We start from the raw sequence: 72,089 nt of genomic DNA, 5'->3' as shown, positions 1-72,089 counted from the left end.
CGTCGGGAATGGGCCAAAATACCGCAGAGCAACATTTGGGCAGCGTGTGGCGGTTTCATTGGTCGTTTGAAGGCCATAATTCGTGCCAAAGGTGACCAATTCGAACAAATCTAAAGTTATTCAAACATATGGTGATGTTTCCGCTAAATTTAAAAAAATGCTAAATTAAAAAAAAATATTAATTTTTTTATCTCACCCTGTATATATATCGTTCCGCCGTTGGTTAAGCGGCTCATCAGGCATATTGGGCAATGTGGCTTACAAATGTCTTTACTTGATAAGTTGTATTTATGTCGACTATTGTTGCGTAAATGCATCTACGAATTAAATTCAACCGTGTCAAGGTTCGGACATTTGGCATCATACCAGAACATTCCTTTTCAGAGCAAATTTTTCTTGTAGTGACCGACTTTTTTTTCCATATAGACTACAATATTTTTCTTCAAATGGTATGCAACTGCATATTATGCAACCTTAGGAGGATAAGGAGGTGGCTTTGAACGCTAAGGCGCCGGACATCAACAGATGCCATGGGAACCAGGGTTCAAATCCCAGCCGGGCTCAAGCTAAATTTTTGAGTTTTGTTTTTATGCCTTTTTAGGGCGAAGGATCATTCATGTAAATGTTTTTTTATTATTAATTTCTCTTTCGAGATGAACTACATGATCGGAGTTGCAATGAAAAGGAAAGCCAGAGAGATACTACATTCCCATCACTATGCGACGCGCTTCGCCGTTGGTTAAGCGGCTCATCAGGCATATTGGGCAATGTGGTTTACAAATGTCTTTACTTGATAAGTTGTATTTATGTCGACTATCGTTGCGAAATTGCATCTACGAATTAAATTCAACCGTGCCAAGGTTCGGACATTTGGCATCACACCAGAACATTCCTTTTCAGAGCAGATTTTTCTTTTTTATTGATGTCCCCGACGACATAGTCAGTCGTATTGAGCTGCAGCGACTACGGTGGCTAGGCCATGTTGTGCGGATGAATGAAGATGCCCCAGCTCAAAAGGCATATAAAAATGAGCCTAGTGATGGTTCCCGTAGAAGGGGAAGGCCACGAATTAGATGGAAAGAGCAAGTAGAAAACAACATCTTGGAACGTGGTCTTCCAAATTGGTGGACTTGCGCACAAGACCGACGCGCTTGGAAATCTTTTTTAAGCTCGGCTTATGGAACAACCGTTCTGTAACAAGCCAGCTAAGTAAGTAAGTATTGATGTCCCCAGTCGCATTTTCATACTGAAAATGCTATATTTTAGTATTTCGAAGTGACTGTAATTTAGTATTCTGGAACACTAGTGGTTAAACCACATCTTTCCAGAACATTTTCAATATAAATTATTGTTTTTACATAGGTCTCATACAAAGATAGGACATGCGCCATTTTTGGTATGTTCATAGCTTTAGCCAAATTGAGTTGGATTCATCGCTTTATTCTGACAGCAATTTATCATGGTATAGCCCTCATATAAAAGCCCCTATCGATTTTAGGTCTTATGAATGTCCCCTTCATGAGGCAGGGTATAAAAAGTTCGGACGAACTTTACGATGTTTTTACTTGTTGTACATATTTTTCGAATAATTTACGCAGACATGGCTTTAAGTACCTCTGAACGGCTAGGACTGTCAAATGCGGCTTTATAGTCGACGAATAGGTGGAATGTGTTGATGTGTTTTTCGTAGGACTTTTCCAGGATTTGCCGCAAAGTGAAAATCTGGTCAATGGTGGATTTGCCAGGTCTGAAGCCGCATTGGTATGATGCAATAATATCATTGACCATTGGCTTCAGTCGTTCACACAGCACAATGGATAACACTTTATATGCGATGGGAAGAAGTTCACCCATAAGAACTATGAAAAATGGGTTGAGGCGTCGGGTTAGTTGCCCACACTCGGAAAACATAGGCCTCATACAAAGATAGGACATGCGCCATTTTTGGCGTATGTTCAAAGCTTTAGCCCAATTTTCCAAACTGAGTTGGATTCATCGTTTTATTCTGACAGCAATTTACCATGGTATAGCCCGATCACTTTTAGGTACGTGAACACTTATTCACTTCATGAGGGAGGGTATAAAAAGTTCGGACGAACTTTACGATGTTTTTACTTGTTGTACATATTTTTCGAATAATTTACCTTGCCATTGTTTTAATGACCTACCCTGAGTTCTTCTATTTTCCATTAAAATTAAAAATTTTACTTTAATAAAAAAGTAAGTGATTTATAGACATCGATTTCTTAAATTTATTTAGTCAACATAAAGAAATTTACAATATTTCTTCCCACGCCTTGTCAAAATACCATTTGAAACCAAAATGAATCATTTTGACAGTATCAGAGATTTAATTACAATTAAATGATTAATTACACATATAATTATATACTGAACTAATTACAATGAGTCGGATAAATAAATAAAACACAATCCAATTTTTTATGGAAAAAATAAAGAATCCAATTCTTACGAAATCCCTTCAATTTATTTGGCAAATATTTGTTACTTCGAAGTTTTTTTTTTGTTTTTGAAGGGTAGATTCCGATAAACGAACAAATATTTTAATTTTGGTGTACTTCCAAGTCTCACAATATTTCTCAAGACTTGGCAGTATTAACTTTGAAAGCAATAATAAGACTCGGGGTATGTGCAAACACTATGTGTTAAGAAACACACATTGAAACGTGCATAGTTGTCACTTAGAGTCAGTCAGTCAGTCTAAACCGAAAAAAACAACACAAATAAGCTAAGTATTTGACCCAGTTATAATCCATGTTGACTTTACGCTTTTTTTCACCTTCTAATGCGGCTGGCTTATGGTTGGGAATTGTGTGTGTGTGTGTACAACATTTTCGCATAGACTTATCAGCTATGTATGTAAAAAATCAAACGCACACACAAACACTTACATACTCGTATTATAATAATAATGACAATGCCTTGGTTAGCCTTTTAGCATGGTGTGGTTGGTTGGTTAGCTGTTGCTGGTTTCGCTTGCCTCTGTGGCTGGGCCATAAAATAAACACCTGCCACAAAGTTAATCTGGTCAAACAAAAAACAAATAGCTGATTTTTTGCTGACCACCAATGTGTGCGCACATTTAGAAGTGTTTGGGGTCGGAGGGGAAATTGGTGCAAGGGGGTAGGTCAAAATAATATTGTTCAAACAAATTGTTTTTAATTTTTTACAATTAGCACATTTATACTATTAAGCGATCAATGCAGTGAGTAGTAGTTGTTGTTGTTGGTGTTGTTGTATATTAATGTTACAGTATTTTACAGTATTTACAAATATTAATAGCAATTATCTGGTTGGATTACAGCTATTAGTGATTAGTCATGATATTTGTTATATATCTATTAATTGTATATAATTAAAATATAAAAAAAAAATATTTTTTTTTTAAAAATTTAAAAATGTCGTTATGATCAGCCGGACTGGACTTTTTATACCCTATATATAATTTGATCAATTCAGCTGAAAAAAACGCGTTCAAAATCCTAAAAATACCAAATAATGGGGTATCGTTATATGAAGGCAACACCGAAACAATGAAACCATTCTCGGTTTCAACCAGTAAGGAAAGAGGTAAAGTTGGACGGGGCCAACTCTATGATACCCTTCACCACTATGGGTATATTCAACAGATGAATCCTAACAGACGTCGCAGTTTTGCGGGACTTGTAAAATGAACTTGGATCCATAAACATGTCATTCCGCAAACGATACTAAGTTTTTCATTTGGTCGCATATAGAAGCTATATATATATATATATGAGAGCCAGGGACGTACGCAGGGAAACGTACGCAGGGACACCCCCCCCCCCCCCCCCCGAAATTAAATTTTTCAACAGTAAATTCATGTCTGTAACAGCGAATTTTTTCATTTTGTACTACCGGGCCCCCCCGAAATGAAATCCTGTGTACGTTGCTGATGAGAGCTATATCTAAATCTGAACCGATTTTCAGGAAACTTGGCAAACTTCACTCTAGACCTAATTCATTACGCTGTGTCAAATTTCGTGCAAATCGAAAGATATATAGGGACCTTGGTACACCATTTACCTTAAATCGGATGAAAACATATATGGGAGCTATATCTAAATCTGAACCGATTTTCAGGAAACTTAACACACATCATTCTGGACCTAATCCATTACGCTGTGCCAAATTTCGTGCAAATCGAAAAATATTAGGGGACCTTGGTACACCATTTACCTTAAATCGGACGAAAATAAATATGGGAGCTATATCTAAATCCGAACCGATTTTCACGAAACTTAACACACATCATTCTAGAGCTAATCCATTACGCTGTGCCAAATTTCGTGCAAATCGAAAGATATATAGGGTCTTTGGTGCACCATTTACACTAAATCGGACGAAAATATATATGGGAGCTATATCTAAATCTGAACCGATTTTCAGGAAACTTAACACACATCATTCTAGATCTAATTAATTACGCTGTGCAAAAGTTCGTGCAAATTGAGAGATATATAGGGACTTTGGTGCACCATTTACAATAAATCGGACGAAAATATATATGGGAGCTATATCTAAATCTGAACCGATTTGCAGGAAACTTGACACACATCATTCTAGACCTAATTCATTACGCTGTGCTGAATTTCGTGGAAATCGAAAGATATATAGGGACTTTGGTTTACCATTTCGTGCAAATCGAAAGATATTAAGGGACCTTGGTACACCATTTACCTTAAATCGGACGAAAATATATATATGGGAGCTATATCTAAATCTGAACCGATTTTCAGGAAACTTAAACTAGACCTAATTCACTACGCTGTCCCAAATTTCGTGTAAATCGAAGGATATATAGGGACTTCGGTCCACTATTTACCAAAAATCGGACGAAAACATATATGGGAGCTATATATAAATCTGAACCGATTTTCACGAAATTTAACACACATCGTTCTAGAATTAATTCAATACGCTGTGCCAAATTTCGTGCAAATCGAAGGATATATAGGGACTTTGGTGCACAATTTACCTAAAATCGGACGAAAATATATATGGGAGATATATCTAAATCTGGACCGAATTTTCCCAATTTCAATAGGGTTCGTCCTTGGGCCAAATAAGTGACGTATGCCAAATTTCATCCAAATCGGATCATAAATACGACCTGTACTTTATTCACAAAAATACATGGACGGACGGACATGCGTAAATCGACTCAGAAAGTTTTTCTATGCATATTCTCAAAAGGAACCATGTGTCTATCTCGTTTCCTTTTGTCTGTTACAAACATTTGCACAAAGACATAATACCCTGTACCACAGTGTGGTGAAGGGTATAAAAATGTGAATGAAGTTTCCCACCTCATCCCAACTTTGTATATTGTAATATTTTTAATTCAAGAATAATTTAGTTCAAGTCATGATTCGTTAAAATAAAAAAATGGGTGTTTTAATTTCTGAACTATTTTTTGTGCAATTTACCCAACCTTTAAAAATAATGAGTATCACATGTACAACTGCTAGACTACACGAATAAAAAAAACAATTTCTTTAATTAAGATTTCAACAAGCGGAAGTTGTTCCGATTCGAAAATTACATATCATTTATTCAACATTTCAACTACTGTTGCTGCTGACGCTGTGTTCATTATAATAATTAGCATCCACCATTGTTTAGAGAAACTAAAAACCTTTTAAAACTTATATAAGAGAACAAAAAACAGTGTGGTGAAGGGTATGAAAAGGTTGAAGGTTTTCGAACCGAGAAAGACAGATGCATTTCGTTTGATGGGCCTTGAGATATCAATTTTTTGAACAGATTGATAAAATGTGTACTATATAATAAAAGGAAGATTTTCTACATGTATTCAATATGCAGACCATTCTGTTGGTCTTCTACGCATAGAAGACCATCCGTGGGTGCTCCACCTATAGAAGAGCTTTTAGTGATTCTCCACAAGTTGAAGAGAGATAGAAATTATTCTAGATAGAAGATTCTAGTGGATTTTCCTATGTATTATGTAGGTCTGCGACTTACAGAATACCTTTTTATGATTCTCAAGCAATAGAAACCTTTAAGAGGTCTTCTATAGATATAAATTGCGATATAAGCCAAAAATACGGAAAATGTCGCCTCATTTTTGTCCTGTGAAGAGCTAGCAGGACATTTCCATTATCGGTCCATGTCCGCATTATAATATGGTATTTCAGATTCTTGGGGGTTGAAAAACCTCACTGCAGAAAATAGTAAATACAGGTTCATGTTTTGGCATAACCCAAATATAAAGTCTTGCCCAATTTTTGACACTTTAAAGGTTTTAACCGTCAAACCGAAAGTGCCGTAATTTGACATAACGAATTCGTGAATGGAGCGTGCGTCCATATATTGACATAGATCCCATATAGATTTTGGAATTTTAAATTATAAAATTCTACTTCCCACTTTATGTTCAATATAAGGGCCCCGATCAATTTTAAAGATTTTGTATGATTTTCATAGCATTTTTATACTTTGGTACCGCCATAAATAAAACGAACGATATCAGTTTTGAAATTCGGAGATGGATTGTGATGGCCAACAGATGCTACTATGGTCTAAGTAAGCAGTTTAGAAACAAGGCCACCTCCCGCCAGACAAAACTCACACTTTACAAGACTCTGATACTACCCGTGCTATTATATGGATCAGAAGCATGGGTACTTGCGCAAGCAGATGAGGCAGCTCTTGGGGTGTTTGAGAGAAAAAAAAACTCCGAAAGACCTACGGGCCGATCTGCGTCGACGGTGAGCTTTACAATTTATACGCGGACACCGACATAGTGAGTCGTATTGAGCTGCAGCGACTACTGTGGCTAGGCCATGTTGTGCGGATGAATGAAAATGCCCCAGCTCAAAAGGCATATAAAAACGAGCCTACTGATGGTTCCCGTAGAAGGGGAAGGCCACAAATTAGATGGAAAGACCAAGTAGAAAACAACATCTTGGAACGTGGTCTTCCGAATTGGTGGACTTGCGCACAAGACCGACGCGCTTGGAAATCTTTTTTAAGCTCGGCTTATGGAACAGCCGTTCTGTAACAAGCCAGCTAAGTAAGTAAGTTCGTTGCATTTTCCAAGTTTTATGGCTATAAGTAGACATTTACACACTGGTAGTGAGCTTTAAGTTTTTGCGGATCTATATTCCGATCCTGGGTAATATTGCGCGATATTTAGACTCTCTTGACCGATTAGAGGTCAACAGCTCCTCTGTGGCATCTTTTGCGAATCATTTTTTCCCGGAGTAAAAAATTACTCCCCAAGATTTAAATGGTATTTTTTTACACAAAAAAGTGTTGGTTTATTTGAACCGCTAAATATTTACCGTTCATTATCATGACAGACATTTAGATTAATTGTTTAAATAGCTTTCCCGTGGAAAATTTTTGATTATCGGCTTATAATTTTGGCGTTTTTGGCCCATTTCATCATAGAAATATCATCTGTTCATCATCGAAAATTATGGGCGTCATCCTTGACCATAACCGTAACATCCGCAAAGTTTCCTAACCATTTCCCTCTCTAGTGTAGTAAAGGTAATACTAACCAATATCAGACTAGGTAGACCCCTCTAAATATTTATGTATAAATCCCACATCCGAGTACATACAACAATATAATTGGTCTCAATTTAAAGGTCAATCAATCCTCTAAGATATGCTATAGACTTCTCGGGACTATATCATTCAGGAGTAAATACAATCGCAATGGAAAACAGATTCTGAAATTTTTCAAACAAAAGTATGGGTCACTAAATATCGACCGATCTTCATCAAAGCTGTCATGCTTATTGTATATTCCGGTCCCTCTCTCTGTGAGAAATTTCATGATGTCCGGGTCATAACTGTGTCCTGTAGAGCCAAGAGACTGACAAAAATAAAGTTTTTGGTCCATTTGATCTCCTAAATATAAGCCAATTATTACCAACCCCAATAGGGGTCTTCATTGGCCAGAATCCGTCCTACGTAAAACATTTCTTGACAAATGGTTCATGATATCGAAGGTGGATCTAGGTCCAATATTTCGTGGCTTTACAAACTCTTGGGTCACACACAGCTGTAATACCCTGATAGCATAGTTGTGTGGGGTATACAATTTTTCATCCAAAGGGTTCCACACCATTTAAACAAGGTTTCAGTCGCATTTCCAAGCTATATAGCTACATATATGTAGATATCTCAGAGGATAAAACTTTAAATAAGGTTCCGTCTCAATTTAGATATTTTAATGGTCCTAGACACATTTCCAAGCAGAATTAGCTGTTTTATTTGCTGGAAATGTTCAGTAAAAGTTCATGCCGATCGGTTTTAGGAATACCCACCTCAATTGGAACCTCCTCCTAAGATTTCCACAAAACATATAACTCAACCGAAATTAGTTGCTATAAGCGATATATCGCATAACATTATGTCGTTAAAACGATTTCGACTGGACGTCATATATACATAAAATCTACGTCTGGGCGACTTCTTCTATAGATGGAATGGAAGGAAACAACTGTAACCTAACTCTAAAGTAGAATTTTCAATTTTAATATTTTCAAAAATATTCAAAGTCTATAAAATAGCTATGAATAAAAAAAATATCCAATGACTTTTACAGAAATAGATCAGAAGCGTTGAAAAAATAATAAATAAATATTTTTTTATTGTTCAGCCAGTACACCTGAAACTCATGACTTCATGAGCAAATAATTATTCAAGTTCATATTTTAATGGCGGCTACTTGCGGATCTGGCGCTTAATGAAATGCAATATTCGACAAAAAAAAAAAAAAAAAAAAAAAAACGCAAAACAGACTCATACATTCTAAATGTGAGCAAGTAATAGGTAGATTTACACTCAAGAAAAAAGTTAATTAAACTCAGTTTTAGATGTTCTTGGAACAAATCTGGTTTAGTAAAAATTATAAGATTTTTTTTTAATTTTGCCAGAGGTAAACCTAATTATAGGGACTTTTTTCTTTATAGGTTCGATTTTTTGCGAACGTATTGATACATTTTATCCTGATTTTAAAGCTTATGAAAATACGTTTACATTAAGTGGTCATTATCTCAAACAGTTTGGGAGATACAGCCAAAAAATGGTGTTTTTATCCGTTTTCATACCCTTCAAAACACTGTGGTACAGGGTATTATTTCTTTGTGAATATGTTCGTAACAGGCAAAAGGATCCAGATAGACCCATGGTTCCTTTTGAGAATATGCATAGAATCACTTTCTGGGTCGATTTATGCAAGTCCGCCTGTCCGTGCGTCCGTCCGTCTGTTGATGTTAAATTGTAAGCAAAGTACAGGTCGCATTTATAATCCGATTTGGATGAAATTTAGCACAAGTCACTTATTTGGGCCAAGGACGAACCCTATTGAAATTGGAGAAAATCGGTTTTGATTTAGATATAGCTCCCATATATATTTTCGTCCGATTTTAGGTAAATAGTGCACCAAAGTCCCTATATATCCTTCGATATGCACGAAATTTGGTATAGCCCATTCAATTAAGTCTAGAATGATGTGTGCTAAGTTTCGTGAAAATCGGTTCAGATTTAGATATAGCTCCCATATATATTTTTTGTCAGATTTAAGGTAAATGGTGTACCAAAGTCCCAATATATCTTTCGATTTGCACGAAATTTGGTATAGCCTACTCAATTAGGTCTAGAATGATGTGTGCCAAGTTTCGTGAAAATCGGTTCAGATTTAGATATATCTCCCATATATAGTTTCGCCCGATTTTAGGTAAATGGTGTACCAAAGTCCCTATATATCTTTCGATTTGCACGAAATTTGGTATAGTCTACTCAATTAGGTCTAGAATGATGTGTGCCAAGTTTCGTGAAAATCGGTTCAGATTTAGATATATCTCCCATATATAGTTTCGCCCGATTTTAGGTAAATGGTGTACCAAAGTCCCTATATATCTTTCGATTTGCACGAAATTTGGTATAGCCTACTCAATTAGGTCTAGAATGATGTGTGCTAAGTTTCGTGAAAATCGGTTGAGATTTAGATATAGCTCCCATATATAGTTTCGCCCGATTTTAGGTAAATGGTGCACCAAAGTCTCTATATATCCTTCGATTTGCACGAAATTTGGTATAGCCTACTCAATTAGGTCTAGAATGATGTGTGCTAAGTTTCGTGAAAATCGGTTAAGATTTAGATATAGCTCCCATATATATATTTTCGTCCGATTTTATGTAAATAGTGCACCAAAGTCCCTATATATCCTTCGATTTGCACGAAATTTAGTATAGCCTATTCAATTAGGTCTAGAATGATGTGTGCCAAGTTTCGTTAAAATCGGTTCAGATTTAGATATAGCTCCCATATATAGTTTCGTCCGATTTTAGAAATATAGAAATACGAAATGGGGTCCCTGGGTCCAAGTTTTGATATAGCTCCTATATAACCGTATCTCCCGCTTTGAGGCATGGAAGACAAAAAGTTCTTATAGACGACCAGAAGATCTTATGGAAGACTAAAATATCTTATTGAAGACCAGAACATCTAATAGCAGAACAGTAGGGTCATGTACACCAGTAGATCTTATAGAACGCCAGAAGGTCTTATAGAAGACCTGAGAGTCTTAAAGAAGACCAGATCTTATAGAATAGAAGGTCATATAGAAGGTCATATGGAAGATCAAAAGTTCTTATAGAAGGTCAGAGGGTCTTATAAAATACCAGAAGGTCTTATGGAAGACCAGAAGGTCTTAAAGAAGACCAAAATTTCTTATAGAAGTCCAGAATATCTTATAGAAGTCCAGAATATCTTATAGAAGACCAGAAGGTCTTATAGAAGACCAGATGGTCTTATAAAAAGTCCAGAAGGTCTTATAGAAGACCATATGGTGTTATAGAAGACCAGAGGATCTTATGGAAGACTAAAATGTCTTATTGAATACCAGAAGATCTTATAGAAGACCTGGAGGTATCATTAAATACCAGAATGTCTTATGGAAGACCAGAAGTTCTTAAAGAAGATCAGCAGATATTGTACAAGATCAGAAGGTCTATATGAGACCAAAAGGTCTTAAAGAAAAGCTAAATTTCTTATAGAAAGCAAGAAGATCCGAAGGTCTTGTAGAAGACCTGAAAGTCTTGTAGGTGACCAAAATATATAATAGAAGATCAGAAGGCCTTAAAGAAGACCAGAAGGCGTTGTAGAAGACCAGTGGGTTTTAAAGAATAACACAAAGTCTTCGAGAATACCAGTAGGCCTTAGAGAAGACTAGAAAGTCATTTAAAAGACCAGAAGATATCATAGATAGAAGACATTCTGGAAAAAGACCAGAGGGTCTCATATAAGACCAGAATATCATATAGAAAACCAGAAGGTCATATAAAAGGCCAGAGGTCATATAGGAGACCAAAAGATATTATAGGAGAGCTAAGGGTCTTACAGAAGACCACAAGGATAAAAAACTAGATGGTCTTATAGAAGACCAGAGGATCTCACAGATGACCAAAAGTTCGGAATGTCTTATGTAGGGCTGGTTCTTAAGCGAAACCGGAAGACTTGTTGGAGTACCAGAAGGCCAAAAATGGCTAGAAATAGAAGACCAGAAGGTCTTATAAAAACACAAGGTCTTAAAGGAGACCAGTAGGCCTTAAGAAGACCACTAGATATTTAGACGGCCAGCAGATTTTAAGAAGCCCGGTATGTCTAAAGTTGATCATTTATAATAAAAGGGGTTTGTTCTGTTACGCGGAAGCCTCCAGGAAGAATACCTTATAGCTTTCTTCAGGTCTTCTATAACAAATATTGGGCTTTGATATTAGATTCTTCTTCTCCGCCGTTTTCCTAATTTTAATCTTGAAACCTTGTATAGAAGAAAACCTATCGGTCTTCTATATGAATTCTATAAGAAGTCTTTCTGGCCTTCTATAAGAAGCTTGGGTTTTGTTTAATCGTTATGCCTTCTTATACTTCGGATACTATGTCTATATTGATGAGATCAGTGAATAGTCCACCCACATAGAAGGCCATTAACTATTTTTTATTTCTTTATTGCTTTCATACTATATAAATAATGTGTCTGATATAAATAATAATTCTTAATGGTCCAAATGCGCAATGTAAGCAGAAGCCACACACTCACAAAAATATTTCCTTTCCTTAATTAAAAGCTTTATTTCAATACATACATAATCCTGTAATTGCGATTTTTTTCTGAGTGTATAAATTAATTACAATTTCCTCTCAGTTTTTTCATAGAATAAATCTTTATTTCATATAAAAAAAAAAACAATAAGTTTTTATTCTCAATAATAATTATTGTATTTTTTTGTGAAGGCGCTTGTCAAGTACAGCTTTTTTTCGCAGTTGTTGTCGGTGTTGGTGTTGAGCGGTTTAGATCACTACAATTAGGTTTACACTTCAATACACAGAACATACAATTTGTTCCCACAATAGCCATGGTGTTATTGTACCCAATGGTTTGTTGTATGGCAGCAATGACTTGTCTGACTAGCTGGGTTGAATTGGCTGACTGTCTCAGTCAGTGGCTTGAATAAAACACTCTTTCAATTCATTCATTTAACTTCCCCAACCCCAAGTCAAAGATTCTGACCGTCAGTCCGTCACATCACATCAACAATAGTTGTGAATGTTTTATTGTTTTTGTTGTTAAATGTTAAAAAAAAACTTTTATTTTTGGTATGCTCACCTTGAATTTGAAATAAACTTTACTTTGTATTTTAATGTGAGATTTTTTTTTTTAATTTTTGTATGTGAGTTGTTTTGTTATTATTTTTGTTTTTTTTTCAATTTTTTTCAATTGACATGTCAAAAATTAAATGCTAATAAATGTCAAATAATTTTTGTTTACAAAATAACGCCTAAACAAGATTGCTAAAAGCGTTTAAATATTTCTTTGCTGAACACAATTACAATGACCTTTCATAGATTATAATTTTCCTGCTAGCCTATGAGGCTTATGACCGACACATGGTGGTATTGTTCTCAGACCGTGTGGGATATATATATATATATATATATATATATAAAGTCTTGACTTTAGGGCGGGCCAATTTGTATGGAGCCCAAAAATTCGATTAAAACCAACTCCTCGGATGATTCTATGGACAATTCTAAGCAACTTTGGTGAAGGAACCATATTTCTATGCAGATTTTCGTGTCTCCCACTTTTCAGAAAACAAAAAATAGTTAAAATATACATGAACCGGCTTCTGGCGGTGGCATTTCTTTTGGAATTTTGAAGTCACTAGCGAGATTTCGTCACGACATAACTCAAAAAATTTACCTTTGTCGAATTTGACCTTCTGGGTTCAAAATATATCCAGTAAGGAAAGTAGTAAAGTCGGACGGGGCCGACTATATGATACCCTTCACCACTTTGGATATATTCAACAGATGAATCCTAACTGACGTTGAAGGACCATTAACACGAAAATGGATCCATAAACATGTCATTCTGAAACCTGTACTAAATTTTTCATTTGGTCAGATATAGGGTTGCTTTTTACAATAACACAAACTTATGTAAATCAATTTAAAATATATATATATATATATATAAGCTATATCAAAATCTGAACCGATCTGAAAATAGCGTGTCAGTCGGACAAACTTTGGGTCTTTAGAGCACAATTTATATAAAATCGGAAGAAAAGATATACAGGAGCTATATTGACTTTGACTTTTTCATTAAATCGGACGAAAATATATAAGGGTGCTATATCTAAATCTAAACCGATTTTCAGGAAACCTAACACACATCATTCTAGACCTAATTCAGTACGCTGTGCCAAATTTCGTGCAAATCGAAAGATATATAGGGACTTTGGTACACCATTTACATAAAATCGGACGAAAATATATATGAGATATATCTAAATCTGGACCGCTTTTCTGGAAACTTAACACACATCTTTATAGATCTAATTCAGTACGCCAACTTTCGTGCGCCATTTACCTTAAATCGGACAACACTATATATGGGAGCTATATCTAAATCTGAACCGATTTTCTCGGAACTTGGCACACATCCCTCTGGACCTAATTCAGTACTCTATGTCAAACTTCGTGCAAATCGAATTATATATAGGGACTTTGGTGCACCATTTACCTTAAATCGGACAAATGGGAGCTATATCTAAATCTGAACTGATTTTCTCGAAACTTAGCACACATCCCTCTGGACCTAATTTAGTACTCTATGTCAAATTTCGTGCAAATCGAATTATATATAGGGACTTTGGTGCGCCATTTACCTTAAATCGGACGAAACTATATATGGGAGCTATATCTAAATCTGAACCGATTTTCTCGAAACTTGGCACACATCCCTCTGGACCTAATTCAGTACTCTATGCCAAATTTCGTGCAAATCGAATTATATATAGGGACTTTGGTGCGCCATTTACCTTAAATCGGACGAATCTTTATATGGGAGCTATATCTAAATCTGAACCGATTTTCTCGAAACTTGGCACACATCCCTCTGAACCCAATTCAGTACTCTATGCCAAATTTCGTGCAAATCGAATTATATATAGGGACTATGGTGCGCCATTTACCTTAAATCGGACAAAGCTATATATGGGAGCTATATCTAAATCTGAACCGATTTTCTCGAAACTTGGCACACATCTCTCTGGACCTAATTCAGTACTCTATGCAAAATTTCGTGCAAATCGAAACATATAGAGGGGCTTTGGTGAAATGGCGCCCAACGTAAAATAATAAACATTTTTATTATTTTACGTTGGGCGCCATTTCAAAATACAGAAAATTTTCAATGGGCACCCAAATATTAGGTTGGGAAAGAAGAAATCCATTAGGCCGGTCAACATCGGAGAAATGATCGATGTTGACCAGTCGTAACATTGCACAGAAGCTAAAAATCGACCATAAAACTGTTTTAAAGCATTTACACAAAGCAGGATTCAAATAGAAGCTCGATGTTGGATGCCACACTAATTAACAGAGAAAATAGGATGGATCGAACGAATCGAACGAACGTGGTCAAAGAGCGATGGAACACCTCAAACGGTGGCTAAACCAGGACTAACGACCAGGAAGGTACTACTATGCATTTGGTGGGACTGGAAGGATATTATTTATTATGACTTGCTTCCTTATGGCCAAACGCTAAATTCTGGTCTCTACTATCAACAACCGTTTGAAGATAGCAATTGACCAGAAGGAAAGGTGTCGTGTTCCACCAGGACAACGCTTGGCCATCACAGTGACTCGCCAGAAACTTTGGGAGCTTGATTGGGAAGGCACCAAGCGATTATCATCTTTTTCTTGCATTGCAAAATTTCTTCAATGATAAAAAATTGGTATCTAGGGAGAACCTAGATAAAGTCCTATAGTTTATATAAAAATAATGGATTTCTTTGTCCCCAACCTAATATATCGTTTCGTACGGAATGATAAATTTAATTTTATGGTTGGATAGTTGTTATGGTGTGTGTTTCACCTTGGAGGAAATATGAATTTTGTCACCCAATATACAAATTCCACGAAGTTAGAGGACTCTCTCTCTCTCTTTATATATATATATATACATACATATATATACAATCTTTTGAAACCAATGACAACACGCTATGTTATCTTTATCAAAATTTTAACTAATGATTTTGTTTCACTCTTCAGTATCGTTAACATCGGAAATGTAATACAACCGTAACTGATAAACAAAACTAAAATCTGCAACAGTTTACTGCAGACATTTGCTAAACAAAAAACATGACAACACAAACAAATTTCCACTACTACCGAATGCCACCTTCTTGCGGCTGCTGAGTCAACCAACATGTTTCGGTTTCGACTTCTAATGTACTAGGTTCCTGTACCCACATCGTCTGCGGTTGTTATTCGAAATTAATTGCAAACACAATTTTAATTTTCGTCTTCGCTTTCAAGTGGAACCACTAACAACACCAACATCAACATCAAGACGGTGTAGCAAGACAAGACATCTTGGCTAACATCAACAGCAAACAATGCCAGCTATGTAGCACTGATAGTAATCAATCAAGTGGCAGCGACAATGTACATTTGCTGCTGAGATACCATTGTACCCTCCTACGAACATACATACATATCGTATGTATATGTTTCATTAGATGGTTGGCTAAATAGCTAATTATTAAAAAATAACATAATGACAAAATAATAAAAAAAAATGTTATATTTTGTAAAAAAAAAAATATTCATTGCCAGCAACCGGTAGCATTTGAAACGGAAGAAATATCTTGACAATGTCATCATACCCAAACTTAAAGTCTGGTTTAATTATTTCGGTATTTGCTTCATATGAAAAAATTAAGAAATAAATTTTGGCGTGAAAAAGAAAAACATATTTAATAATTATTTGTTAAATATTACTCAGTTTAATTATATGAGTAAATGGCGCCCAACGTAAAATAATAATTATGTTTTATTGATTTAAAGCCTGCCATCCATCGTAAAATGATTTAAAACAAATAGAAACGTCATTAAGTTCGGTCAGGCTGAACTTGCTATATCCTCATCAGATGATGAAGGATCGACCGCAACCTTATGTGGAGACAATGTCAGAACATGAATCTACATTGAAAATATTCTGTCAGAAGAATCAGAACATGAATCTACATTGAAAATATTCTGTCAGAAGAATTTTTCTCCTCCGTAAAAGCAAAAAAGTAAGGAAAGTGGGGACGGGGCTCTTCACCATGATTTTATGACCCTTTCTTGTAAAGTACAGTTACATATATACCGATATCAACTACTGGCATGAAATCGGACAACTTTAAATCTGCGCTATATATAGTTATTTAAAACTATTTAAATCAAATCATATACATCGGACAAACATTTGGAGATTGGTGTACCATTTAATTAAAATCGGACGAAAATATATATGGGAACTATATCTAAATCTGAATCGATTTTCACGAAACTTGACGCACATCATTCTAAACTTAATTCAGTACGCTCTGCCAAATTTCTTGCAAATCGAAAGATATACAGGTACTTTGGTACACCATTTACATTAAATCGGACGTAAATATATATGAGAGCTATATCTAAATCTGAACCGATTTTTAGGAAACTGAACACACGTCATTCTGGACTTAATTCAATACGCTATCCAAAATTTTGTGCAAATCGAAAAATATGTAGGAACATTGGTGCACCATTTACATTAAATCGGACAAAAATATATATGGGAGCTATATCTAAATCTTAACCGATTTTTACGAAACTTAACACACATCCCTCCAGACTTAATTAATTCGTGCAAATCGGAAAATATATAGGAACTTTGGTTCACCATTTACATTAAATCGGACGAAAATTTATATGGAAGCTATATATATATATATATATCGGAACGGTTTTTTCCCCAATTTCAATAGGGTTCATCCTTGGACCATATACATGAGCTGTGCAAATTTCATACAATTCGAATAATAAATGCGACCTGTACTTTGTTCACAATTCAATATGGACAGACAGACGGACGGAGGAACATGCATAAATTGACTCAGAAATTGATTTTATGCATATTCTCAAAAGGATCCATGGGCCTATCTCGTTTCCTTTTGCTTGTTACAAACATATGTACAAAGACATAATACATTGTACCACAGTTGGGCGCCATTTCCAATATAAGGAAATGGAAAAGTTTTACTGATTTTTATCTCCTTCATCAGGTGAGCCCACTAAATACCTAATATCGGTCGGAACCTTATATGGGGGCTATGTCACAACATGAAAATATTCTGTGACACAATACCCTGTACCACAGTTGGGCGCCATTTCCAATATAAGGAAATGGAAACGTTTTACTGCTTCTTATATCCTTCATCAGGTGAGCCCACTAAATACCTAATATCGGTCGGAATCTTATATGGAGGCTATGTCACAACATGAAAATATTCTGTGAGGAGGGTTTTTTTATCCTCTGCTAAAGCGGAATACCAAATGAAAATATTTAAGTTAAAATATTGGGCTGGTGTCTTCAAATCAACGAAAAAATTTGGTGTCTGAACATAGAGACCATGTCAAAACATGAACCTATTTTGAAAATTATAGATATATGGTTTTTAACCTCCAAGAACAGGGATTGTCAAATATATAATAATATATGATATTATAATATATGATATACGAAAATTGGCGCCCAACATGAAACAAATACTACAGTCTTCAAAGCGTATATTTGAAAATGCCGACTCTCCACCATAATTTGGAGTATATATGGTGTTTATATTTCATGGAGGATAACATTTCTATATGTTTGTCTTAGCCACCATATCAGGGTCCTGATAAATATGTATGTATATTTTACTATTTTTCGTATCACCTCTTACACAAATACTACAGTGTTCAAAGCGTATATTTGAAAATTCCGACTCTCCGCCATAATTTGGAGTATATATGGCGTTTATATTTCATGGAGGATAAAATTTCTATATGTTTGTCTTAGGTATTTTGATGTTCCTAAGTCCATTTCTAACCGAAGTCAATGACATTTCGCTGTTCGTTCTCACAGGTATTTTGGTATTTTGATTTCTCATCTCATGGTAGAGTTCGTGAACTTACCGTTGTCCTTAAATCCATTTTATAAAATAGCTTTGCTCAGAAATAATGATATTTCAAATTTATACACGGGGTTTTTAAATTAGGTCTAGCTACAAATCGTAAAATTATCAGCTCGTCGAGCATTCAATTGACCTGTTACCGAGAGATGTCTTCAATTTAGAGAAGGTCTTATAAGAAGTTCTTTTATATATTAAGACCAATATTTTTTCAAGCGATTCTTTATAAAACACAATAAATACAATACTACAATTCCAAATACAATTGGGCGCCATTTTTATATTTATAAATATATTTCAAAACAATAAAACACACTTCTCCTGCATTTTCAAAAAAAAAATGCACTTCAACAACTTCATTTCGCCACAATCAAATAAACGTAGTGGCATTACGATACGTTATTACAAAATTATATACATTTGACCCCGAAAACCCTGAAATGGAAGTCAAGAACACACACTTGAATATGTGCATTCTTTTTTTAGCATGACAAAAGAAACGACAACGCATGCGCAAAATTATTACTTTAGCCACGGAATTCTTAACTTTTGAGTGAATGAATGAGAAGAGAACGGTTCCATGCCTACATACAAGCAAACACAAACACACAAACTAATTACATGGCATAGATAATTATGAGTGTTTTTCTTACCAACCCATCTAAGGTCTGCTGTTTGTTGGTAGGAAGAAACCACACTGGCAAAATATGGCACATAGTAATTTTTCACTTGACTTCCAGTCTTGGGTTTATGGGCACAACACAAACCACAAAAAATGGGGTTACAAATTAAATAATAATGATGTGAACGGAAAAGATGTGCGCAAATGTTGAAAAAATTGTGTAAAATGAAGAAATTTCAAAAGTCTTGTGTATGTTGGTCCATATTTTGACATAACATATATATAAAAGTTCTAACCTCTTTTTCGGTATTTTTTAAGATTTTAGCACCGTTTTCAACCGATGGTGCTAAAATTCAATGGGCGAAAAATATAGTTGCAGAAAATTACCGATCAATAATTTGACATAGGTCTCAAAACAGATCCCGCTTAATTTTATGTATTCTGATGATCCTAAATATATTTTCCAATCTAAGTAACTGGAAGTTGCAATCCATGTTTTTGGTGGGTGAAAAACATTTTTGCAGAAAATTTTCAATATACATATTTCAATATCGGAGCCCTTCAATACCGAACGAGGATTCAGACAAGGTGACAGTTTGTCGTGTGATCTTTTTAACAACCTACTGGAAAAGGTCATACGAGACGCAAAGGTGAACAGAAATGGCACTCTGTACACCAAACAACACATGTTACTCGCCTACGCCGATGACATCGATATAATGGGTCGAACATTGCGAGCGGTAACAGCCACCTTTGAACAAATTGAAAAGGAGTCTGCCAAAGTGGGTCTGGCAGTAAACGGCGAGAAGACCAAGCTGATGGTATCAACGCGCAAGAGCCATAAATAAAACGAATGACATCAGTTTTGAAATTCGGAGAAGGATTGTGATGGCCAACAGATGCTACTATGGTCTAAGTAAGCAGTTTAGAAACAAGGCCACCTCCCGCCAGACCAAACTCACACTTTACAAGACGCTGATACTACCCGTGCTATTATATGGATCAGAAGCATGGGTACTTGCGCAAGCAGATGAGGCAGATCTTGGGGTGTTTGAGAGAAAAATTCTCCGAAAGATCTACGGGCCGATCTGCGTCGACGGTGAATATCGGCGTCGAATGAACCACGAGCTTTATAATTTATACGCGGGCATCGACATAGTCAGTCGTATTGAGCTGCAGCGACTACGGTGGCTAGGCCATGTTGTGCGGATGAATGAAAATGCCCCAGCTCAAAAGGCATATAAAAATGAGCCTACTGATGGTTCCCGTAGAAGGGGAAGGCCACGAATTAGATGGAAAGACCAAGTAGAAAACAACATCTTGGAACGTGGTCTTCCAAATTGGTGGACTTGCGCACAAGACCGACGCGCTTGGAAATCTTTTTTAAGCTCGGCTTATGGAACAACCGTTCTGTAACAAGCCAGCTAAGTAAGTAAGTAAGGTCACGTACTTTGGTATTTTTGGTTGTCATTGGCAAACAAATCTTCCTATATATCATCACTATTGATCCATGGTAGTTCCCCCTCCCAATTACCGAAAATCAGACTGGATTCTAATATTTTGAAAATTATAGGCCCGTCATCCACTTCTTGTAGTAGATATATTGTATAAGAAAAATGGCGCCCAACTAGAAATGAATATGTATGTATATTTTCTTATATTTGGATGATTGATTTCTGCAATTCTAAAGTTAGCAAAATGCACATATATTCAACCTGGCAACCAACTTAAATGAAATGAAATTCATTTTAAAATGGCACCCAACATAAATACATTTTTTTACCCTCAGCCTTATGGCTAATGAGGGTATACACCTTTTGGTACGGCAAAAATATGCCTCATCGAAATATTGGGTTTAGAGCCCATGTTTCTTTGGACCAAATCCGTTTCAGACAATTTGGACTTGATTTATAAATTTTGGTCCGTCTGTCTGGCCGGCGGACGATAATTCTCGAAAGGAGTAACCGATTTCATCCAAACTTTGCACATCGTGTGTTGCTACCAAACTTAGATCAACTGCGAAGATGGAGAATATCGGTCCAATCCTCTTGGTACCTTCCACACCAAATTGAGCAAAAAAAAAAGAATTTTATAATATCATGTGAGCGGACTATCCGATTTGAGCCAAATTTGGCATTAAATATTATCTTTACCAAGCCTAGACCAAGTCCGAAGAAGGAACCCATAGGTCAACTCCTTCTTTTCACAACCTATTATCATTACCAAGCCTAGATGAAGCCTAAATATGTGAGCCATTGGTCCACACCTTCTTATACCGTCTCCACAAAGGGCCAACAATTTCAATATTGTTTTCCAGATGTAAAATTTGGGTGTTAGTTGGTTGATCTCTTCATGATGATTGACCAGTACATTTCCTAGTGGTTTTATGCTCTATTTTTCCGTTCGACTCACGTCTTTCAAGAGAACCCAATAAAAATTGAGACACCAATTCATTCCTTTGCTTATGAACCGCCACCAATGTTATCATATCAATTCTCGCCGTACAGTTTGGATCTAGATGTAAAATGCCTTGCTGTGGAAGATCCAGTAATGTTTGCTAATTGTCAGAACATTGCAGATGCGCTATTGTGTTAGCAAATATCTTGAACAATCAGTTTTCTTTGTGTCTTAGCTGCATAAAATATGGGCTGTTCTCCACTTCATCATAGGTGCACTTTAGCTGGATGTGTGGCCTTAGATGTGCTAGGTCGTTCCTGTTACAGTTAGTGTAGATAGTTAATGGTGGAAGTAGAAGTTTTTGTACAGTAACGCCCTCTAATTCTGGATATGTAATATTTGATAGCGTTTTGGAGGACCACCTCCAGCGGTTGGTTGTGGGACAATTGCGGAATAAGTGCTGCTTTATGCCGGCTTATGTGCTGGTCATGACATAATTATGTCATGTGTGCTGGAGATTGTTCGTGAAGCCCTGCTGTTCTTTCACCATGGACTGAAGTGAAAGACTTTGGTAAAGTCAAACCCGAATCTCTTTGGATCGTGGCAACGACCTCCTGTTGTTGTTGTAGCAGTTTATATGAATTGTATGTTTCCTGTTAAGTTTCCTCCAGTTCTGTCTCCAAATTTAGAAATGCAGCTACCTCCACTGGCTGTAACCACAGATCTTCCGGAGTGAGGTGAGTAGGTTTGGCTGGGCAATTGAACAAGTACAGTGTGGTATGAGGGCCTGTACCACATGCTGGGCAGACATCCTGCACCTGGTCATCAATCCGTGCCGAATACGAATTGAGCCGACTGCACCATCCAGAACGTAACTGAGCCAAAACTACTCTGGTTTGTCGGGGCAGCTGACGTTCTTCAGCTGCTATGGGTGGGGGGTGAGCTCCGAGGACGGCATTCACTTTGTAACCGTTCAGCGCTGCGGCTACTGCATCTGTACGAATGCCATTCAGACCTGGTCGATAGGCAACTTGATCTAGAGGCTCCCTTTTGTATCGTTGGACCTCTCTCTCTAGATCATGCAGATCCTTCCTGACACGCCTGGGTGGGGGAGTCCTGTCCACCATATGATGGTTGGGAAACACCCGAGCAGGTACTGCAACGAAAGCATATTGCTATGCTGACGTACGGGAAGGATCTTCGTCTCCTCATGGAGATGGTCCACTGGTGTCATGAGGAGGCACCCTGTCGCTATTCTCAGGGCGGCATTATGACAGGTCTGAATATTTCTCCATTGCGTATCACTGGAATTCGCAGACCACACTGGAACCGCATATCTAGCCACAGACCGACCTATCGCTTTGTAAGAGGTCAACAAGGTTTCCTTATCTGCGCCCCAAGTGCTGCCGGCAAGCGACTTGAGGACCTTGTTCCAGCTTTTCAGCAAAAATCCCACAGCGACGGGTTCTACGATACCGGATTGACCCGATTTATTTCGGCCAGCGGCTGCCAACCCAGTTATATATGTTTAACGACCTCCTGTAGCTTTAGGAACGATTGTTGTGATATTATTATCATCCTTCGAATTTCTCATGTCATCCCTTGCCACATTCCCTATTCCTCCACTGTGAGGAGCTTCCGGCGGGATGAAGTGATCGTAATTATTTAGCTATTCGGGATCATCCTTGTACATCAACTTCTGCATTTGCCTTGTCCATATACACTGTATAAATTATGTTCATATTTTTATGAAGAGAACATTTATGAAAAAATTTGACACATATGACTGCATGAGACTACCTTTGTATAATTATGCCATGGCCTGAGGTTATAAAATAGTTGTTGTTATTTTTCTGACCGTTTGAATGTAATTTTTGTGACGTTAAACTTTGTCAACCACAAATCAGTCATTCAATTCTTTAAAATTTTTGACACACCATAAAATTACTCACACCTCACAATCTCTTGACTGTCTCACAGGCACGTGAATCAATAAACTAAGCCATAACAAAGAAAAAAATACAATTTTGAAATACTCCTTGTATTGTCTGTTGTTTTTTGATACTGTCTCAAATCACTGATCACAAATCTCTATCTCTCTAAATGAAAACACATTGTTTTACATCATTTAGCTTTTTAAATGATTAAAATGGAAAACGAAATGGCGCTGCTAATGATAATGTTTGACGGGAATATGTAACTTCATTTCGGTTCGATTCGTAGAAAACCGTAACAAACTGAAACAAATGATGTGGGAAATAACATTTTATCATGTCATATCTTTGAAAAAAATGCGAGATGATGGTTATCTTCAAAGTAATGACGTACATACTACAGATAGGTAGATACATACATAGATGGTGACTGATATACATACGTCATGATAAAAAGAGAGCTTCAAAATGCCAGGAAAAACCCAAGAAATTTGAAGACAAAAAAAAAATCACAATATTTGCTAAGGGGAAAACCCCAACATTAATTCATTCATCCACTTCACTTTGGAGCTGAGAAATATGAATGTAGCAGACTTACAAAGAATCCGTGCGTCATTAGTTCCTGTATCTTTCTCATGGTCTCAGTTATGGTCATGACTTGTTGTGGTATTGCTTTTTGTTTTCTATCATAAAGAATTCAATGGAAATCAAAGAATTCAGATCACTGGACTTGCCTGCAAAATGAAATGACTACACGCAGCACACAAACCGGTTACACACACAGAGATGAATCATGGTCTGGTCATTCATTCACCACTGCATTTCAGTGGTGTCTCAAATGCGGATCAGACAATCAGCCAGTCAACCAAGCCGAACCAAATATCCATATGGGAAACATGCTGAGCCATTTAATTGTTGATCTCCATCCACATGTGGGGGGAGAACCTAATAAATTATAAATGTAAAAACACAAAAACATACGAATATACATATGAATATTTTAAAAATAAAAAAAAAATACTGCTCTAAAACTCCGATCAAGGTTAAGATCCAAAGCGTTGTTCATTTTTTTTCATATTATGATGGATTCGAATATGCCATATTAACTCTCACTTTTCAGGGCTTTAACCTTTCACAAAATACAAATTTTATTTAAATTGATTTTCAAATAGGTTTTTGTTAAACAACACAATTAAATGAATTAACAAAATAAATAATGCAATAAATAATGGTTATATTTGAACAGGTGTGGATTATTTGTTGTTGTTGTTGTATTAATTCTCCTCCAAAAAAGGTCAAAACTATTGAAGCAAATTTTTCAAAAGAGGAAGCGTTAAAGTACTCGAAATTATATTGGCTATCAAGAAATCTGTCGGCATTTTTGGCTAAAGTGCCAGGTTGTTGAACGGAATTTTGAGAAATGAACTACTTCAATTATATTTTCTAAAAAAGCGGATATAAAATTATTCGATTTGCAATTTTAAGAGTTTTAAAACAAATGCAAATTACATTAAGTTCGACGGGGTTGAATTTGTTATACTCTCCATCATGAGGTGGATATTCCAAATACCTAAAATCAATCGGAACTTCCAGGATTTTTTTAATTAAAAAAATCCTGAGGAAAAAGTGTTTCGAGTTTCCCTTTGGCCACAATGTCATATTGTATTGATCATAATTTTTAAAAGGATACAAGGGCCTCCACCAGATAAACACCATTAGATAGGTAGCAATTAGAGTTGGGCAATCTTGTTCACTTTGCGGATCCATCTTCCTCGTTCCTTTTTTAAAAAGGAACTAGTTCCTTAATGTAGTTCATTTGCTGCACATAGTTCCTTTGCGCCATATAGTGTCTTTAATCCATACAGTTCCTTTGCTCCAAATACTTATTTTGGTCCATATAGTTCCGACTCCTACATAGTTCCTTTGAATCTCTCTCTTTCACTGTTCTTTTTTCGTTTTTTTTTATATATAGTTCCTTTGATCCATATAGTTCCATTGATCCATATAGTTCCTTTGCTCCACATAGTGCCTTTACTTCATACAGTTCATTTGCTCTTTATAGTTCCGACTCCTACATAGTTCCTTTGCATCACTCTCTTTCATCGTTCTTTTTGTTTTTTTTTTCGTTTTTTTGATTTTTCCATATAGTTCCTTTGATCCATATAGTTCCATTGATCCATATAGTTCCTTTGCTCCACATAGTGCCTTTACTCCATACAGTTCATTTGCTCTTTATAGTTCCTTTGCTCCAAATAGTTCCTTTGATCCACATAGTGCCTTTACTCCATACAGTTCATTTGCTCTTTATAGTTCCTTTGCTCCAAATAGTTCCTTTGATCCATATAGTTCCTTTGCTCCATATAGTTCCTTTACTCCATACAGTTCCTTTGATCTTCATAGTTCCCTTACTCCATATAGTTCGGACTTCTACATAGTTCCTTTGAATCTCTCTCTTTCATCGTTCTTTTTTTTCGCTCACATAGTTCCGTCTTGATTGTGCAAAAATGAAATGACTGCAGGACGATAAGCACAAAACTGCAGGACGATAAGCACAACATACCTTTTTTATAAATAACTACAAATATTTAAAAAATAAATAAAATCAGTAGTGTTGGCGGTTTATTTGGGATACCATTTGTATTTTGTTTTTGCAAAATAGTCAGGCTGAATCCCAGTTTGTTGTTTTTATAAAAAAAAAAAACAACTATTTATTAGTGGGGAATGTATGGCATTGTTTGCCGAGGGGTAAGGCAGGGAAGACTATAGTTTCGGATCACGCCACTGATCCTCATCAGTTCCCTTAGTTTTTTGTTGGGATATTCTCCCCAGAAGCTATTGCTTCTATACAAAAAACCTTTCATACCCAAATGTCTCTTGTAACAAAGCGAAGTACTTAGCTGACCAACGACATAAACTGCATGAGAATTTCGCTGGAGCCTCACTTCGAGGTTAACAAGGCATTTACAAACAATACCACACCTTTCCCACTGTTGTGTGTTGTCACATCGCGACAAATGCACACAACGACTTTGTTTGTGTTGCTAGTGTACAGCAACAAACAAAACAGTTTAACCGTGCCTGCGTCTACAACTTCAGTAGTGTTGGCGGTTTATTTGGGATACCATTTGTATTTTGTTTTTGCAAAATAGTCAGGCTGAATCCCAGTTTGTTGTTTTTATAAAAAAAAAACAACTATTTATTAGTGGGGAATGTATGGCATTGTTTGCCGAGGGGTAAGGCAGGGAAGACTATAGTTTCGGATCACGCCACTGATCCTCATCAGTTCCCTTAGTTTTTTGTTGGGATATTCTCCCCAGAAGCTATTGCTTCTATACAAAAAACCTTTCATACCCAAATGTCTCTTGTAACAAAGCGAAGTACTTAGCTGACCAACGACATAAACTGCATGAGAATTTCGCTGGAGCCTCACTTCGAGGTTAACAAGGCATTTACAAACAATACCACACCTTTCCCACTGTTGTGTGTTGTCACATCGCGACAAATGCACACAACGACTTTGTTTGTGTTGCTAGTGTACAGCAACAAACAAAACAGTTTAACCGTGCCTGCGTCTACAACTTCAGTAGTGTTGGCGGTTTATTTGGGATACCATTTGTATTTTGTTTTTGCAAAATAGTCAGGCTGAATCCCAGTTTGTTGTTTTTATAAAAAAAAAAACAACTATTTATTAGTGGGGAATGTATGGCATTGTTTGCCGAGGGGTAAGGCAGGGAAGACTATAGTTTCGGATCACGCCACTGATCCTCATCAGTTCCCTTAGTTTTTTGTTGGGATATTCTCCCCAGAATATCCCCACTAATAAATAGTTGTTTTTTTTTTTATAAAAACAACAAACTGGGATTCAGCCTGACTATTTTGCAAAAACAAAATATAAATAAAATTTTAAAATAGGAACGAATAATATGGGAATAAAGGAACGAGATCAGAAAAAATGAATGTGAAAAAAGGAAAAAAAAGAACGAGATCAGAAAAAGGAACTATATTAATTACAGAGCTGGAACTATTTCTGATCGTTCCTTTCTCGGAATAGTTCCAATGAACTAGTTCGTTCCGGAACTACTTAACTCTCTTTAATTTCACAAAAAAAAAACTTAATGCATAAGATTTTTCAGGTCCTAGTATTATTAAATTAAAAAATCTGAGGAAAAACCCTACAATATTCTCTTTGGCCACAATATTATATTCTTAGAACGTTCTGAGCTATCAACACACTTCCTAAAAGGTTGCGCAAAACCATGTAGGTGTGTGGTTTAATAATCCATCGCTACAACAAAAATCTGCTTTGAAAAGGACTATTTCTAGAATGACGACAAATATCGAACCTTGACAAATTTGAATTTAATTCCCATATGCATGTTTGCATCAGTTCGAAATAAATACAAGTTATCAACATACGACCTTTGTAAAGCGACATAGCTCAATATGACTGATGAGCCACTTAGGCTACAACGGAGAAACGTGTCGCATAATGGTGGGTACGTAGGTTCTTCTCTTGGCTTTCCTTTTCATTGCAAAACGTAGATCATTAAGCTCGACTCGAAAGAGTATAAATAACTCCCTCGTACGGAAACTTTACCAAATGTATGTCCCATTGAAAAATTTTTGTAGTGAGATTTGTCACCCGATAAAAACCGTAATATGTGGCCTACACTAAAAAGGTTAACCAATATAGCCCATTTGCAATACCAAACATCGTTGAAGTACTAGAAAAGTCTGTGCAAAATTTCAGAGCTCTAACATAAATATTGCAATCTCTGTAGTGAGTTTAACAGACATATTTGGCTAAATCGATTTGATCGATTGTGATCAATAATATATTACAGTGAACTCTCGAAAATGTGAACACTCAAACACACCCCTTCTGCGTGAATCATCAGTTGTTTCGCTTTTATATGCCTTTTGAGCTGGGGTATCCTCATCCATTCTCACAACATGACCAAGATAACTTAGTCGCTGCAACTCGATACATCTGACTACAGATCGGCTCATAGATATCCGGAGAATTTTTCTCTCAAACACTCGAAGAGCTGTCATGCTTCAGATCCATAAAACAGCACCGGTAGTATCAGCGTTTTGTAGAGTGTGAGTCTGGTCTGGCGAGAGGTGGTTTTGTTTCTAAATTGCTTACTTAGACCATAGTAACGTCTGTTGGCCAACACTAATCTTCTACGGATTTCAAAGCTGATGTCATTAGTTTTGCTTGTGGCGTTAACGAGGTATACAAAATCATTCACTACTTCGAAGCTGTAGTTTTCAAGTTCCACAATTGGTCCGAGTCTACAGGACAACTTGAGCGTGGATATCATCAGCTTGATCTTTTCGCCATTTACTGCCAGTCCTACTTTGACAGGGTCCTTCTCAATTCGTTTAAAGGGGTTTGTTACCGCTCACAATGTTCGACCCATTATATCGATGCCATCGGCGTAGACGAGTAACATGTGTTGTTTGGTGTGCAGAGTGCCATTTCAGTTCATCTTTGCATCTCGTATGACCTTTTCCAGCAGGGTGTTACAAAGATCACATGACAAACTGTCACCTTGTCTGAATCCTCGTTCGGTATTGAAGGGCTCCTAGAGGTCCTTTCCGACTTTAACTGCTGACCTGGTGCCAGTTAAAGTTATCCTGCATAGCCGTATTAATTTTGCAGGAATGCCGCACTCAGACCTGGCTTTAAACACCACCTAGAGGGGAATTGGGCTGTCGAATGCGGCTTTCGTGGATCTTCTCCAGGATTTGGTGCAGTGGGAATATCTAGACTATAGTGGATTTGCAGGAACTGAAGCCGCATTGATACGAAATCAGTCGTTCACGCAGACTGCTGGATATCACTTAATATGCAATGGGAAGGAGACTAATTCCTCTATAGTTGGCACATATCGTCATTTTCTCTTTTTTGTGCACGGAACGCAGAATGATGAGGTTCCAATCATTGGACATGCATTCCTCTAGCCAAATTGTAGTAGTCAGTTCTGACCACCGGTCTTGAATAGCTCGGCTGGTAATCCATCGGTATCTGCTTTATTATTCTTCATCCGATTAATTTCTATTCTGATCTCATCTTGGCTAGGTGGTATACAATCTATACCGCCGTTTCTAATTGGCTCTCTTGATCGCTTTCTTTCGACCGACCAAAATAACAGCCCTGATGGTATCCTTCTTTTTTCTCCGCAAGATGCCGTTCTGACGTTAAAAAATCATGTTTAAGAGGTCTCACATTGGGCGTGGCAAAAGTACTTCGACAATTTGTTTGAGCGCATGAAAGTCGGTATAAATCCAAATCGAAACCCCCTAAAAAAACTATAAAACCCTTTTTGATGATAAATATTTGCATTTTCAATATTAGGCCAGAACTGTATATAGTAGTTGCCCTAGTTTTTCAAAATAAATTAATAAATCAATTTTTTCTTCTCAATTTCAGCTTAAAACAAAAAACTTCATATATTCACCACACCAGAACCACAAGTAAATCCATGACAAATTAAATACAAACAAAAGAAAATCCCCGCAACATGACTCGCCATCACAAAAATAGTACTACAACAAAGCACAAAATGTCTAGAATAACCACAAAAACAACAAAAACTGCTGCCTATATTTTTATCGCGTTGCATTTAATGACATCGATGCCACATATCTCCACATTGCCACAAGGCGCTCCCGAAACGGTATGCGATACTATGTTGCCGTTTCATGCCGGTGGTCTGGCACCGGCCACCACTAAACCACCATTTCGGATAGAAACCTCAGCATCGACCATAGGTCAAGGGCAAACGCTGCGCGTTGATATTGTCGGAGTGCCAAATGATTTGAAATTTGGTGGTTTTATGATACAGGCACGCAGCACCAGTCCACCAAATCAAGTGGTGAGTATTTAAAAGATTTTCTTTTTTTTTATTTTTTGTTTTAAATTTAAAATTGTCTTTGTTTGTTTTATTATTCTAGATTGGCCAATTTAATCTTCCCGAAGATGGTCTATCGAAATTAATGAACTGTGATAATTCCGTGGGTAATTCCGTAACACACACCAGTACAGCACCTAAAACGGAAATAAGCTTAGAATGGCAATCGCCGGTGGATTTTGAGGGTGAAATTATGTTCAAGTAAGTAAAAGGATATGAAGCTTCTCACATCCTTGAAGTTATATTAAAAAAATAATAATAAAAAAAATCAAATGTGACATTTAGTGGTCTTAATGTTAGACCCATCGACCTACACATTCAGGGATATCCGATATCCAAGTAAATAACTCAAATGACAATAAATAATTGACACATATACCATATGCGATCAAAATCATCGGTAGGGCCTGGAACACCAAGCATGTGGAGATTAAACAGTTCCGAAGATATCACCTCAATTTTACTATCCGGTTTTACTTTCCTTTTCTTATTTCTGAATACCACGTACACGACTGGCATCTGCATATATGCATATATATTAGGGATTCAACGTTTCAATTTTCGATGGAGGAAAGTTCCTTCAAATTCCTCGAACAGCCCTGTATACTTGACAGTGTCAAATGTTTTTTGACACACGTCCTTTTTACTCGGATTAGCAACTGGTATCATTGCTTTTGGCTACAAAGGTAATACAGTAGAGAGCAGCCCTGTCCATTTTCCCTGTATCGGGAATTGTTTGGTTGGATAACGACCAATTGAGGACTTTCATCAGAATCAAACACTTTTGGTGATTTTGAGCTTCTTATAAGACGAAAATCTTCCAACGTTGCTTCTCAATCGTATACGATGCAATACTCTTCGCCCTATTGCTCTCGGAATGCCAGATGTCACTTGGAATCATCAACCTTAGTGCCGTTATATGAGACCGAAATTCCATCATCTTTTTTATCTGGATTCATGTATGGGTCACTAGAGTTAAGCTCGGCTTGAATGTGCTGTACGAGACAGAGTGGTTTAGTTAAAATGCTAGACCCCCAAAAGTGCCTTTTACCGCCGCAGTGTTCGACCCATTATGTCGATGTAATAGGCGAAGGCGGGTAGCATTTGTTGTTTGGTGTTCTCTTTTACATAATGTATGACCTTTTCAAGCAGGATGTTAAAAAGTCACATGACATCCTAGTCACTTTGTCTGAACCTTCGTACGGGTTTCCGGTCCTTTCCTTTCCGACTTTCACTGCTGACCTTGTGCCAGTTATTGTTATCCTACCGAACGCAGACATGGCTTTAAGCACTTCTGAGCAGATTGGGATGTCGAATGATCATCTAGTCTAGATACTGAGGTTCCAATTATTGGGCATGCATTCCTCATGCCAAATTGTATTAATAGGCTGGTGCATTCTCTTGAATAGTTCTGTATGTTGCCAGTTATTGTTATCCTACCGAACGCAGACATGGCTTTAAGCACTTCTAAGCAGATTGGGATGTCGAATGATCATCTAGTCTAGATACTGAGGTTCCAATTATTGGGCATGCATTCCTCATGCCAAATTGTATTAATAGGCTGGTGCATTCTCTTGAATAGTTCGGTATGTTGCTCATCGCCACCTGCTACTTCATTATTCATCAGGCGATGATTGCTATTCTGACCTTATCTAGGCTGGTGGTATACACTCTACACCGTCATATATTATTGGTTCTGGGGTATTTTCTCCATAGCCACTATTTGATACCAGAAGCTTTGGAAAGTGCGCCTGTATCTGTCACCAGGTTTTCTTCTTCATTCCTTGGTAAAATTTCCGGAGTTCATTTTGACTCCTTTACATTCCACGTTTTTCTGGTTCTTTTTTAAGAATGATTTTCCCTCTCTCCTTTTCTCCCTCGCATTACATGTTGCTACTGTCTGCAGGGTTGCCATATACGCTGCGTTTTTTTCACCTCATTAACATTACGACACTCCTGATCGTACCATGGGTTTCGTGGTGGCGGTATTTGATACCCAAGTCTTGCCTTTGCTGCAGTTTTTACGGAGTAAACAATTCCTTGTCATTGTGATTCTATATTATTAGGACAATGAATACTTTCGTAAAGCCAATGGGTAAGTTGAGCGGATTAGGCTTCTGCAATCTGTTATCTTTACAATTTTTCGACGTCGAGTTTCCGTGTTGTATTAGATTGCACCTTTGCTGCTACATTAAAACGTGTGCGAACCTTAGCTGTTACAATGTAATGGTCCGAATGGATATTCGTTCATTGGATCGATCGAACGTCTAAAACACTGTATGAATTAGGAATACGTAATCGGGACTTTTCGATTTTTGCTTTGGACTAAAAAGTCGACTTTTCGAACTTGTCAAACGTGTTCCAAGATTTCGACTTTGTTTACGTTTTCATAATGGAAGTCAATTCACAATAATGCATTTTGACAGCAAACTTGAGTGGCGCAAATATACAGCTGGTCTCCCTGGGTGACCTTATTTATAGGCCATGACGTGTTCGAAAAAGATATTTGTGAAGAAAATCGAAAGTCGACTTTGCGATTTCCTCAGAGATCAAAAGTCAACTTCGACTTTTAGACTTTTCAATACAGAAATTCGATATTCGCTCCACGAATCGATCGAACACTGGATTGATGCCTTTCGTCTATCTCAACATGATCAATTTGACTAAAAAGTTTGAAAATTTTATAAATATTTTCAAGCTGTCAAAATTAATTTATTTTCGATAAATGCTCTCAGTTGTTAGGGATGGGACAAATTTCTTGGTAATTCAGAGAGTGCTTCGAATTGAACAACGTACAAAAGTCGGTGTTCGCTCAGACAATTTTGTATGGGGAACTAAGTAATTACTTCATAATTAATGGTCGAACAACGAATGAGAGAGCGAACAACGCTCGTCTGTACATGGCATAAAGATCAAAAGTCGACTTCGAATTTTCAAAACAAAGAGTCGATTTACTTTCTGGTGCTGTCAACTACAATTATCTGTCATAATTTTAAATAAACTGTCATTTTAGTCCTTAATATTTTCTTGTACAAGTCCATTCCAAATAAACTTTTAGATATAGTATTCGCACATTTCTATTTTAACATATAAAAGTATTGAATTCTCCCCGAAGCTATGATTGAGTACTTTTTAAGGTCTCTCGAAGTAGATTTTCTCCGTATGCTTGCTTGATTACTTACTAAAGTCTCTTGCTATATAATTCCTTCATATCCTCGCTGTACTACTTTTTTAATCATGCTGCAGAATGTTTCTGTATTATTACTTGAGTACTTATTAGAGTCTCTGGCTGTAGAATCTAGCCCAATATTTGCTTAGGTATGATTGAGCATTTTTTAAGGTCTTTTGATGGGGATTTTTCCATAATTGTTTACTAAGGTCTCTTGGTATAGAATCCTCGATGGGATACTTAGTTAGGATCAAGCTTCGGAATTCTTATATACCATTATTAGAGTCTCTGGTTGTAGAAAATTAACCAGTCCTTGCTTGAATTCTTATTATGGACTCATTCCATAACCTCGTTTGAGTACTTATTAAGATCTCTCAATGCAGATTCTTTCCCTATTTGCTTCAAGAAAAAGAATCATCTTTTGATCCTATAAGATATCACTTAAGGAGTCTTCCAGATATATAAAATTGTCCTCAATTGTCCCATATTTCAATTTCTATAAAATTTTCCTATTTCTTCATAACTTTCAGTTCCACAGTGGCTCAAAGCTACGACACCTTCTGGGTTGGTATCCCCTCAGCTCCGGTGCGTGTTGTAAAACGAGATCTTGCTCCAGCTGGACCGACAACACCAAGACCAAGTTATGCACCCACTACACGTCAACCCTATGTGCCCGAATATGTGCCACCACCTGCAGCCGCCACACCAGATGATCCCTTCTATGATGGCTGTGGCACCAGCAAGAATTGTTTTGGCAATAAAGATGGCTGTGTGGACAGTAAATCGTGTGATTTCGTTTCCGCAATTAAAGTTCGTGGAAATATCTATGAATTTGAAATGAAATCGAAAGCAAGTAGGTTTTTGCAAAATGGTAAAATTTTGTGGTCGGAAATTATTATTTTCATTATTTTTACAGAGGATGCTGCCTACGTTGCTCTGGGCTTGTCGGATGACAATAAAATGGGTGATGATTTGGTCATTGAATGTATACCACAAAATGGCAAGGTGTCAATGTTTAGTTCCCTAACATCGGCACCACCCAAGGGTTATGGTGTCAGTCGCCAAGGAGTGGTAAGTATTGAGTTAAAATATTTTTATTTTTTTAATTTCATAATAAATCCATTTTTATTTTCTTCCAGCCCCAAAACACTGCCCGTTTGGTTGAAAGTTCTGTGGTAAACGGTGTCATCTATTGCAAGGTGGAAAGAGATCCTGTTACCCAGGTTGGCAACAGAGTTTTCGATTTAATAAACAGCAAATACTATTTGTTATTGGCTGCCGGTACAGGATTGAAAGGTAATGGAATTGAAGATTTATTTTTTGTTACGAATTTGTTTTGATTTTTTATTGACGTTTTCAGAAAATGGTGTTGGCTATCATGACATTGGTCGCATTCCCTCCGACAAGGCCATTAATTTGGCTGAACTGGCCGATTTGGGTGGTGCCTCGAAATTACTTTTAAGACTGCATGGTAGTTTTATGATTGCTGCCTGGATTGGCACAACCTCATTGGGTATTATTTTTGCACGCTACTTCAAACAGACCTGGGTGGGCAGTCAAATGTGTGGCAAGGATCAGTGGTTTGCTGTAAGTAGACTTAATAAGACTGCATATACAGTGGTGGCCACAGAATTAAAACATTTACTGTGGTAAACATTTTTTGGTCAGCCCTCGATTCGTTTGAAGTATTTTTGAAATTTTTTTAATTCAGAACACTTCGATATACTGCACTCAAGAGATTTAGTGTGAAATGGAAAATTATTTCATGCAATTTTTCCATAAATAACGGTTTTTATGAAAATACATCGACTTTGAAGTGGCCATATAATTAAAACATTGTGTGATTTTTTACTAGACTGCATTTTTTGAAAATATTTTTTAAAAAAGCTCTTTAATTTAGTTAAATTATGTAAACTAAGCACCGATAAAATCATTTACTGATAAAAATTTTTGAAAAAATCTGTAAAATCTATCAAAAATGCCAAAAATGTGTTCAGTACACCTTACATTCAGAAAATAACCCTTATTATAGAAAATAAAGGTCCGAATGCACCAGAAATTGCTAGAATTAGTAGAAAACAATAAATAATTCTCAAAATAAATAAATATTTGAAATAAAAACTCAAAAAATTGGAATTAACCTAAAAGAACGATTAAATTTCGATAGCCTTTATTGAAGAAGGCCGGAATATTTTTGCAGTATGTGAGGAAATATCGATTGATATTGGCATTTATTATATGAAATCGATTGTTCGAGTAGTACACAATATATTTGATCAAAAAATATACCAGTCACAACAGAAAGAACAGAGATCAACACCTAGGTTGACGAGTAAAAGTTTCTGCCACACAGCAGCATTTTTGATGCTCAACTCAAGACTTTAAATATTTGTCAAATTGTAAAATTTGTCTTTCATTTAGGCTAAAATAGATTAAATGGGCATTATTCTATTCAAAAAATATTATTTTGGAAAAATATTGTCATGTTCAATAGATTTTAAGGGTCAAGAGTTAACCATCAAACATGATGCTGTGTACCAGAAACGTTTTCTCGTCAACATAGGTGTTGATCTCTGTTCGTTCTGTTGTGACTGATAATTTTTTTGATGAAATATATTCTGTACTACTCGAACAACCGATTTGATATAATAAATGCCAATATCAATCGATATTTCCTCACATACTGCAAAAATATTCCGGCCTTCTTCAATAAAGGCTATCGAAGTTGAATCGTTCCTTTAAGTTAATTCCCATTTTTTTGAGTTATTATTTCAAATATTTATTTATTTTGAGAATTATTTATTGTTTTCTACTAATTCTAGCAATTTCTGGTGCATTCGGACCTTTATTTTCTATAATAAGGGTTATTTTCTGAATGTAAGGTGTACTGAACACATTTTTGGCATTTTTGATAGATTTTACAGATTTTTTCGAAAAATTTTATCAGTAAATGATTTTAACGGTGCTTAGTTTACATAATTTAACTAAATTATAGAGCTTTTTTAAAAAAATATTTTCAAAAAATGCAGTCAAGTAAAAAATCACACAATGTTTTAATTATATGGTCACTTCAAAGTCGATGTATTTTCATAAAAACCGTTATTTATGGAAAAATTGCATGAAATAATTTTCCATTTTCACACTAAATCTCTTGAGTGCAGTATATCGAAGTGTTCTGAATTAAAAAATTTTCAAAAATACTTCAAACGAATCGAGGGCTGACCAAAAAATGTTTACCACAGTAAATGTTTTAATTCTGTGGCCACCACTGTATATTAGGACTGTTCCAGAACTTACAAGAATGTACAAATTTTTATTATACCTTTTTGATATCGAAAAATATTAATAAAAATTAGGAAATTCTTGCAGTTCTGCAACAGACTAATTATAAACATATTAAAATTCAAATATCATTTTCTTTACAGTGGCATCGCATCTGCATGGTAACCACCTGGTCATTGACAATGGCCGCATTTGTCATTATTTTCGTGGAGATTGGCGGCTGGTCCGGTGAACGTAATCCCCACGCCATACTCGGTTTGGTCACAACAATTCTGTGCTTCATTCAACCCATTGGTGCTTTGTTTAGACCGGCACCAAATTCCAAAAATCGTCCCTTCTTCAACTGGGCTCATTGGTTGGGTGGTAATTTGGCTCATTTGCTAGCCAGTAAGTGGAAATGAATTGGAATCTTGCTCCTATAAAAAATTTAATAATTTTTACCTTCTTCTTTAAGTTGTTACCATATTCTTCTCGGTTAAATTAGCCAAGGCTGAGCTGCCTGAATGGATGGATTGGATTTTGGTTGCCTATGTGGCATTCCATGTTATCATGCATTTAATATTTTCCGTAAGTATTGTGTAAGACAGGTTGTTGGGGTATACATTACATTATCAATATAACCGGCAGGTGGAAACTATTTCCTAAAGTTTGGGAACTATTTTTCATCAATTGTATAAACGTTTAACATTGCCGGATATTGGGAATTTCTAAACAAATTTATAATTGATGCGATCGACAACATCTCTTAGACGTTTCAATACAGAAAATCGATTAATCGATTAGTCGAAAATTGATTTACTCATATCCTTAGATAGGTGATATACACAATAACCGTCATTTCTTTTTGGTTCTGAGGTATCTTCTCCAACCCCACTATTTGATTCCAGAAGCTTTGCAAAGTGTTCCTTCCAGATTCTCAGCACGCTATCTGTATCTATCACCAGGTTTTCTTCTTCATCTCTACAGGAGGATGTGCCTGCGTTTTGACGTTTTACTCGTTGGTAAAATTTCCGGACTTTCTTTCTTGTTCTTCTTTTCTTGACAAATAGGTCCATTCCAAATATACTTTTAGATATATTATTCGCACATTGCTGTTTCAAAACATAAAAGGATCATACTATATAATTCTCCCGAATATATGTTTGAGTACTTTTTACGGTCTCTTGATGAGGATACTTTCATATCCTCGCTGGAATAATTATTTAGAATCTTACTTACTTTACTTTGCTGGCTTATGACAAAACGGTTGTTCAATAAGCCGAGCTTAAAAAAAGATTTCCAGGCTCGTCGATCTTGTGTGCATCTCAACCAATTTTAAAGACCATTTTCCGAGATGTTGTCTTCTACCTGATCATTCGATCGGATACGTTCCTTCCCCTTCTGCGTGAACCATCACTTGACTCGCTTGTATATGCCTTTTGAGCTGGGACATCTTCATCCATTCTCACAAGATGACCTAGCCAACGTCTGAATATATCGAGGTCTGAGAGTAGATGGTATAGCTCATGGTTCATTCGAAGGCGATATTCACCATTGACGCAATGACGCCCATAGATCTTCCGGAGAATTTTTCTCCCAAACACTCCAAGAGCTGTCTCATCTGCTTGCCCAAGTACACATGCTTCAGATCCATACAACAGCACGGGTAAGCACGGTAAGCATCTTGTAGAGTGTGAGTTTGCTCTGACGAGAGGTGGCCTTGTTTCTAAACTGCTTACTGCTCTCCGGATTTCAAAGTTGATGTTATTTGTTTTGTTTTCGCCGTACCGAGGTATATAAAATCGTTCACCACCTCGAAGCTGTAGTTATCAAGTTCCCCAGTTGGTCCGAGTCTACTGGATGTCATGCGCGTTGATACCATCAGCTTGGTCTTCTTGCCATTTACTGCCTGTCTCACTTTGGCAGACTCCTTCTCAATTCGTTCAAAGGTGGCTCGCAATGTTCGTCCCATTATGTCGATATTGTCGGCGTAGGCAAGTAACATATGCTGTTTGGTTACAGAGTGTCATATGACCAACAGGATGTTAAAGAGGTCACACGACAAACTGTCACCTTGTCTGAATCCTCGTTCAGTATTGAAGGACTCCGAGATGTCCTTTCCGACTGCTGACATTGTACCAGTTAAAGTTATCCTGCATAGCCGTATTAATTTTGCAGGAATGCCGAACGCAGACATGACATTAAACACCTCTGAACGGATAGGTTGTTGAATGTGGGTTTATAGTCAACGAATAAGTGGAATATGTCGGTGTGTTTTTCATGGATCTTTTCCAGGAATTGGCGCAGAGTGAAAATCTGGTCAATGGTGGATTTACCAGGTCTGAAGCCGCATTGGTATGGTCCAATAATGTCATTGACCATTGGCTTCAGTCGTTCACATGACACAATGGATAACACTTTATATGCGGCAACAGCCCTAGGGCTGTAGCCCTATTGCTTTTTACATAATGGGTGAGGTGATAGACGTTGGCCGAGTAAGACTCGAATCGTTTCGGATTGTAGACCCCACTGTTGATTGCCACATGTGGTATGTTTGGGTGAGATTGCGGGGAGTAATATACAGTACAGAATGATAAGCACGTCCGTCTGTTGAAATCACATATACTTTTTATACCCTTCACACTACTGTGGTACAGAGTATGTCTTCGTGAATATGTTTGTAAAAGGCAAAAGGAATAGAGTGATTCTATGGATATTCTCAAAAGGAACCATGGGTCCCTTTTGAGAATATCCATAGAATCACTTTCTGAGTCGATTTATGCATGTCCGTTTGTCCATGTATTTTTGTGAACAAAGTACAGGTCGCATTTATGATCCGATTTGGATGACATTTGGCACATGTCAATTATTTGGCCCAAGGACGAACCCTCTTGAAATTGGAGAAAATCGGTTCAGATTTATATATAGCTCCCATATATAGTTTCGTTTGATTTTAGATAAATGGTGCACCGAACTGAAAATATTTGCCCGATTGGGACGCAATTCAGTCCAGTTTGACAGGTGTGAAGTTTTGTTGAAATCGGTTCAGATTTAAATCCGATGTCCGATTTTTTGTAAATGGCGCATTAAACTCCCAATATTGTTCCGATTTAGACAAAATTTTGCTCAGCGTACTGAATTCAGTCCATTTTGGCAGGTGTGAAGTTTTGTTGAAATCGGTTCAGATTTACATATATCGGCCATATAAAATTTTGCCGGATTTCATGCAAATGTTACAAATGTTTTTATAGATTTCAGAATGGTATGTGTATGGTCTTTTATTGGTTCAAATATCTATGTAGATCACATTTGTTTTTCACCCGATTCCATGTCAATGGCCATTCGAAGATGTTATGATGTCTCTTCTATCAACAGGATATTGTACACATTATCATCTCTTGTATGTACCCAAAGTGGTGAAGGGTATCATATAGTCGGCCCCGTCCGACTTTTGAACTTTCCTTGCTGCTTTTAAGATTGTGTTAAGTCGTTAAATTCGTTTCAGCATGACCCCCATCTGAAGGTCCCACACCATTGTAGGTGATTTTATGATCCTTCTCAAATTTCGATTAGATCTCTCTCTATAATGTTCGATATAAATGTATATAAAATATATATATATATTTTAAATATGTGCATGATTATATTTTATAATATTAACACAAAAAATGTTCTAAATAAAAAATAGTTGCACGTTTCGAAAAGAAAGACCCTCCTACGTCCCCTTAGATCTAACTCATGAAGTACACGGAGTAACCACGAAATAATTTAAAAACATTTGTAAAAAACTGAACCTGTTACTAGTTCCTAATACCAAAAACCCCCGTCACCATGTCTATAACAAGTGAGGACATTTAACCTGCTAAATATCTGGAAAACTATTTGGAAATATTTTCCAAATATTATTACCCTTGTAAATATTTAAAAAAAAACCCAATCCAATATTGAGAGAATACCACCAAGGCGTAAATAAAAACTCTACATACAAAATCATTAGCTACTAATTCCCCTTCCTTTGTGTCTCGCAGGGAAGAACTTGACGATACTATGGCATTAATTTTAGATTTTCTTATGTATACAGATTTCCGGTTGTTCTTCGGACAAAAAACAAACGAAACGGGTCAATGATTTCCAAATGGGTAATATGGGACATCATCATCATGGTATGCGCAATAACAATATGAAAAATGAACGTAAAATGGATGCTCCGGTAAGTTTTTTTTAATTTTCGATTTTTTTCGCTTTACAAATTATAATGATGTTCATCTCTTTACAGTTTGCTGGTTTCCGCAAAGGTCTCTTGGCTGTTTATATTGTGGTTCTGCTACTCTTTGTCATAGCTTTAATTGTTATTGTGGCCCTGGCACCCATTCAAGATACCTTTGAGCAGCTGCAAAGGAAACTCAACTAGAATTGAATCTGAGTCTACACACACTCACTGTAAATGAAAATGTTTTTCAAATAATAACAATGGCTCAAATTTTAACCTTCCCTTGTCCCTCAGTCTAACCTCAAAAGAGGCTCAAAATGTACTGATTTACACTGAATGACATGACTGTGACATCTTTGCAAAAGTGTACAGTACATCGTCCAAGCTAATCTCCATTTGGGACTCTACTTTTTTTGTAATATTTTGTACTTAATCTCTTCTAACCAATCCTGCCTCCGCCCCCAAATTACACACACACACACACACCAAGTGCTATTTTATTTTACTTCTACTACTCATCAAATCTTTACTTTTTTTTGTTTGTATGTAATTTGTAAGCTATTTTTATATTGTATGTATATTTTTTGTTAATATTATTTTTTTTTGTATACAAACAAATTTATGTACAATTTTTGTATTTTTTTTTAAATGTATTAAAGTATAAGTAAAAAGACGTTATATAAAACAAAATCAAATCAAATGTGTTTTATTAAAAAAAGGCGATTCTAGGTAAGCAGACAAACTATTTTTCTATAGAAAATCCTCAATCTTTTGTTGTACTAAAAATCATATTTTTCTGATGAATAAAATAGCATATTTTTTATAGGAAAGATTTGAAATACATAAAAAATCAAATATTTTCCCCAAAAACAAAATATCAAATCTTTTTTTTATTGCAAGAAATCAAATTTTTTCCTACAAAATTAAAACTTTTGTTCCTATATAAAACAACCCATTTTGTTCCTATAGAAAAATATTATATTCTTTTCTTATATAAAAAATTTTTTTCCAGAAATCAATTTTTTTCTATAGAGAAAAATAAAATTTTTTTCTGTAGAGAAAAATAAAATTTTTTTTCAATAGGAAAAAATATTGTTTTCGATAGAAAACAAATTTTATTTTTTTTTAAAGGAATAGAAACAAATTAAATTTTTTTTGGAATAGAAAACAAGTTATATTACTTCTATAGAAAAAATACGTTCAAAAACCTAATTTTTTGTTATGGAGATGAAAAATCATATTTTTTTCCTATAGAAAAAAATTGTTTGTTCTATAAGAAATGAAAAATATTTTTGTTACAGAAAAATATCACACATATGTTTCCTGTAGCATAAAAATCAGACATATTTTTCTTATAAAAAAATCACACATTATTTTAGTATAGAAATAACCAAAATTATTTTTCTTATAAAAAGTACACATTTTTCCTATGAAAATAACCCATTTTTTCTATAGAAGAAAATATATTGTTTTCTTATAAAAATAAAATTCATTTTTCCGATAGAAAAAAATTACTTTTTTCCTATAGAAAAATATTACATATTTCCTGTAGAAAAAATCACACATTTTTCCTAAAGAATAGGAAGAGCAGATTAACATTGCAGTATCTAATTAGTGGAAAGCTGAATAATATTTAGACATGTGATCAAATTATAAAATAATTAAGTGCCACACACTGAGGCTAGAATAAATGACAGGGTATATGAACCCTGAAGCTACACTAAATGAGAAGAACTGGGACTGCGATCTGCGAATGCTGACGCTAGGGTCTTTGAACCCTGAACATGTGAATACTGAGGTTAAAGTCAGTGATCGCTAAGGCCAGATTCCGTGAACTTTGAGGCTCAAGTCTACGATCCCTGAGTGTTCAAATTATAAATTAACAATCGCTGAGCCTATAGTCGGAGAATGAAGAGGCCAGAGTCTGTGAACGCTTAGACTAGAGTCAGTGAATACCGATACTATAGTCGGCGAATGCAGAGGCAGTATTCTGTGAATGATGAGGTTAGAGTCTGTGAATGCTGAGTCTAGAGTCGGTGAATGCTGAGGATAAAATCGGTGAATACTGAGGCAGGAGTTTGTGAATGCCGAGGCTTGAGTCAGTAAAAAGTGAGACTAGAGTCTATGAATGCTGAGGCTAGAGTCTGTGATTGCTGAGGCTAAAGTCTGTGAATACTGAGACTAGAGTCGGTGAATGCTGAGGTTAGAATATGTAATGCTGACGCAGAAGACTATGTATCCTGAGGCAGGAGTCTGTGAATGCTGAGGCTAGTGTCTGTGAATACTGAGGCTTGAGTCTGTAAATGCCGAGACTGTAGTCTGTGAATACTGAGGCTAGGAGTCTGTGAATACTGATACTGGAGTCTGTGATGTTAAGACTAGAGTCTGTGGGTGCTGAGGCTAGAGTCTGTGAATGCTAAGCTGGAGCCTGTGAATTCTGAGGCAAGAGTGAATGCTGAGGCTAGAGTCTGTGAATGCTGAGGCTAGAATCGGTGAATGCTGAGTCTAGAGACTGTGAATGCTGAGGTTAGAATATGTGAATGCTGACGCAGGAGACTGTGAATGCTGAGGTTAGAATATGTAATGCTGACGCAGGAGACTATGTGTCCTGAGGCAGAAGTCTGTGAATGCTGAGGCTAGAGTCGGTGAATGCTAAGGGTTCGTTTGTGAATGCTGATGTTAGAGTCTTTGCGTACTGAGGCTAGAGTCTGTGAATACTGAAGCTACAGTCTTTGCGTACTGAGGCTAGAGTCTCCGAATGCTGAAACTATGGTTTGTGAATGCAGAGGCTAGAGTTTGTGAATGCTGAGGCTAGAGTCTGTGAGTGCTAATTCTAGAGTCGGTGAAGTCTGATGCTAGAGTCTTCGAATGCTGAAGAAGGAGTCTGTGAATGCTAAGGCTAGAGTATTTGAATGCTGAAGCAGGGGGGTTACTCTGTATTGCGATGCGTAAGAAAAATTGTATCGCATCGCGTAATTGGTACTCTCTAATTCGTTTTCGTATCTCCTTTCGCATCTACCTTACGCAAATGTTGCATCACCGCAATCTGTAATACGAAAACGCATGTCAAACTCGTTCGTTAAACGCAAATATCTTGCGTTAACAAAATAGCAAACGCAAATGAAGCGAAACATGTAAGTAAGCACCATTAAATTTTTTCTTTATATGTAAATTGATAATTATTTTGGGTGAAAACCGAAAAATTTACAGTTGACGACTCAGCACCGTTAGTTCCAAACTTTAGTAGATTTTATGGTGCAACACAGCGATTTGGCAAGCGGCCAGTTGCAGAGTTCAAATGCGAAACGACGCGCCAAAAATTTGTAGAGAAAACTGGATGATGACCTTAATTCAGATGGACCTCCTGTAAGAGATGTCGCTGGTTGGAAAAAAGTAATGTTTTATATTTTATATATAAAATGTGAAACTATGTGTGCATATTTACAGGTTGGTGTTGATAACCACCTTGTCCAAGCAATTTCAAAGCAGCGGCCATTTTTATTGGAGTTGGAATTGCAGTGGATCTATTTGGAACGACGAAGTCATTTTTAATAGCGTTTATTAAAAACATAAACGCATCTTTATTAAGACGAACATTTTGTACAAATTTATAAAAATTAAATATTTGAAAACTTTTGTCACATTATTCGTACTTCTATTTTCATACCCGTGTTCACTTAGGTAGAGTATATTTGATCGATCTCTTAATTTTTTTTAGTTGGTTCATCATTTTTGTTAAAAAATCACTCATACCACATAAAAATATGTTTTTATTTACAATTTTTTAACGTTTCCTTTTGTCATTCTTCGTTATTGTTTACTTTGTTATGCCAGTGTTGCCCTATTTTCGATTTATTTTGCGAATGCGTTTGCGTGAGCGAAACAGAGTATCAAATTACACTCTTAACGCATTTAGCTTTCGCATCGCACTGGCTTTCGCAACGCAATACAGAGTAACCCCCCAGGAGTCTATGAATGCTGAGACTAGAGTCTGTGAATGCTAAGGCTGGAATCTGTGAATGCAGAGGCTAGAGCATGCGAATTGTGAAGTTAGAGTCTGTGAATGCTGAGGCTAGAGTCTCTTAAGGCTGCAGCCGAAGTTTGTGAACGCTTCAACTAGAGTCAGTGAATTCTGAGGCTAGATTCTGTGAATGCTGTGGCTGGAGTATGTGGATGCTGAGGCTAGGGTCTGGAAATTGTTTCTATAGAAAAAAATCATAAATTTTTTATAAAATAAAATTTTTTATAGAATAAAATTAAGAATTGTAATTTCCGTTCCTATGGAAATATCATATATTTTCTCATAGAAAAAAATCAAATGTTTTTCCTGTAGGAAAAGAATCACACATTTTTTCAATAGAAAGTTTTACCCATTTTTTCCCATAGAAAAAATATTTCTTTCTATAGAAAAATATTTTTTCTATAGAAAAAATTACAATTATTTCTTTAGAAAAAATCGTCTATTTTTTAAAAAAAAAACAACTATTATTTCCTATAGAAGAAATTATGTTTTTTTAATTGAAACAAATCATAATTGTTTCCCTAAAGCAAAGAATTTTTTTTGAATGTTTTCCCAAGGAAAAAAAATCACAAAGTTTTTCTATAGAAAAAAACATACATTTTTTCCTAATGTAAATAATTGCAATAAATCTGCTTACGTAATACTTGAATGGCTCCTAATAGAACTATTTTTTCTATAGAAAAAACAAAAATCAAATACTTTTCCCATAAAAAAATCTATAATCCTTTTTCTATAGAAAATACCTCAATTTTTTTCTATAGAAAAAACATATATTTCGATAGAAAGAAATAATTTTTTTCCTGTAAAACAATTTCCTTTAAAAAAATCACATGCTTTGTCCTATAGAAAAAATCTTACATTGTTTTTTTTTCTTCATAAAAAACATATATGTTTCCTATAGGAAAAATGGATTTTTCTCTATAGAAGAAAAACTGTTTTTTACATATGTTTTTCCTATAGAAAGGTAATTTTAATTTATATTTTACAAAAAAAAAAAAAAAAATCCTATAAAAAATCATATTTTTTCTATAGAAAAATATCATATTTCACTCTATAGGAAAAAATCATATTTTTCGTCACATTTCCCCTTATAATTCACTTGTATAAATATTTTTTTTTTATTATAAGACTTATTTTCACTTTTTTCTTCTTTAGAAAAAATCCAATTTTTCCTATAGAAAAAACAAAATTTTTCTATAAAAACCCTATTTTTCCCTATAACAACAAATAAAAAACATCTATTTAGCAATGTCAACGCGACTCTGGGTTCTTGTGGAAATTGATTAATTTTGGGACAATATTCGGGATCTAACACATAAACATAACCCATATATCAGTTTTACCATGAACTCTTTAATTCCCTTCGTTTCTATTTGTAAATTCAGTCTTTCAAACCATCCATCATCATTTAACCTTTCCTTTAAAATTGTTCATTCTGAATATTTCGAAATATGAATATAATTTATTTAAATTATCAATCTTTTTTATTTGAATTTTGTAGTTTTCTTTTGGTTTTATTTACTTTTAATTTTTTTTTATCAAATGGTGTTTTTGGATGACATTGATGATAATAGCTAATATGATGTTCGAAGGGAAGGGGGACATATTGTTGCATAAGCCGTTCTAATATCATAAATTATTTGATTAGAAATAATATTGAAAACGCAAACACTACAAATAAAGTGTATTGACAATAATGTTTGATGGTTTTGCAGAGAAGATTCAACAGAAAAAAACAATGGATCTACAATGATGAAAAAAAAAAACAAAATAATATACACAAAAATAATAAAGCCTATAATAGAAGGATAATGGGGGGCACGTGGGAATGAGTGAAGATCATGCTTTTTTCTTCTTCTTCTTCTTCAGCTACTTCTTTTTTAACAAAAATAAGTAAAGTAAAAAGGTGTTTTGCTGCTAATATTTGTTTTTGTTTTTTCTCTTCTTCTGTATTTTTTATAGGAGGCTTAATAATTTATTTGTATGTTTTTTTTTACTTCGATTTATGTTATGTTATAGGTGTATATGTATGTATATATGAGTTTAAAATCATCGTTCTTCCAAGATAACTGTCTCTTGAGGATATAATTTTAACGATTGCAATGTCTGACTGCTATCGATGGCCGTGAGGTCACGTCTTGGCCAACTGGAAATCACTTTGTATTCATCGATAAGAAAACCCTTTGATGCGACAAAATTTAGAAGGTCCTAGGAGAAGAGAGAGAAAGAGATAATTGGGTTTTATCTGAGATCTGTTTTTTTATACGAAATCAATATTGCTTACCTGTAATGTATTTTCAGTATAGAAACGACGTTCCAAAAAGTCCCCAGTCGGTTTGCGTACACGAATTTTGGAAATATTGGTCTCTGTTTCAGTTGGTTCTTTGGGTAATGATTGTTCAGCCTGAAATGAGAGAGGGAGAGATAGAATTTTTTTTAGATAGAATGAAGTTATATAGATAGTGTGTCTAAATTTTCAAAATAGGTTATATAAGGGAATATAGGTAAGGTAGATAATTTATCCACGTTATCTAAACGATATTATTTATCTACACAATACAATTATCTTTACTTTCATAATTAGGATCCCAGTTATCTATTTAAGATGGAAAACAATCGCAATAAAATGGATCATTTATCGATGTTATCTAGATAATATATTTTCATTGTCTATGTATCCACGTTATCTTAACAAGTCAAATGGGGTTTATGTCTTCACTTTACCTTAATGTGTTGTATAATGCATCAAAGTTATCTAGATAATCTCGATATAATATCCGTCTTCTGGATAATGTAGAAAACTATTTATCGTCTATACCAGTTTTGGTCAGCTTCTCCTCCTTCCTGGTTCGAATCATAAGCCGATGCGTACACTGCACATCATCATTATGGTTCCTACAACCAGGGAAGTGGGTTAATGATAGAAGATCAAGAGTCTCACTACCAGAGTTTGTCCACATCCCGTCACTTAGACTTTGGAATGTGGCCGCTTCCGAAATGTGGCCGCTTCCTTAACTCCTTTGCTACAGCAGACCCAAGACTCACGTTTAGACTTCTTGATTTCACTCTTGTACTTATTGAACTGTTCTCTATAAACGTCCCAAACTGTACGGAGTTTTGTCTTACTAGCTCTATTATATGCTTTCCTTGCAGACTTTCTCAAGGATGCAAGGTTTTGTGACCACCATAGTGTCTAAGACCTCTTCCTTAAGACCTTCCCGTCCCTTCGCTTAATGCTACCTATAGACTTTCGATCTTTAGATAGTACTCTGCAAGATCTGGCCGCTTCCTTAACTCCTTCGATTTATTAAGTATAGCAGACCCAGGACCCACGTTTAGCCTTCTTGATTTCACTCTTGTACCTATTGAACTGTTCTCTATAAACGTCCCAAACTGTACGGAGTTTTCTCTTACTAGCTCTATTATAGTGGCTGAGACCTCTTCCCAGGGTATGTTAAAGGACATGAGGCCTTCCCACCACTTCGCTTCATGCTACCTATAGATTTTGGGTCTTTAGATAGTATTCTGCGAAATCTGGCCGTTTCGTTAACTTCTTCGATTGATTAACTATAGCAGACCCAGGACTCACGTTTAGCCTTGTTGATTTCACTCTTGTACCTATTGAACGTCCGAAACTGTACGGAGTTTTATCTTACTAGCTCTATTGTATGTTTTCCTTGCAGACTTCCTTAAGGATTCAAGGTTTTGTGACCACCATAGTGGCTGAGATCTCTTCCCAGGGTATGTTAAAGAACATGAAACCTTATAGCTCTTCAAAATAGAGCCCGTAACATTTTTCACAGCTTCCTCGACATCCTCAGCCGTTATTAAATCTTTATGACCTAGGATTAAGGATGCTGTTTTGTCTTTGAGTTTGTACCAATTTGTCTTCCGAGGATTCCTATAAGGCTTTTGTTTTCCTCTGGAGGTGGGAATCTAGAAAAATATCACACTATGGTCCGAAAAGGAGTATTTCTCAGATATTTCCCAGTTCCTAACCCCAGAGTCGTCCATATTAGTAAGGGTTATGTCGATGACTTCACCTCTCAATCTATTATCAAACGTTGGTGTATTGCTTCTAGATTATCTAAACGCGATGAATAAGTTTTATCCACGTTATCTAGATAAGGTAGGTAACGAATTTAAATTAAATAATTTATCCCAGTTATCTATAGATGATATATAATATAGTCCACAGATAAATAAATTTATCTATGTTATATATAGCAGATAGATGCTGTAACTCATATTAACTCGTTAAGGTAAATGATATGTAAAAGTTCTGTAGTGTATAAATTTAATAATCTACCCAAGTTTTTTTGAGAAGTGGTTTATCTACAATAGATGACAGAATTTTTGGGAATAAATAATTATCTAAATAACATGTCGAAGATATTTCCATATTATATACATAATAAAATTTATGAAGAAATCGAAAAGTAACAACATATCTACATACCACAATTCTAATCGATTCTCGTCTGGCCGCTTCTTCTGCCTTTTCCGATTCTAAACGTTGACGTTCCGCTGCAATGGCTGCCTCTTTTTGCCGTCTAGCAGCTTCTTTGGCAATATCTGCTTGTAGTGTCTGTTCATAGGCCATATCTTGTTCGGCCTTAACTTGATCACGGGCCGCACGAGCATCTTCTTCGGCAATTTCAACTTTCAAATGATCATTGTACATGTCAACGGATTCCCAGAGGCGTGATAGAAGATCATCCAAATCAACATTGCCTAGAAAATAAAAAAAATATATATACAAAAAATCAAAAACACATAGGGAGACATATAATATATATCCCGGAACCATACCATGAATCACAGATAAAACTTCACATGAGGAGCGACCCGATAAACGACTTTTACCAATTACCAATATTGATGGCAATTTATCTACGGATATATTGCGTACCGTAATTGAGGCTGTATTGCTAATGCATGCGGTAACCGATGATAAGAATCTAAGGGGATGAAGAATATAACCATTTTTTGGGGTACTGAACGAACTGGTAGATTTTTTGAGATTACTTACAAATGTTTATTACTTTCATATGTTAAATCCCAGCCATATAGAATAAAATGTTCGGCAAATTGCTGTAGAATATTTTCATGTTTCATAAGACGATCACAAAAGACATTTGTTAGAATACTTTCGCCATGATGTAAATAAATTGCCAATAATTTACGCTGCAATGTATAAAAAGGAAATTTCGTAAAGAACACATATAACCAATAGTATTGAATGAATGACTACCTCTCTGGCTGGTTTGTGACAGGCCTCTTTAAGAGCATCCTCCAGACTGCCGGGAAAGAACATGGGACATGGTTCACCAAATCGTTGTTTATAGTTTTCAATGAACTTAAGGGATCCAGTAATTTCGCTATCTGTGTTATTGGGAACTAAAAGAAAAAAAAATGAATTAAAATAATCCGGAAAATTGATTAAAGGCCTCAAACCGGATTGCCAAATTATCGGGATTACAAAGGTCTTTAAATTGTATTAAATCTTTATTCATTTAATGATCATTTAAATAGTTTTAGTAAAATTTTGAAATGCTATCTCAATTACCGGGTAATCCGGCTTATCGAGATTTTACTGTACTTACTTAAATGTCTTGTTGTTGGTTGTACTGGTAATGGATCGGTGAAGAATTCTTCACTGGCATTAAAATCTGATGCATCCTCAAATTCATCAGCCGAACTGTCTGTATCGAGTCCAACGGCACTGTTAAAAGGATAAATAAAAAAAATACAATTAAAATGTTCATATTGCAATCAATTAATAAAACTCACTTGGAACTTCTTGTGGTGGAAGATGAATTATTAGCATTATTGCGCATTTTATCCGCAGCATTATGTAGAATAAAATTATGAGCCAATTGTATGCCAGATTGCTAAAAATTAGAAAAAAAATATTTCGGTAAAATATTGTCTTATTTTGAAGTTGATTTTTGCCTACCGCCAATGTTGTATCATTATCACAACCATGTGGCCAACCAGTCCATTCCTGATGTCTAACTGGTATATCTGTGACATAATAAACATTTGTTTTCACCTCTTGCACTGTTGTCCTACCCGAAAAACTCAATTCGTTTCGTATGCCACTTGGTTGTTGAACAATTGTAAGTACAAAATTTTTCTCCAAACGACTGGATACTTCATCGCTGTAATGAATATAAAAAAAAAATTATATGAAAATATAAAAAAGAAACTGTTAATAATATTATATTTTTGGAATACATTTCATATATTTTCATTTTGATATAAATTTCATCTAAGCAAAAGCCGAACTCTTAAAAAAATATACAATACAAAGGAAGTACGGAAAGCTAACAATGTGGTTTAAGCGTCTCTTTGAATTTGCGCACATTATTTTGTATTGAATATTCATTTATGTGCTCGAGCATATACCCCATAGGTCATGCGGCAACAATTTCATCCTCTAGTCAAGCTACTCTTTTTTATAGAAGATTTCAATCTTAATATTTAAATTAACCCCAAGTATTTCTGCAATAGCTAATCATTTGACATAAGATAAAATATGTTAAATTCTTACTTTTCGAAATCCATATATCCCTCTTCGGTTAAATCAATTAAGATCAACTCATTCTCAGGCGATAAACCTAAGGTGGATAATTTTGTTGTTGGTATTTGAGCATCATGTAATTTAGCAGGCGGCCAGCCGCGTATTGCTTGACGACATATTGGTACTCCAGTTGCATCATGAACTTTCTTTTTCAATTGTTCTGTAAACACACAAATAAAAATTAATTTAAATAGACAAAAATTAAGGTTTTGTTACCTATGGTGGCACTGGAGGGCAGTCGTATATCATAGATTTGTTGATCAAAATGTATATTGAATAAAATTTGCTTTGCCGATGTCGATGATGATGAGAATGCTGTCGATGCACGATTTTCAGCCAAATCCATATCGGATGTGAGATCGATAATATCGGGATCAGCAGATGTTGAGGCAACTGAAAAGGGAAATCATATGTATTTTTATTATTGAATTAAGGAAAAAGGCTTAAAATTCGATATGGGTGAGAGCTCGTTTTGTTGAGAAAAAAAAGGTAAAATAAAAACTCAGAGGATACCGTCAATATAATTTCATTTAGTACTTCTACAAACTCATCTTGAAAAATAAAGTTAATGGTGGTAATTTTAAGGATAATTGAAGCACATAAACCAGTCAAACCACCATCGACACGAATAACATTTCTTCCATCTGCGGAATATAGAAATTTCCACCATAAAGTGCCTAATTTAGATTCAGTTGCTTGCTAATGTTCATATTTCAAATTTCGATAATAGATATAATTTTTTCAAAAATATGAACTGTGGTTACTTTCTATAAAGTAAGCAGTGTGGTTTCAAACATAATCACCTAAATAAATCGGTAGTTTCCAAAAATAATCTGCTACACATTTATCCAAAACATCCGATCCAACCTCAAACGGAAACGGAAAGTTATATCTTCCGATATAGAACATGAATGGATAGATTATGGATTAAATAAACATGAATTGGTTTAGTTTACTTGAATTCATTCATTCTGAAACAGGTATTTAATATTACAACTTGCAATATAGGTATAACAATCTAAACCAGTAAGGAAAGGGACCGACTACATGATACCCTTCGCCATGGCTATACTCTACAAATATATCCTAATAGACGTAATATATTTGAAGGACCATGAACATGAAATTGGATGAACTAAAATATGTAATTTTTATCTAATTGTGAACTGATCAATCCATAGACATGCCAGTCTGCCACCTATACTAAATATTTCATTTGGACATATATAGTCGTTTATTTACAATGGGTCGAAATCGGTCGAAAATATATATGGGCTATGTCTTCATTTCTACAAAACGCAATTGCGACATTCTATGCTGATGAAGGGGAGTTAGGTGCACCATTTACTTGGCATCGGACGAAAATATTTATGGAAGCCATATCAAAATCCGAATCGATTTCAACGAAACTTGACCTACGTTATGCTCTAGCAACTTCAATACGTTGAGCAAATTTTTGTCGCAATTAGCCCAACTTTGGGTCTTTGGTGCAGCATTTACTTAAAATCGGACCAAACTATATATGGGAGCAATGTAAATCTGAACCGATTTTCCCAATTTCAATAAGGTTTGTCCTTGGGCAAAATAAATAAGCTGTGCCAAATTTCATCCAATTCGAATCATAAAGTTCGACCTGTACTTTTTTACAATTTAACATGGACAGAGAGACTGACGGACATGCATAAATCGACTCAGAAAGGGTTTCTAAGCATATTCTAAAAAGGAACTATGTGTCTATTTGGTTTCCTTTTGCCTGTTACAAACATATGCACAAAGACATAATACCCTGTACCACAGAGTGGTGAAGGTTATAAAAAGACTGAGCAAAAATGGATCTTAGCGGGATAGGCATTTCTTCCGATATAAAAAATGGATGGATAGATAATAGATTAAAAGAAACATGAATGGGCTTTGTATTAAAATACTTGAATTATTTTTTTCGTATCTGGAAGGTTCTTCCACCCACTCACTATCGATTTCAGCATTATGGTTAAAGCTTTGATACGATAAAAATGTGTCTCATTAAAGTATTGGTTTTTGACACCATGTTTCTTTGGAACAAATCCGTTTTAGAAAAATAAGAGCTGGTGCGGTGCGCAAGTTAACTCTCGAAGGGAGTAACCAGTTCCATTCAAAATTTGCACATCGTAATATTTATTCCAAATTTAGATCAAGTTCGAAGATAGATGATATCAGTGCAAACCCTCTGGCACCTCCCCCACAAAATTGTTAACATTTTGCTGAAATTTTATTTTAAAAAATTACTTAAACGGACATTTCGATTTGAACTAAACATTGTGTAGATACCCCACAAAGGGTCAAATTTTTGAATTTTTTGTACATCTCATATGAAGCAAACGTAATTTATACTTTCATCGAAACTTTGCGTATCGTACTTTGTTTACTTTAACAAGATTATGAATATGGGACCCGTCGATCCACTTCCTATGGTACCTCCTCCAAGTTTTTAAATCGTAACATTTTTCCAAACCATTAAATCCTAAGATGGGGTCTATTAGACAACCTTTTCTGGTACCTCCCCGAATAATAAAACCTGTGTTTTATTCCGTAGTCATCCGCAAACCATGGACTGAGGGTATATATCTGTCGGCAACAAGGACTGCCACTTTTTGAATTGTTTAATTTAATTGATGTCACAAAATCGTAAAAATTTCAGTCTGTTGTCAATAAGACATGTACTTCGATTCCAGAATACTACATTTGTCGGGTCAAGATTAAGCCATAATTAAGATTTTACTGGAATAACATTTTTGTGCTCACCTTGTAATGTGGAACAGATACTTTTGAGACAATAGTCTTATCAATATTATCTATGACTTCTACATAAGTCTTATGATTTTCTTTATCTCATTTCTAAAAGAACACGTTTTTCATAGTTATATATTTTTCACATTGAAATGGAGTAAATTGATATTGTGTATTTATTTTTCTGAACATTTTTTGTTTTGTAGGGTGTTCTTTTTCTGAAAATTATTCATATTTATAAATTTAATGGCGAACTATCCGATATTCGTTGTTTGTAATTGAATTCTACTATGACTCAGAAAAATGAATCATCCCAATATATTATTATAGTTTTGATTTGTTAATCTAATTAACCGAATAGTTACAGGACACCTAACTCACAAAAATAAATGGTGTAATGTTTTAATATTTTTCTTTGTTGCAGGATGTTTTGCTTCGCTTTGTTAAACAAAAAGTCAATGAATTTTAATGAACAACAACATTTCAATTCTATGCAAAATAATTTTGAAGGGTATTGCATTAACTTTATTATTTCCTTTTGAGTACAGCTGTCATATATGTGACGATATCATAAGTAATTTAAAATTTTGTAGAGGAAATACCCTAAAGTTTTTATAGTTTGAAAAAGGACTAGGAATATATAAGGGTATCTTAAAACCACAAATCTTTAATAAGCATAGAATGTTGGTTAAACAATTTACATCTTCCTTTGTGCTCAAACATAGTTCTACTAAAGGCTAATATAGGTATGTAGTTTCATACTTCCCACTGACTAATACAAAAATAAATATTCTTCAAGTGCATATTTCCAATATTATCTCATTATTACTCACCTGGCACAAATGCACTTTCTGCAGCTGAGCTTCCCAAATTGTTGGCCGAAGCATTCTTAAGCCAACGCGGGCAATTTTTTGATGGACCGGGGGCCAAACTAAAGTCATTTAATGCTGATGTTGAACTACTTGTGGCATTGCGTATTGAAGATAAATTATTTTCCGATCGTAATGGTGGTGTTGCTGATGCAGCGGCAGCAGCCTGTGGTGTTGGATCCTCTTGAGGTATAACACGTTGAATGGCGGCCTATAATAACAAAACCCCAACATTAATAACAGCAATTAAATCAGTGGGCATTTAGTGACAATTCATGGACCCAAAAAATCATTTACCTTTACAGCATATCAATATGTCATCCATGAAGTGTAACTAAATTTATAAAAAAAGCTTCTCATTGAACTCACCATCAAATCCCAATTACATTCTTCCAAATGAGAAAATGCTTCCCCAACATCATCGATTCCCGTTATGCTCTGTAATTAAATTGCATTGTTTTTATGTGATTAGCCAATTAGTAATTTGTTCATATTATTGTGTGTTGTTGTTTTTGTTTATTAGGCGAACCTGAAAATTGGCTAATATTTCTTCTTTGTTTTCCGACATTGTTATGATGTTACGCTAATTCAGACAATTGGATGGATGGCTGGCTGGTCGGTTGGTTGCTTGATGGATGAGTGTATGTGTGTGTAGTCTATTTTGTCTTGTATAGAATATGCTCTCTTTATACTGCGAGGTCCCAACTAGGGTATTCACATAAAAAATATCCACTTGCAAACGATCCGCTTCTTCTTCCACAGCTACTTCTGTTGTTCTGTATGTTTGGAAAACTTCAACTTCAAATCAATGACTTTCAAAATTCACCCAGCTCCAAGGGATGACAATTCCAATTTTCTATCCTTGCTCTATACTTCATACAATTTCCTTTTAATGCAGTGTCCAACATTAACTTGGAATGTCTTTTTTCATTACAGACAAGGACTGTTTTTTTCCAGCTGAGATGTGACTTCCTTGTGATGAGAAGAAAAATACTAATTCGCACACACACAAAGAGAATTATTATTTCTTCGTTTGCAAAAAAAAAGAAGAATAGAATACAGACCAGAGTCCGGAGTCAGTCACGTTAACAAAGACAAAATGAGCCGCAACAGTAATGTCACAAAAGACGTTGTGAAAATTTTGCATTTATTAAATAAAATTTAAAATTACTAACTCCTATTTCATGTTTATTTTAATTGTTAATTTATCTCTTATTTCCCTTTTTAATAAATTTATCACAATTCAATAGTTGTTTCCATTATTTTTAAAATCACATATAACTAACGGCGCTGAAAATCAAACACAATCACCATGTAGACGCCGTCGTTGTTATTAACTACGTCTTTGATATGTCATTGTGAAATTTATTTATATTTTTTTATTATTTTTTAAATGATGTTGCACTTGTAATAAGAACTATTTATAATATTTTTTTTTATAAAATTTTATTTATTTATATTTATCTATTGTCTCTATTTTGTACAATAACAAAACAACTTGTGCGCTATTTCTTTGTTAAGTCACGGCCAATGTTGCCACATGGTGACGACAATTCTGATAAGTGGTTATTTTGAAATCCTATAACAAAGCGAATGGGTAGTCGGTAACCATTGAATAATTTACAGCCGTTTATCCGACAATAGAACGCATGCATAAATACCATAACTTCGAACCGTTATTTTTTGAATATTTAAATATATTTTTATTTAGTAATTTATTAATATGAAAGATCTAAGGAAATGTTTACAATAAACGTCTTCTAAAAAACATGTCAGCTTTGTTAGCAAATAGCCAGAATATATTCTAAGTAAAAAAATGATTTTCGTGAAGTGTTTGTTTTATGGTGCTGTCTTGAAAACGATTAAAAAGAATTACAATAATTAGGGTATTTTCACATAATTTTGTAAAAGGTATGGTTTATAGGATTACCTTTTTATGATACAATTATAAAAGGTAACAGCAAATCCCAGCTGATTTGATTCCAACGTAATACTGGTGTCAATATGAATTTGACAAATTATGTTTTTAAAAATCACCCAACAGGAAAATTGGGAATGCATACAATTTGGAATTGTTCTTTATTAAATATGCTCACGTATTCAATTTAATCAATCTACCCTTCTGGGAAAGTTTGAGGAAGCTAATCTTTCTTCATGGAATAACTCGCTTTTCAAATGTTCAATTATAGGAAAGATGTGGAAGCGATAGAAATATAAATTTGATAGGTTTTTATTCATGTTTTTCAAATTTTATTTTGAGGATTCGAAAATATTTCATTTTCAAAATAAATATAATTTGCTTGTTTGTTTACATTTTTCTGTCAAATGACGTTGACACTAGTATAACTTACAACAACAAATCTCCATGTGGTTGTTGTATCGTTTGTTGTACAAAAACACTTGCTGAAGGTAGATATATAAGGTAGCCGCATCGGCGAATCGGGAACATGATATGTCAAAATTTTTATCAAGGCGAATAAAAATGAACTCGCCTTCTATTTTTCAACCAATCAGAACAAAGCATTTGTGAAGTTTTATAAAATATTTATTTACTTTTTTAAATTTGTGTGATTTTTTGCAAATCGTAAGTGGACCCATTTTGAATATGTTTTCTGTGGTAGTAATACCTCAGCATACCAAACTCAACATACAGTGAGCAAAAAAAAAAAAAAAAACTTGTACACTTGAAAAATTAAAAGAAATTTAAATATAAGGTAAAAAGTATGACGATAGTTTTATATAAATAATAAAGTTTGAGGTCCATATTTAATTGTACATTAAATTAATTTTCATGATTATCACATATAAAAGAAAACAAAAACGAAAACAAAAGTATGCCAATATTCCCCGGCAAAAAAAAAAAACTTGTACAGACAGGAAAAAAGACTTATAACTATAATTAATAAACAAATAAATAGCTTTTTAGTATTTTGTATGATGACCTTTGGCATCGTTAACAGCCTGAAGTCTTCTTGGCATTGAATGCACCAGATTCCTTGTTACTTCGGCGGGAATAGAGTTCCATATATCTATTAGAGCATTTTTGAGGATTTCTTTCCCGGAAATATGGTAATCCTTCAATTTGGTTTTCATGTGAGCCCACAAAGGCTCTATCGGATTTAAGGTGAGGTTAGGGTGAGGAAGAACTTTTTTGTGTTGTAAATCAACCATTCCTTTACTAAAGCGGCCGAGTGCTTTGGATCGTTGTCTTGTACGAATACAAAACCATCTTTCAAACCCATCTTTTCGGCAGATTGGACCAAATTATTTTTTAAAATATTTAAATAGTCTGTTTTGTTCATGTTTCCTTCTACAAATACAAGGTTACCTACTCCATTTGCACTCATAGAACCCCAAACCATTACATTTCCACCTCCGTATTAATGGTATGTGTAATATTACGTGGATTTAACGGTACCAAAAATATTAAATTTGGACTCGTCAGTGAAAATTACTTGTTCCCAAAAATCATTAATTTTGTTTACAATGTCATTGGCATACGCAAGTCGTTTTTTTCTATTTGTTTAAGAAAGAAGAGGTTTCTTACGAACTGCGAATGCCTTTAAATTTTGGGTGTGCAGGAAGTTCCTTGTAGTTTGTGGAGTTACATCGACTATTTCGGATTTTTTTTTAACTCATTTGCTATTTTAACAGCGGAAATTTTCGGGTCTTTTTTCACAAAATTAAGTATTTTCCTTTCAACTTGAGCAGTGTTAATTTTTTTGGGGCGGCCACCTCCACTAGGTCTTTCCAAAGATCCTTTTTTTTAATGTTTTTATAACATAATGGACCGTACTATGCGGTTTATTCACTATTTTAGCGATTTCACGTATTGATTTAGTTTCCTTATGTAATTTTATGATAATTTCTTTTAAATCTTTCGACATTTGTTTTTTCGCCATGTTTTCATTTGTTATCACCAACTAATAAACAACAGATTGACTTAAATAAACACGTTCACTGATTTATGACTCAAATGTATCATTTTTTGTACAAAGAAATTATAACGGTGTTGTTTTTTTCAACAACATAAAGAGTGTACAACTATTTTTTTGCCGTGAAATAAAGTTATTTCTCTTATCATAAGAGAAATCTTCTGTGCGTTTAATAAAAAATAAATGATCAAATATGCATTTAGAAAGAGAGAATATTTCCTTTAATTTGGATATACAATATTGTCCCATATTGTTAAAATAATTACAATTTTAAAAAACTTTTATTTATTTTAAAAGGTGTACAAGTTGTTTTTTTGCTCACTGTATGTGGAAATCTAAGGTTCGGAATTACAACCAAATTATTGAAATTGGGACGTATCATTACATGGAAGCGAACATAGAAAGTTTTGCAAATTTGCATCCAATAAGAAAACAAAATGTCAAATTGAAGAAACTGAATTCTAACAATGTTTAACAATGAAATTCAAGAATGCAGTTCTGGTTTCCTTGATCAATATCCTTATCAGATGTGTTTTCTATTTTGAAGGGCTCATTCGAAGATTAAGGCTTCGCCTTTTGATTATTGATAACGTTTATTATACGGCATATAAAGAGGAGATTTTTACGTGAAATACGCCATCAAATCGTTATAGAAAGTCCCAAGATAATAGATTCTTATACAAATCCAAAATGCTCTTCTCGTGTAGTAGTAAAAGATCTTCCTAAAGAAGTTCATGTGAAGGTATCCTATTCATAACCTATATGTTTTGTTTCTTCAGAAATTGTCTTCTTCAATTTTCATTTTTAATTTTATTTTAATTATTTTTTTTCGGCGAATTCAAGAAAAACTAATTGTTGTGATAATATTACCACCAGCTGGCCTGATACGGTTATAATACCTTATTAATATACCTTGCACTTGCTGTTACCTTCTATTATTATACCATGATTAGAAACATAGCAGCATAGTTTGAAATGTGTACTTTCTTTTGTGTATACGTACTTAATTAATGTTTACTTTAATATTTCACTTAATTTTATGTTTATATCCAAAGCTTTATTTTTTTCTTAAATTACATAAAGTAATCAAAAAATTTATGTATGAATGAATAACTTTTACTAGTACTTTTGGTTTTATTTCTTAACACAAAATATATGTATGCTCCTGTACACTTACTTTTGTGATTAACTGTACATTCTTGATTAGAACAAAATTCTATGTCGATTTATGCGTGTCCGTCTGTCTGTTCAAATCCTCAATATCTGAGAGAGAACTTTTAAATTTTGCACTTACTCCTAGGATTGTTGGTATAGCAAATACCTCCTCTTTTAGGTGTACCAATCCAAAAATCGATATTTAGGGGATCTTAAGCACGTGATTAAACAAATTTCAGAGCAATTTAATATTATGGATTCTCATTGAGTAGAAAATGTCCTTACCAAAAATTATCAACATTTCAGTGATTTTAAACCGGCTGGAAAGTGGACATGCATTACATTGAAGACTTGCAATTTTTTTATATAATTTCTTGAAGACTGAAAGGATGTTTTTGATTTGTAGTCGTTGTAATTGAAGAAAGTTAATTTTTACGATGGCGTGCACTGAGACGTCCGATTCCAAAAATTCCAACGGCATTCGAAAAAGTACATGTCTGGATCTAGTATGAGCTAGGATTATTTACATCGCACAAAAAAATGACGGAAATATTAAATTTAATTTTTTTAAAAATCTCCTATTTTTGATTTTTTTTTTTTTTACAAAAAAACAAGTTCCCTTAAAACCTTAAAAATACGGAAAATGGATTGATATCGTTATATGTGAAATATAACGAGGGCCGTTATTCATATTTTTTTAGTTTACAAATTCCACAATACCGAATAATGGGGGTCATTCCAATTTTGATAATTTTTGGTATGGAGATTTTTTACTAAATAAGACTCTTACTACTTACTTGTCTGGCTTGTGACAGAACATTTGATCCATAGACGAGCTAAAAAATTTCTAGACACGCCGATCTTGTGAAATTTGAAAGACTATGTTTTGAAATGTTGCCATCTACTTGATCTTTCCATCAAATTCGTGGCTTTCCCCTTCTGAGTGAACCGATGACTCGCTTTTATATGCCTTTTGTGCTGGGACATCTTCATCCATTCTCACAACATGACCTAGCCAACGTTGTCTCTGCAGCTCGATACGTCTGACCAGAGATGGTCTGTCAGAAACAGTGCCGTAAATGACATACATTTTCGACGCATAATACATTCGTCAGAAACGTCGAAAACCCACCCAAAACCATTAGGCTTTTGACAAAATAGCTATTTCCGTAGATCAATTTGGAAATTACGTATATATGGATTTAAGTAAACAAATCCATACAAAATTTCAAAATTTTTTTCTCCAAAAAGTTTAGAATTTTTTATCAGTTATGGTAAGGAATAGTCACATATATGTAAAAATAATATATTTTTGAAAATAATTGTATTGGTAACAATATTCAAATAAATGAAATTTACTACATTTATTACATTTTATACAGGTATATGACGTTTTCGACGTTTACACCTTTTTGACAGTCGAAATCCTAAAATTTCGTCACAGGGACCATCCCTGCGTCTAACTATATCGATGTCCGAGAATAGATGGTACAACTCAATGTTAATTCGACGGAGTCTCCAAGAGTTGCCTCATCTGCTTTCGCAAATACCCATGCATCAGACCCAACAACAGCACGCGTAGTATTAGCGTCTTGTAGAGTGTGAGTTTGATCTGGCGAGAAGTGGTCTTGTTTTTAAATAGTTTACTCAGACCATATTAGCATCTGTGGGCTAACACAATTCTTCTCTGGATTTCAAACCTGATGTTATTTGTTTTGTTTATGGCGGTACCAAGTTATATAGAATCGTTCACTAACTCGAAGCTGTAGTTTTCAAGTTCCACAGTTGGTCCGAGTCTACTGGACTTCTTGCGCGTTGATACGATCAGCTTGGCCTTTTCGCCATTTACTGCCAGTCCTACTTTGGCAGAATTCTTCTCAATTCGTTCAAATGTGGCTGTTACCGCTCGCAATGTTCGATCCACTTTGTCGATGTCGTCGGCGTAGGCGAGTGACATATGCTGCTTAGTGTACAGAGTGCCATTTCTGTTCAGAAAAATGTCACACGACAACCTGGCACTTTGTCAGAATCCTTGTTCGGTATTTAATGGCTCCTTTCCGACTTTAACTGCTAACTTTGTGAATAGCACTTTATATGCCATGGGAAGATTTATTCCTCTATACTTGGCACATATCTCCTATCCTTCTTTGCGCACGGGACACAGGATGCTGATGTGCCAATCATTCGGCATGCATTCCTCTAGCCAAACTAAACAGTTGGTGCATGCTCCCGGCCAGCATCTGATCACCAGACTTGAATAGGCAGCCGCTGCTTTATTATTCTTTAGCCGATTGATTACTATTCTGACTAGAGTTGGGCAATCTAGTTCACGTAGCGGATCGACCTTTCTCGTTCCTTTTTTTTTTAAAGGAACTAGTTCCTTAATGTAGTTCCTTTGCTCCATTTAGTTCCTTTACTCCACACAGTTCCTTTGATCCAAAAAGTTCCTTTGCTCCGTATAGTTTCTTTGCTCCATATATGTAGTTCCTTTACTCCATACAGTTCCTTTGCTCGATATAGTTCCTTTGCTCCAAATAGTTCCTTTGCTCCAAATAGTTCTTTTACTCCTTAGGTGTATAAGACTGTTTTTACACGGGTTTTTTGTACCCGGTTTTGATATAACACGTTTTGAAAATTGAATATTTTTAATTTTTTTACACGATTTTTTTCCATTTAGCACGATTTGAAATTTTATGTACTTAACTTTTTTTGTCAAATTTAATTTTTGCGAAGTATGTTCATACACAAAAAAGTATTTATGAAAGAAAAAATCTGAAACCATCGATAGTATCGATAGTTTGCGAACACTAGCTTAAATATTTAAGTGAATTCCCCTTTAGCGCGTACAAACAATTTTTACTGGTCAAAGCAAATGTGAATAGCACTAATTTAGGGGAATTCCCTTTTTCACACGGAACCAATCTACCGTGTAAAAACAGACTTAGGTGTAGTTCCTTTACTACACACAGTTCCAGTTCAGAAAAAAGAACGAGATTAAAGAACTATACCAAAAAGGAACGAGATCAGAAAAAGGAACTATATTAATTAAAGGGTAGGAACCAGTTCCGATCGTTCCTTTCTCGCAATAGTTCCAATGGACTAGTTCGTTCCGGAACTACCCAACTCTAATTCTGACCTCATATTGGCTAGGTGGTATACACTCTATGCCGTCAATTCTGGGGTATCTTCTTCGTCGTTACTATTTTATACTAGAAGCTTTGCAAAATGTTCCTTCCAGATTCTCAACACGCTGTCGATATCTGCCTAACATCATCACTACAGAAGGAAAAGGCTTCGGTTTGGTGTTTTACTCATTGGTAAAATTTCCGGTCTTCGTTCTGACTCGTGTACATTTCGCTCACGCTTACGTTTTTGTTGTTCATTCTTTCTTTTTTTTCTGAAAATACGTTTCTGCTCTCTCCTTTTCTCCCGATAATTCTCTTTCGCATTGCGTATTGCCACTGTTTGCAGGGTTGCTACCTCAGTAGCATTACGACACCATGGTACCGAATTGCTGCAGTTCATACGGAGTGGGCAATTCTTTGCCATTGTGCTTCATTATTATTATAGGGACAAGGAGTGCTTTCGTCAAACAAGTGGGTAATTTGAGCGGAGTTTGCTAACTGTTGTGTTTACAGCTTTTCGAGGTCGAGATTCCGTGTTAAATTAGATCGCACATTTGCTAGATGAGTGAGAACTTTGACGAGTGCCCAATGAGAATCTACAGCAGGCACGGGCAGAGCAAAAAAAAAAATCTGTTCTCACGCACTTGTCTTTGTGTGTGTCAATGGTTTTCAAATGGTTCAGTTGAATGTGTGTGAGAGAATAGTGATACTTACTCTCGCGAGAGTGCACGCTTGCGGTGGTTCGCCCGACTGTGATCTACAGTATAAAATTGAAGCCAATAAAATAATTTATCACATTTTACATCAAATATTCGAATAGATGACAAAATGTAGATTCCACTTCTTTTTTTTGTGGATCAAATAAATTCAAAAAAATGCAACGTTAATTTTTATTTATTTTCCAGCAATCAAATTCTATTTTAAATACCACAAACCGCAACATATCTATATTAAAAAAAAAAAACTCAAAAACTAGATGAACATTTATTTGTGTTTATTCGAATGTTTTACATTTGGCAAATGACTTCGGGACTCAATGATAAATTCATGTAATTTGTTTGGATTTGTGGAGTAAATCAAATTCCGTCATTGTCATCAATTTGAATAAATGCGATTATCCCTGACAGGCGAATGAAAGAGACCTCTGAATGGATGCTGTGTTTCAGTCAGTGGCACAAAAACAACAAAATTGCAATTCAATTCCTGGCTGCGTGGGGCAGGGCGGCGATGGCGGGTCGCAAATAGTTGATGTGGTAACGCAAATCGTTGATTGTCGAAACAGTCGTTTTGTAGAGCCTGCAGCGGAATGATGAAATTTCTAAAACAAATATTCGTATTTTATCTATTGTTTGCGGCAACAATTGCAAATTGTCCGCTGGGGAGGACAAAGAGTGTTGGTGGTAATGGTGGCAGTGCTGCAGTTTTTGTTGGTGGTGTCAGTGCAAATCGCATCACACAAAAGACCATCTCCAAAGGATTTTTACTTAAAAGCATTATGCAGTTATTGACCAAAGTCGAGCGAAGCAATGACATAAATGTGAATATGAAATTTGCTGTGATTTTAAGTGAATTTCTTATCAAGCGTAAGTAAATATAAACTGTTGAAGAAAATTAAAAGATTTTATTTGTGTTTGTTCGAATTGAGTATTGCTAAGTGATTGGGGAATAATTAAATTTATCAACTGACAAATACACTGGCCTGCCCCTGTATTCTGTAACTTTTTAACAACATTCGATATTGTCTATTTTACAACAATTTCATTTGTTTGTTTTATTGTTTTTACAATAACAAAAGAAATTTAAACAATATCGAATGTTTTTAAAAGTTACAGAATAGGCCTACTGAATTAGTATTCCGATCCCTTACGGGTCGAATACTACTTTAAGACGAAGATCTATTAATAAGGTCACCAAGGTAGCAATCGAAATAGGAAAACAGCTGTTTTTTCTCAAGTCTAATGTCAAAAATGTTGACAGCAAACTTGAGAGGTAACGATTATCAGCTGGTCTCCCTGGGTGACCTTATTTATAGGCCATGTTTTAGACTTTTTAATGGGACTGATCGTTCCTTTTTCAACTACTTCTTTTCGGAGTGACCCAACTCTATCTTCTAGAGAATTGATAAATTATGTCGAGACTAGTCGATATGATTATTGAAGAGGCTCATCTTAACACTTTGCATGGAGAAAATAGACTAACGGAGAGTGTAGTACGAAAAAAGAAAATATGTCGTGTGTACTCCAAACAGACATTAGGATATGCAGCCGTTAATGGGCATCCTACCGCAGTATTGAGTCTGTTGGTGTATCTGAACCATTTTAACACGGTGGTGGCGATTTTGCTGGACTTTTACAGCTATTATGGAGAGGAGATAAGGTCAGAAATCACTTAAATGCTTTGTTGCAGTCTTCACATGTATGGCGAAAATGGCAGTCCGTCTGGAAGCGGTTGCTGGACTTTTACAGTTAATATGGAGATGATGTAGAGGTCAGCAATCATCAAATTTATGCCGACAATGGCAGTCCATTCCATTAGTGGGCTAGATACGAAATCATTTATAGCAGCTCTACATTGGTTCTTTTCCAGAAGTTGTAAAAGTAGTGACTTGCACTCCGACAATGGTACAAATTTCGTAGAAGCTGGCAAGAAGTTGGGTGCAGCTTTTGCGAGTACTTACTTAGCTGGTTTGTGACAGAACATTTGTTCCATAAGCCGAGCTTAAAAAAGATTTTCAGGCGCGCAGCTCTTCCAATTTGAAAGACCATGTTCCGAAATGTTCTCTTCCACTTGATCTTTCTATCCAATTCGTGGTATTCACCTTCTGCGTGAACCATCAGTTGGCTCATTATATGCCCTTTGTGCTAGGGCATCCTCATCCATTCTCAGAACATGACTTAGTCAACGTAGTCGCTGCAGCTCGATACGTCTATGTCAATGCCCGAGAATAGATTGTACAACTCATGGTTCATTCGACGGCGATACACACCGCAGATCGGCCCATAGATATTTCGGAGAATTTTTCTCTCAAAAACACTCCAAGAGTTGCACCAACTGCTGGCGCAAGTGCCCATGCTTCAGACCCATATAACAGCACGGAAGTTGTAAAAGTAGCGACATGTACTACGACAATGGTACAAACTTCGTAGAAGCCGCCAAAAAGTTGGATGCAGACTTTGAGGGTGATGTATGAAAAAATTTCGAAATTTGTAAACGTAGCGACATGTACTCCGACAATTTACAAACTTCGTGAAAGCCGTCAAGAACTTGGATGCCGAGTTTGAGGTTGCTGTATGAACAAATTTCGAAATTGGAGAAATATTAGAGAGGTAAAAAGTTAAATGGCATTTAATTGCACTGGCAAATCATCACTTCGAAGGAATCTAAGAAGCGGTGGTGAAGTCCATGAAATATCATCTCAGCACATGTAAAGGCAGTGTTGAATTTGAGGCCGCATTGCATTGATTAGCAGTGATGAGAATCTAGATGTTTTTACTCCGGGCATTTTCTAATTGTCTGTCCAATATTAGATGAACCACCAACCCCAAAGAAAATTAAATTCCATTTTTGGAAATGCTAGACCAATGATTACCTCGCTTCCTTGCAGCAAAGATACACATGGAAAAAATCGGCAGGACAATTTACAGAAGGGTCAACTCGTAATTTTAAAGAACGAATAGACATTCGAGTCGGATCGGACCGAAGGGTTTGGTGCAGGCACATTTTCCTGTAGAGATGAAGAAGACAAATACAGACATCGTGTTGAGTATCTGGAAGGAACATTTTGCAAAGTTTCTGGTGTCAAATAGTAACAGTGTACCCCAGAACCAATAAGAGATGACTGTATAGATTGTATACCACCTAATCAAGATGAGGTCAGAATAGCAATTAGTCGGCTGAAGAATAATAAAGCAGCATGTGCCGGTTGATTACCAACCGAATTATTCAAGGCCGGTGGTCAGACGCTAATCAGGTGCATGCACCAACTGATTAATACAATTCGGCTAGAGGAATAAATGCCCAATGATTGGAACTTCAGCATCCACACTGCGCCAAGTCCTGGAAAAAACCCACGAAAAATACATCGACACATAAAGTTATGTCTTTCAAAGCTCTTCAATGCCGAACGAGGATTCAGACAACGTGACCTGTTTAACATTCTGCTGGAAAAGGTCATACGAGATGAAAATGTGAACAAAAATTGCACTCTGTACAATAAACAGCATATTTTACTCGTCTACACCGACGACATCGACATAATTGGTCGAACATTGTGAGCGGAAACGCCACCTTTTAACGAATTGAGAAGGAATCTGACAAAGTGGGAGTGGCAGTAAATGGTAGTCCATTTAGCGGAGCTGATGTCTTGATTAACTGTCAAATTGGATAATTTCTACTTGAATTCGATGTGCAGTGTTGCCAACCATTTGAAATATTATATGGAAAAATTTGGTATGTTCCCGTACTGCAAGAATCTACTAGATTTTACTATTTTCTTCGATATCATAAAGGAAAATTCGTTATCGTAGTAAAAAATAGTAGATTCTTGCTGTACGGGAACAGACCAATTATCTGTTCACAATAATTCATATAAAAAAATCAAATTTTTTGTCGATTTTGCAGAAGTCAGTAAAAGTCGAAAATCGATTTTGAACAGTTTGGACAAAATCGAAAAGTCGACTTTTTAGTCAAAGTCAAAATTGAAAAGTCTAAAAATCGACTTTTTGGTCAGATGCAAAAATCGAAAAGTCTAAAAGTCGACTTTTGCGCTCGACTACGTATCCCTAGCTTACACTCACTCTGAAGCATGGGTACTTGTGCAAGCAGATGAAGCAGGTAGTGGAGAAAAAAATTCTTCGGAAGATATATGGGCCGATCTGCGTTGACGGTGAATATCGCTGTCGAATGAACAATGAGTTGTTCATCTATTCTCGGACATCTACATAGTCAGACGTATCGTCGACGGTGAATATCGTTGTCGAATGAACCATGAGCTGTATATCTATTCTCCGACATCGACTTAGTCAGACGTATCGAGCTGCAGCGACTACGTTGGTTAGGTCATGTTGTGAGAATGGATGAGGATGCTCCAGCTCAAAAATCATATAAAAGCGAACCAGCTGATGGTTCACGCAGAAAGGAAAGGCCATGAATCCGAAGAAAAAATATGGCACATTTGGAGGTCGAGAAATATCGTCTTGCAGAATATAGCTTACAGTTAAAAAATGTACTAGAACTCGTTATAGAGGCAGGACAACGACATAAATCGTTTACATCACGAACTTTAGGCTTACCAACACAAATCTAAAATTTGACCTATGAAGAATTTGTTCTTCTGGATTCTTAATATACTGGCCAGGGGCTTTCATCTCCATAAGGAATTTTTAAAACCCAAAACAAAAGCTCTTTTTGTCTCACAGTGTTTATACCCTACACAACTATGTTGTCAGGGTATTATAGCTTTGTGTAGCCCCAAGAGTTTGTAACGCCGCGAAATATTTTTCCTAGACCCACCTTTAAGTATACCGATCATATCTCGACTAGCTGAGTCGATCTAGAAATGTGTGTCCGTCCGTATGTCCATTATATTTTGTAAACATGATACAGATGGGGAGTTACACTTAAACATTTACAGGTGCTTATGTATTCAGATATTATTTAGTAACCCAATACCACACTAGAGGGCGGAAATATAGCGCTGATCGCTTTAAAATGTTCCATGAAGTTTCACTTATGGTCATGGATAACGCCTATAATCTTTGGTGACTACCAGATAATTATATTGTGATGAAGTGGACCGAAAACTTAATTGTTTGTGTTTTTTCGTGTCGATCTATAGGCTTCAATGGGAATAACAAGATCACAACACAAGGGATGGGAATCTGGACAAGTAATTAGAAGGGCTGTACTGAACATTAGTAATAAATGTCGGCCTCTAGTTGGTCCAGATGGTTCAAATATCGCGAAATATTGCCCAAGCTCAGAAGTTGTGTAGGGTATCATATGGTCGGCCCCGTCCGACTATACTGCTCCGCTCACTGGTTTCGGCATTCGAAAAAACTCCAATACGATTTTTTTATTTTTCTAGTAACTATCCCCCATTTATTCTTTTTTTCTTTACAGAAAGTCAACGCTACATAGAATCCAATCGTTACGAGCAACAGGTCTACTATCATCTGCTACAAAAATTGGATAATGTCATACGACGCAGTGAAGATGCGGATTTCGATAAAGTTCATAAAACAAGTATAACTAATCGGAACAATTAAATCGAATCCATTTTAATTCGTAATAAAATCCCCGTTTTAGTTTTAGATAACATTTTCCAGAAAAATATTCTGCTCAAGCCACCCCAGCTAAAGAAACGTCACATTGATACTCACTTTGAATATAAATCGTTGAGTCGCAATTATTCACAATTGGCGAAAATGGGTAATCTCAACATCACTCAATCTGATGAGTGTCTGGCTGCCATGGCTACATTGGATTCACGGTGTCAAGTGCCGCAAGAATGTCTGGATGTTATGATTACCGATTTGCCAACATATGGCTATAAGAGAATGCATCAGTAAGAAAAGACAAACAACAACAACAAATATTATATATTAAGAAATATTAAACTCTTATTAATATTTATCGTTAAATATTTATTCCATATTTCTGCAGAATATTACTTTTATATGTGTTTATGCATCACATTTGTGCCCCCACATTGGGTTCGGATACTGCATATGAGATATTGGCCAGCCAAAAGTGTACACAAGTCTATCGGGAGCAAAATGTCATACGTCAAATGAATATTCCAGATGCCTATAGGGATTTATATTTGGAGCAAAGTAGGTTATGAAAGAGAGGGTGGGAGAGAGAGAGAGAGTAATATTGAACTTAAATATCTGTTTCTGTTCGCCCAACTATTTTCAGATGTCATTTGCGGCCTTTTTGGTTATGTTGAATTTATGAACTGGCACAATTTGGTAACTGTCTCCAATTGGCCCCAGGAGAACGATTGTCTTTGCCTCTTCATCAATGGCGAAAGTAAAATTGATTGCAATTGCACGAATCACATTAATAGCCTGGCGTTGGTCTTCTATATTAATGGATTTCTGTTGCTGAATTGAGGTTATGTTTATGGCATGGAAATCGATTTATTTCAATAGATGTTTATAAGTGTTTATAAAAGGACGAACATGAAAAAATATTTAAAAATTGTAAAAAATCGAATTCGTATCAATTACATCTACATATATGAATGTGTCTTCAATCAATAAATGTGGGCAAATAATGAAGCATCATTTTTATTTAACCCTAATATATAGGTAAATAGGCGAGATAGTTTTATTTTATCTAATACCGGTTTTTATGGCAAATCCTTACCTTCCCAATCTTGAAGTATGCAGTGTTAGACCAGAATTACCATTGAATACCCGTCAAGCCTCACATTCTTCATTCTCCTTCCTGTACGAAAAACCCCCCATCAAGAAACCCATGCTACGATCAGAAGTGACGTAATGCTACCGATGTGAAAAACGTAGCGTAAAGGGCAACCCTGCTGACAGTAGCAACACGTAATGCAATGGAAAATTATCGGGAGAAAAGGAGTGAGGAGAAACGTATTTTCAGAAAAAAGAAGAAAGAACAAGAGAAACGTGAGCGTGAGCAAATCGATATGTACAGGAGTCAGAAGAAGTCGGGAAATTCTACCAACGAATAAAATACCAAACCAAAGGCTTTGGTGCAGCCACATCCTCTTGTAGAGATGAAGATGGAAGATGTTGAGGATGTGGAAGGAGCATTTTGAAAAGCTTCTGGTAACAAATAGTGGCGGTGAAGAAGATACCCCAGAGCTAATAAGAGATGATTGTATACCACCTAGCTAAGGTGAGGTCAGAGTTGCAATAATCGGCTGAAGGGTCGACCTATTCAAGCCAGGTGGTCAGATGCTGGTCAGGAGCATGTACCAGCTGATTAGTATAAATAGGTTAGAGGAATGCGTGACCTAATGATTGGAACCTCAGAATTCTGTGACCCGTGCACAAAAAAGGAGATAAGACATATGTACCAACTGTAGGCGGATTATTCTCCTTTCCATCACATATATAAAGTGCTATCCATCGTGCTGTGCGGACGACTGAAGCTAATGTTCAGTGTCCACCATAGACTAGATTTTCACTCTGCCCCATTACTGGAAAAGACCCACGAAAAACACAGCGACACATTCCACCTATTCGTCGACTGTAAAGTTCCGAAACATCTGCGTCGACGGTGAATATCGACGTCGAATGAACTATGAGTTGTACCATCTATTATCGGATATCGACATAGTCAGACGTATCGAGCTGCAGCAACTACGGTGGCTAGGTCGTGTTGTGCGAATGTATGAGGAAGCTCCAGCCCAAAAGGCATATAAAAGCGAACCTTCTGAAGGGAAGGCCAAGAATATGATTGTGATTCAAGAGGAAGATACCATATCGAAACATTGTCTTTCAAATTGGAAAAACTGCGCTCAAGATCGGCGTGCCTGTAAATCTTTTCTAAGC

The 72,089-nt window shown here is 35.7% G+C and overlaps 3 protein-coding genes across 3 annotated transcripts; 2 read left to right on the top strand and 1 right to left on the bottom strand.

Annotated features, from left to right (window-relative positions):
* Positions 1–30,170: 30,170 nt before the first annotated feature.
* Positions 30,171–41,299, top strand: LOC133329942 (putative ferric-chelate reductase 1 homolog). Its single transcript, XM_061538402.1, has 10 exons — positions 30,171–30,422; positions 30,502–30,659; positions 34,158–34,480; positions 34,544–34,698; positions 34,767–34,923; positions 34,988–35,214; positions 37,053–37,296; positions 37,364–37,476; positions 40,952–41,098; positions 41,165–41,299. Exons 1-10 carry the CDS (start codon positions 30,174–30,176, stop codon positions 41,297–41,299), a joined length of 1,908 nt encoding a protein of 635 aa, XP_061394386.1. The 5' UTR covers positions 30,171–30,173.
* Positions 41,300–47,151: 5,852 nt separating this feature from the next.
* On the bottom strand, positions 47,152–55,993 carry LOC133329908 (FAS-associated factor 1). The gene is made up of 14 exons (XM_061538370.1): positions 55,870–55,993; positions 55,710–55,778; positions 55,305–55,551; positions 51,922–52,098; positions 51,676–51,865; positions 51,079–51,283; positions 50,913–51,013; positions 50,726–50,844; positions 50,374–50,519; positions 50,152–50,306; positions 49,932–50,080; positions 49,579–49,853; positions 47,404–47,523; positions 47,152–47,327 (listed from the first exon to the last, which is right to left on the bottom strand). Exons 1-14 carry the CDS (start codon positions 55,906–55,908, stop codon positions 47,169–47,171), a joined length of 2,151 nt encoding a protein of 716 aa, XP_061394354.1. The 5' UTR covers positions 55,909–55,993; the 3' UTR covers positions 47,152–47,168.
* A 9,057-nt stretch (positions 55,994–65,050) lies between these two features.
* On the top strand, positions 65,051–70,670 carry LOC133329897 (uncharacterized). Its single transcript, XM_061538359.1, has 5 exons — positions 65,051–65,138; positions 69,676–69,798; positions 69,862–70,120; positions 70,219–70,388; positions 70,474–70,670. Exons 1-5 carry the CDS (start codon positions 65,051–65,053, stop codon positions 70,668–70,670), a joined length of 837 nt encoding a protein of 278 aa, XP_061394343.1.
* The last annotated feature ends 1,419 nt before the right edge of the window (positions 70,671–72,089 follow it).

The sequence above is a fragment of the Musca vetustissima genome, unplaced genomic scaffold (assembly GCF_032173495.1).
Source record: "Musca vetustissima isolate MV318-11 ecotype Yass unplaced genomic scaffold, APGP_CSIRO_Mvet_v1 utg57690, whole genome shotgun sequence".
NCBI lineage: Eukaryota > Metazoa > Arthropoda > Insecta > Diptera > Muscidae > Musca > Musca vetustissima.
The sequence above is the reverse complement of the archived record's forward strand: the minus strand, read 5'-3'. Positions and strand labels throughout refer to the sequence as shown.

Bases quoted from the DNA above. Each gene is read 5' to 3' on its own strand.
- LOC133329908 (XM_061538370.1), bottom strand. From the start codon at position 55,908: ATGTCGGAAAACAAAGAAGAAATATTAGCCAATTTTCAG. The intron at 50,845-50,912 runs GTGAGTTTTATT...TCCTTTTAACAG, and splicing joins TCCACCACAAGAAGTTCCAA to TGCCGTTGGACTCGATACAG. The intron at 47,328-47,403 runs GTAAGCAATATT...CTCTTCTCCTAG, and splicing joins ATACTGAAAATACATTACAG to GACCTTCTAAATTTTGTCGC.
- LOC133329897 (XM_061538359.1), top strand. From the start codon at position 65,051: ATGCAGTTATTGACCAAAGTCGAGCGAAGCAATGACATAAATGTGAAT. The intron at 70,121-70,218 runs GTAAGAAAAGAC...ATATTTCTGCAG, and splicing joins GGCTATAAGAGAATGCATCA to AATATTACTTTTATATGTGT. The intron at 70,389-70,473 runs GTAGGTTATGAA...AACTATTTTCAG, and splicing joins GGATTTATATTTGGAGCAAA to ATGTCATTTGCGGCCTTTTT.
- LOC133329942 (XM_061538402.1), top strand. From the start codon at position 30,174: ATGACATCGATGCCACATATCTCCACATTGCCACAAGGCGCTCCCGAA. The intron at 34,699-34,766 runs GTAAGTATTGAG...ATTTTCTTCCAG, and splicing joins GTGTCAGTCGCCAAGGAGTG to CCCCAAAACACTGCCCGTTT. The intron at 35,215-37,052 runs GTAAGTAGACTT...TTTTCTTTACAG, and splicing joins GCAAGGATCAGTGGTTTGCT to TGGCATCGCATCTGCATGGT.